We start from the raw sequence: 72,089 nt of genomic DNA on the forward strand, positions 1-72,089 counted from the left end.
TCAGTTCCCTAATCTATGACGTGGGGAGAATAAAGGTAACTATATCAATGTGATTTTCATGAGAAAAAAATTAAAATAGTTATAAAATATATATTAAAAGTTTGATAGCTATGAGCTCTCATGATTATTTCTAGTAGAGTTAATACTACCCTTGGCTCTGGGTACGTTTGGCCACATGAGAGCAAGGGAAGCCAGTCACAAGGGACAACTAATAGCAGCATGGGTTGATCACCGCCCAGCATCGGGCATTGTGCAAAGAAAGGACATGACAAGTACTGAAATCTCACAACAAACCCAGAGCCTGGTAATGCTCATTTCACCAATGAGGAAACAGGTACACACTGACTTGCCAAACATTTGGGAATTGGCGATGATGGGAATGAACATCAGTATTCTGCCTCCGAGCCCATACCCTTAACCACTCTGTGACTGCTTCATTGTATAGACGGGAAAACGGGGCCTCACAGATCATGCAGCCCTGAGAAATGAGAAGAGGAGGGAACCCCTGCACTGCTTGGCAGCCAGAGGGTGCCATGTGGCCCTCAACTCCAGCTCCACTTCCTATGAGGCCCCAGCATCTTTGTTTTCCAGTGAAATAGCCTGTTGTAGCCCTTGAGTGAGCGCCCCTCATTTGGGCAGTTTCCTTTCTCAGTTCTGAGGAAAACAACAGGAATCTTGATGTGCTTCAGTCAGCCACATTAGAATCTGTGTACTAACCCTCTGCTTAAGCGGTTCTGGTGCCAGGAAAAACATCATGTAATGGATATTACAACTCAAATGTCTGCCTATTCTAATGGCAGTTCATTCTGTTTCTGCCCCATCTAACGGCTGCTTCTATACAGCATCCCCAGTAACCAGAATAAACTCTCCACTCCCCTGAACAAAGAAGACCTTGACTGAGAGAGTGGTCAACATGTGGCCAGAACGAGATGTGGTATGGATAATTCCCTTTTGAGAAAACATCCCTTCAGGCACGAGTCACAGAATAAACAGAGACAGGGAAAAACCACTAACAAGAGAAAAATTGGAAAGCCAAAATGTTAAGAACAGAGCGAAAGAAGTTTTTTAAATGAGACCAGACTGAAAAATAAAGAACTTTTCCTTCGCTCTGCCTGTTTTTCCACCCACAACCTCCAACCCTCACATTTTTAAAAAAGTCATTAAAGAAAAACTATAAACTTTTCCATCTGAGACAAAAGTTGTTAAATGGAAAGAGAAAATGTAGCAGAGAATACCAGTTGTCAAATGTCTACAGCTAACTGGTCGACCTTAGCCATCTCAAGAGAAACCACCAGCCCCATACCCAAGAACCAACAACTGGGAAACTATACAATCGCCCATGAAACTTGGAAAGTTGACATGGATTTTAAAAGACAAAAGGAGGGTGATCCTCTTTAGACAAAGCAACAGCTTAGAATAAAGAAGGCATGCTGTTTGTTTATAGAGGGAAGTACCATAACTCCAAAATCAGACAGCTCTGGGACCGTGTCAGACTCTGCCACGTAGCAGCTAGTGACCTTGAGCAAGTAGCTTAGCCTATCAAGTGCCTCAGTCTCTTCATCTGGATAGTGAGGGTGATAAAAATAGAACCTTCCTCAGAAGGTGGGTGTGAAGATTCATGAATGGTGGCCTATTGGACACACCCCATAGACATTCACTATCCCTCTTTCTAAGAAAATGTAATTCTGTAATTATCATTATGGTGATTATTAAGACATGACGATAAGCAAGGAAACCAAAGTCGTCCCCCAAGTTTATGTGACCATGGGCTCTATGAAAATCTTAAAAACAAAATGAGGATTATTCCCAGGTCCCCAGATTCCAGAACGCGGGCATTGTGGAGAAGAAGGTGTGAGCTTTCACTGCAGAGTCCTTGGGAGCTTCAAAGGGGTGAGTGGGGGTGTGTGCGGGTGATAGTTAATACTGGTTGGGCACTTCCTCAGTGCCAGGAACTGGGCTGAGCATCACACATGCATGGGCACACACACAAATGCACACACGATCCCATTTAATTCTCTCACTGAATCAGGTACTGTCATTATTATTCTCATTGTACAGGCAAGGAGGTTGAGATTCAGAGACATCCTGTGACTTGCTCAGCATCACATATCAAACTTGGGAAGGAACTGAGATTCGAACCTGAGTAGCGTTCATGGCTACACGGTACTGTCTTCTGAAACCACCTGGGCATCTCCCTTTCCCTGACCTCGGTTCCCTCCTCCATAGATTGGAATCTGCACTGAAGGCCTTTATAACACTCCCATGCTGTGCTTCTGCATGTTTTGTCAGTGTCTTCCAGCCGGAATCACCATTTTCCAGCCAAGAGGATGAGGAAGTGGGCAGTATATGTTCCCTGGGCCCTTTCACAAGCATGATTTTGTCTCCTGGGCTAATTACAGATAAAACTGAATGGACGATGATATTGTAGCCAGCACAACACACAGGGCCCCACAAGGTGCCATGTCAGCGTCACACCCTCAGCTTCCCGTGCAGAGCAGAGAGGGGCGAGAGTCTCACCAGGAACGTGAATGCTGGCGTTGAGACTACTGAGTCCTCAAATGCCGACATAGACCCCGAGGCCTGTGAAGGACAAAGAGAAAACCAAAGAGTAATCACCTGGGTTCTACTGAGCGCCCTAGGGAGCCTGGGCTGCTGGAACATATTCCCAACAAGTTCAAGGCATGATGAGAATAAAGAAAGGAAGATGTTTGAATTAGGAAAAAGATTAAAAGGCCTCAGTTTCCTAGATATTATCTACGAGGCTTAAATACACCTCAGTTATTCTTCACTGCCAGCAGTGGGATAAGTATCATGAGCTACATGACACAGATGAGAAGGCTCTAGTTCAGAGACATTGAGCAATATGCCGAACGATACGCAGTGAGCAGGGTAAAACGGGGGGAGCAACCAAGGGCAGCCTGATCCCATTGTTCCTCGCTGAAGCACCACACCACGCTTCCCCTGGAAGAGGGACACTCACTCTCTAAAAAGGTGAACTCACTGCTAGAGGATCCCAGCAGGGGCCTAGATACAGGGAATGCCCTCAAAGCGATAGAAGAGAATGCCTGCCCTGTGCAGTGGACTTAGGTACTAGCAACATCCCTTGGGAGTGGCCAGCATACCCAGGATGCAGAGCACTACTGCAGGTAGAAATGACCACCAGGACAATTGTACCCGGGATGCCAGGGACAGGGAATGAAGAGCAGAATTGCTGGCTGGGATATCTGAGTAAAGGCTTCCTATATGACCCTCACACACCCCCACACAAAGGCACACAGGCACACACACAGTTGACACATCTCAAGAGGATGTAGTACATCAAGCCTCCTCAATAAAGACATTCTTGGGGAAAGCCAGAATCTGTTGAATAACTCGTGTTTTTGTTATCATTGAAATCCTGGTTGTGATGATTAGTGTTTTAAGTTCTTCCAGGTGGGAAAGCAGTGCTTGATGTCAAATGATCTGCTAAACCAGGAGTCCCAGAAAACCCAGGTAGGGGCTTGGGCCGGCAGGTAACCTCGGTGCCATTGCCCTCAGCTCTCCAGACACTGTCCTGCCAAAAGGGTACTGGCATGGCAGAGGGACCTCCTAGTGCTGGGGATAAACAAGGCAGCTTTGGAATCCCACTACCCTGGGGTCATTTCTCTCCTCATGTACTGAATAACAACTGCATGACCTTGAATAAACCACTTCGCCTATCAGCACCCCATCTACCAAATGGCAGTAGTGGTCCTCAGCCCCCTGGGCTGGGGAGGGCTCACTAAGATAACGCACACACACCATTTAGCTTAGTGTCGGACCCAGAGTAAACACTAAGTAAAAGGCGGCTCTTATTTTCATTGGAAGACAAAGCGTTTTAGCTCAGAACCATCAAGCCCACTGCAGCCCCTAAAACAAGAACATCAAAAGCAGAAACTTCAAGATCAGTTGGAGATTAGAACCAACACACTCCTCACATAAAAAATGTCCAGATGTTGAGGCTAGGGAGGGACAAAAGTGCTGATCCTAATGAACATAACATTCCCAATCATCGAAAGTGAACGACTTAGGCAAACATTTCCGGGTGTTCATTAGAACTCAACAGGGTAACTGCTGAAAATTCAGGAGGAAGGACAGGAGTTCATTGGAGTGCCCACAAGTCTGCCAAAGCCTTTTCCAACAGCTTGACTCTGAACCACACATCCTTAATTGAAAAAAACACCATTTAAAAAGCCATCTGAGAAGGCATTGGCCAGGAAAGTCACTTTCCATAGATCAGCAAAGAAGAATCTAGTCTCTACAGCCAAAGCCTCCCACTACTCCTCTCACCAATTAGTAAAATCTCAGCCTTGATCTCAAAGCCAAAATAAACTGCTTCCTCCATACTTTAACTTTGTACATATTATTATTATTATTATTAGTCATTATTATTATTATCCTTGCTTCCTACTGGTAGCATTTATCAATATGACTATCTAACTCACTAATTCATGTTTTCAGTTGTATCAGTTCTACTGTATTATAATATTTTAGTAAATGATTTCAACCAATGTATTTTTCAAAACTATTATTTCCACCTGATTCTGTTTCATAATTTTCCCCTTCCTTTTCATTTCTATTCTAGTCCTTTCTCTAAGTTCTAATCTTTGCTGTGTTTATTTTAACATCTTTCTCTGTTCTAATAACAGATGTTTGCTTCATGTGTACATTTAGTCCAGTTCCTTGTCTTTTCTTTTGAGGTCAATGGGGTTCTTAGGTTGTGCTCTCTAGATGCCTTCTGATTTTGGTCTGTGAGTTTATAGTCCTCAAGAGTGTCTGTTATGCTACGTACAAAAGAGCAGAAGGTCAAACCCTGGTGTGTCAGCCAGGGTGCTCCCAGGAGACAGAATGAGGCAAGCCCTAGGATGGACAACTTACAATCACTCCTCCTGGCCTCACCCACCAGCACATTCTTCTGGCCAAGACTTTGCCTTCATGCCTTCAAAGACAAATAACATTGGCAAGAGTTTGGGAGAAATGAACAAGCATAGAAAGTAAATCACCCACCTGCTTCCTCAATTCTTCACCTCAACAGGGCTTCTTCTATGTCCTAATTTACACATGCACTGTGGTCTTGGATACTGCCACAATGTGGGGACACACAATGATTGTCCTGAGTCAATGGTGGAGGAAGACAAGGGCAGAAACAGAACCAGCTTTATCTAATTTATCTGAGCACATGACCCTCTGACCCAGGCTATAGCCACCTCCATCTTCACTCACCCCCACCCCTTTACTTTCCCCCACCCCAAACCTATAGCTCAAAGCTTCCTTCTATCTCCCAGAGCATTCTCACAGTCCTTTGCTGTTTGTATGTTTGGTTGTTTGGCTGCTGTTGTTTTGTTTTAGTTTTCATTTTTATATCCTGTATTCCATGCTTTCCTCTATAGTTTTTCCAGAATTGATTGGGGATCAGGTTACAGAGGGAGCTGGAAACTTGTGCTAATGTACCATCTTGGAAGAACATGGAAATCTTGTAGAACTTTATATATACAGTAAGACCCTATTACTGAAATGACTCTAGAGACTGTCAATTAAAAATGATGGCTAGAGCATGGAATTATTTTTTTAATGATGCGTACATACCTCAAGTATTTTAACTTAAAATAAACAAAAAAGTCCTGAAGTATTCTGCTATTGCTACTAAGAGGCAATCAGTTTATTGCTTTTGTTTTTAACAATAGAAATAAAGTAATGTAATTTTGTAATGTGTGGGCCAACGATTTTTCTTTGAATATTAATCTCATTTTTCTTTCTGGCATAAATCACAACCATTTTGCATTATCTAAGATACCTTATTTCTGTTTCTTTAAAATGGAACAAGAACTAAAAGATGCTTGTAAATAGAGTCAATTGCAGAATTTAGATTCTAAATTTTTGATGCATTTTTCAATTCTGCAACTACCATGACAGCAGTATGTTTAAGCATCTCATTTTTTTTGAAACATTCAGTCTAATTTTTATTTTTTAAATCCTTTTTCTGCACTCATGTTTCTTCAATTTTTAACATTTTAGAAATATATTTTATTGATCATTTAATTGCCTTAAGTATAATTGGTTGAGAAACAAACACAGTTCCCTGTTGGTAAGAACACAATGACTTGGGAGAAAAGGCATGGGGTCTTGTAAAATAGCCCAATAGTCATGACTTTTCAGTGCACCTTGGGCCCCAGGTCAGCAAGTTTCAGAGAGAGACAGGAGAATGTGATGTACTCCATCCTCCAGTCCCTCTGGCCAGGCCATTAAATGAACATCAGTTAAGAGAGTCTAAAGTACCTCTTCCAATGTATGATCTGGGAATCAGTTAATACATTAGAGATCTCAATTCAAGACAGCCATTCCTATGATTTAAATACCCTCTATTACGACTCAAGTACTTCTGGGGAAAAAGGATGTATTAGGTGACTCTCTTTCAGAAACAACTTAAATCAAGCATCAGGGGCTGCCCGTGGATGCATTCTGAAAGTTAACTACTTCATCTTCTTCATGATGATGCAGAGTCCACTCTTTCTGCTCTGGTCCTACAGATTCCATCACATGGTACAGGATTCTTTCCTAGTCACTCAAATACCATAGAGTTGCTGCCAAACTACATGCGGCAAAATTGCTCCCCTGTGTGGAGGAGGCATCAACAAAGCGTGCCTGGAAAGGAGGCTTCCCTGATGAGAGGCAGCAAGGGGAACATGGCTTCCAACATTGGCTGCCTCACTTGTTAGCTGGGTGACCTTGAGCAAGGTACTTAGAGTCTCTGAGCTTTAATTTCTTCATATTAAATGAGGGCTTATTCAACAAATGTTAACTAAGTGCCTGCTATATGTCAGGCACTGTGTTAGGTCTGGATAGCCACACCTATCAACATGCATAGTTCCTGCTACTGTTAAACGTATGTTCCCTGGGGGAGACATACAAAGTGTGTCCAGAAAGTATCCAGCCATGTGCTATGAAAAATAGAGACATGTATTGAAGAATACACAAGATATAAGAAACGTTGTACATAGGACAACGATGCCTCAGTCCCCTTCAAAGTAGGCACCTTGAGACCTCACTCAATCCTCCCAATCGTCATCAGTTGCCCCATTGTATTTTCCTGAATCTCATCGATGGTCTGAAATCTCTTCCCTTTCAAAGGTGATTTTAGTTTTGGGAAAAGTCAGAAGTTGCAGGGTGCCAAATCTGGGCTGTCGGGGGCTGAGGCACCTGGGTGATTTGATGTTTCACCAAAAAATTCTGCACGAGGTGCGATGCAATGAGCAGGCACGTTGTCATGATGAAGCTGCCAGTCACTGGTTGCCCATAGCTGCAGTTTTCTGAATCATCTGAACACTTTCCACAGAGGAATGTTCAAACTTAAGGCAAAATTTGGTGCTGATTCATTGCTCTACTCACTCAGTCATTTCGAATGCGACAGCCACACAGTACACATGCTCACTCAATGGAGTCTACCACCCCCACTGACTAATACAGTGACGTTGTCATTGTTCACGCATGTGCATTCCTGACTGCTCTCCTTGGCTGCCAGGTTACATTGATATTAGACAAACCGCTCTCATTTTATTAACAATGGTTGGGCTTTTTCTGTACAGACCTCATATATAATTCCATATTGAGGTAAGCAGTTCAAGGCAAAGTTACAGGATATTATCATAGAGTATGGGAGAGACTCATGTAGACTGCAGAAGTCATGGATAATAACTGCATTTACCCCTGAGATTCTTGTGAGGATTAAATGAGACTGGGGACCGGCAGGCATCCAGAGCTCTGTAAATGGTCACTACTTCTGTTATTTAGCCCAGTAAGATGCCAGCCTTGGGGAGCTGACTAGTGTCCAGGTACCATGTTTCCTGTTCAGTGTGCCATTCCTGTCCTGCATCTCTGTGGTTCATTCTATCTCAGAGCTACTGAGGGTGGGAAAACAACTCTTCTCGGAGAGCAAAAGGAGAGGACATGTGTTTAAACAGAGCCCATAAAGAAAGGTTTCAGAAAAATCCTGCTATTGCAAATGGGAGGAAACCAGTTCATTTTCTTGTTTAGAGAGAGAAAGGGAGAAAACGAGTATTGAAAAAATGAGCATGTCTGTCCTTAACCCAAGTAGTCTTGGTGAGAACAGCTGTTTGATCAAGTAACATAAATGGGGGAGGACCTCAATAACCATTCATAGCCTCTCACATCCCCACCTCGGGCTCTCATGAGTCCATGTGTTCTCCTGAAGGGAACCTGAATCTCAGCCCAGCTGAGAACCAACACAGACTGGTTAGTTCGGGGGGGGGGGGGGAGGAAATTCACATTTCCTTCTCCCTAATATTTTTCTTCTTTTTCTTTTTTCCATTTAGTCCAGAGAATGATGTTTGAATCTCAACATGCCAACGTTAGGCGAGCTCTGAGAGACCATCCCACACAGCCATCTTCAAATAATTTTTAGCAAGAGAACACTTTTGTCAAATGAAGTTTTATTCAAAACCCTAATGCCTAAAATGGGAAGTTAAAATAATATTTTTTCAAGTATATCCTTTTCATTTCAAGTTATCAGTCACTGAGTTTCATTGAGGTTCCTTTGATGGGTCCAAAAGTTATACCGTGGAATTCTGCACCGTGTAGACCAGTTCAGTCCTATCTCGGCTTCAGCATCTAACTGCTATTCCTGCTGCTGCTACTGCACAGCTGCATGAAAATTCTCATTTTCCCAACCAGGCAATTTGCCAGTAATTATAATTACCATTTTCTTGTAACATTTATGTTGCAAATGAGAGAAATTCAATTCAATTTAGATGAAGGAGCGGGGAGTAGAGGAGCATTTACCAGCTCACATAAGGGAAAGTCAAGGCCTTGAAGAGCTTCAGTCTGGCAACCTCCCCTGTCTCCACTGCTCAGCCCTGCTCTACATTGGCTTTTTTCTCAGAGAGCCTCCCTGTACTGGGGGGAAGGGGCTGGGTCCAGTAGTTCTAGGCTTTTATCTTCCTGGAAGAAAAAAGAACAATTTTTATCTCCTTGAAGTTCTGGAGAAAATTCCAGGGCAGATACCAATAGGGCAGTCTTAGGTCCTATGTCCTTCTCAGAAGGGATGACAACAGGTAAGGAAAAAGAAGACTCTTACTGACCAGGTTAGGGTCATCTTGCCACCTTGGTGGTCAGGGAGGATATGACTTTAGCACCTCCCATCCAGGAGGAATAGGATTCCCACAGGGAAGAGAGCTTCTGTTAGCAGAACAAAGGGAAAAAGGGAAAGGTGCTAGGCAGACAAAACCCATAGCTACTACAGTTCATGGAACTTACATAAAGAGTTGCATATTTAACTGTTTTAACAGCTCACTTTCCATTCTCAGTATCATGGAACAAATCCAGAGCTTGAGAGAGAGCAGGAATTTTTGGTCTAATGATGAATAACTAACACTAACAATTGTTCACATTTCATAATCAAGTATTACCTTAGGAGGGATTTGATGAACGAGGTCTTCATCCAATTTAAATTGCCCTCCTTTAGGAAAATCAGAACACTTTTCAAATATATCTTGAAACATTCAACGACATGTGTAACTATTAGACATTTCTATTCCTGTTCAGTCAGATATTCACAAAGGACTTCAAAGCTACCTAATTTATTTTGTTTTGAATGTTGAATCCAAAATGTAGTCTTTCAATTACTTTAAGGAAGTTTTAGCTGTTCCTATAGGCATGGTCACGGTGAGCCCCGCATTGCCATATTGAAACGATTCTGCTTACTAAAGCCAGAGCTGTAACAAAAACTTAAATACATAAATGATCTATGAAATTATATTGTCACAACTCAGCATGTTTTATGTTCTGCTGTTACTACCCAGCTGATCTATGAAGCTATGACAGGGCCTCACCCAGCCCGGACTTGAGAATGGCCTGCACATGTGTTATAAGAATGTATACAGTTGCACAGTTTTAAGCAAGTAGTTGAGTGCTGGCCTAAATTATTTCTAAATATTAGTGTAACACCCCAGCCCCACAAGTCAGCAAGGCTTCCACAAGAATTTTAAATACATGCAGAGCTCTGGTCCAAAGTGTGCATAAACCGCAACATAAGCAAAATGGGGGTGTTCCCCACTAGATACATTGCCGTATGTAATACATTGGAGTCCGTGTTGTTTCTCCAGTTCTTTTTAATCCATTGTACTGAGGTATAATGAACATGCAAGAAAATATACTGATTTCAAGAGTATAGTTCAATGCATTTTCTAAATAATTAATTCTTAAAATGATATTCTAGATTATAATCTTCAGCATTTACATGGGCTCTAATCTTTTCCGTCTTAAAAATATCCTTCCTGGGATGAACGTGGCCATGTATTTTTAAATATTAGAAAGCTACACTGAGTAAAACAGTTTGGAATGGGAACATCGTATTAGTTTGCTAGGGTTGCCTTAACACAGCACCGCAGCCTGGAGGGGCTCGCTGTCTGACAGCCCTGGAGGCTACAAGCCTGAAATGAGCGCCATTCTATTTCTCACACTCTTGGGGAAGGATGCCTCCTCGCCTCCTCCTGGCCTTTGGTGGTTTGCGGGCGCCCTGTGGCATTCCTCGGCTCTCAGATGCACCCAATCCTCCCTCTGTGCTGCCTTCGTAGGGCTGTCTTCCCTCTGTGCACCCGTGCCTGTGCCTGAGTCCCCCTTTTTATAAAGACACCAGTCCTATGGGACTAAGACCCACCCTGACGACCTCATTTTAACTTGATCGCTTCTGTAAAACCCTATTTCTGAACAAATAAGGTCACTTTCTGAGGTACTGGGGGTTAGGACTTCTATATTTCTCTTTTGTGGGGCACAATTCAACCCATAACGACCACAAATAGCAGATGGCATAGAATTTTATCTGAAATTGACCCGATCACATGCAAAAATATTAGAATATGATAAATGTGGCATTTCAAACAAGTTGTGAAAAGAGGGATTACTCGATACGTGGTTTGTCCAACCAGGTAGCCATCTGCTGTATCAATAACTAAATTGTACCAATAATTTACACATCAGACCCGATCACTTTCCAGTCCCTGGTTCCAGTCCCTGAGGAGGTCTTCCTGTCCTAGAGGGTCTATAAAAACACTTCAGTACTCTTTTAAATAAAGTCCCTTTTTTACAAAGACTGGCTTGAGTTAATTTCCTTACAATCATTTCAGAGGCCAATGACCTTCTTCCTGGATATTCCTTCTCATAGAAGTTTCAATGTTTTTCATTAAAAAAAAAAACCTGTCACCCTGCCTCCTTCCCAATTACATCTGGTCTCTCACCTCTACCTGGAAGTAGGTTATTTGAAGTCATTTGGTTCCTTCTGCATCATCCATCACTCTGAGCCGCCCAGGAGAAGGGATCGGTCAGAGGAGAAGCTGTCCTTTGAGGGCCACTAGGAAGTCTGCAAAGCCAGCTAAGATCACAGCTATTTCACAACCCAAACATCAAAGTATTTGGATGGGGTCCCGAGTTTCCTGCCTCCGTGCGACCTCCCTTCCAGAAAAGTATCAAATTGTGGGCAGGAGGGAAAACCTCCTTAATTAGAGTTCCAATTCCCCAATCTGCTATTGGACTCCTTACTCCAGAAAGGGGGCTTCTTGGAAGCGGGCTTATTAAAATATTTTTCTGAAAATTGGTGAGCTGGAGGGCAGTGCTAAAACTAGACAAAGCGTACTTGAGGCCAAAGGCTCACTCTCTCTTCCAGTTTCCTCTTACATTGTCCAGTTTCGCTTTTCAAATGGTAACAATAGCTCTCATCTATTGGGCACTTATCATGTGTCTTGTTCTTGTGTATGTTCAAGAAGACTCATGTGATTACATTATCGAATTCTCTCAACAACCCCGTAAGAGAGGTTCTATCATTATTCCCGTTTTACAAAGGAGGAACCTAAGGCTCAGGAAAGTTAAATTACCCAAGAGCACACATTTGGGAAGTGGCTGAGCTCAGATTTGAACCCAGGCTTGTCTGACTCCAGAGTCTGTGCTCTGGGAATCCTAAACCAAAATGTCTGAAGCCAGTGGGCGAGAACAGAGGTGAGCAGCACCGGTCAGGGGTGAGAGCTGGGGAGCCGTCCGCAGATCGGGTGCCGGGTTTGCAGTGCATCATCTGACTGTGCAGCAACGGCCCGTCACAGCTCTGCCGGGATGTGGCCCAGGGTGGCTACATTTTCCATCTCCAAAGAGAAGCTTGAAATCTGGACTTTACATGAAATCTCCCAGCTTTTCAATGTTGGGAACTGATTCAAATATTTTTAGGCAAACTTTGTACCCGCAGAAAAATTGGCATCGGTGATCCACGCTTAGACAGGAACTCTTCCTCCCCAGTCCTCGCGTTTCCTGTGGGAGGGACTTCAGCGAGACTTTGCCCAACATCCCGTCTTTCTCCTCTGATTGGTGCGTTTCGGAAAAGGGCTGTGCTCCGCTCGTCTCCTTCCCCCGCAGGAGCCAGCCAGCCTGCCTGCGCAGGCGAAGTGCTTCATAGGTTGAGTGGGAAGGGCTATCTATTCAGGGGTGAGGCACCCACTAACTCTCTTCCATGCGAGCAGACCAGAAAGCCATGTTCTCCTTGGTGTATCAGTTTCCTGGGGCTGCCGCAACCACCAACCATAAAATGGGTGGCCAAAAAAATAGGAATGTATTCCCTCACAGTGTTGGAGGCTGGACATCCAAAATCAAGGTGTCAACAAGGCCATACTTCTGAAGGTTTTAGGGAAGACTCTCTCCTTGCTGCTTCCAGAGTCATGTGCCTCCCCGCAGTCTTTGGCATCCCTCCTCTAGGAACCACATCACTCCAAGTTCTGCCGCTGTCTTCACACCGACTTCTCCCTGTGCCCCCCTGTGTCTGTTTGCTCTTCTTAACAGGACATCAGTGATATCGGATTTGGGGCTCACTTAGTCCTGTATGACCTCATATAAATCAATTACACTTGCAGAGACCCCATTGTTCGTGTCTCCACTTGACAAATTAGGAAACTGAGGCACAGAGAATTGCTCAAGGTACACAGGAAATAAGTGGGTATAATAATAATTATAATGTAATAGACCAGGATATAAACTCCCTGCAATTGTGAAGAAACTGCTGAAGAATCCTGGATTCCATGAATGTATTTTTAAAAGTAAAATAGGGATTACTCCCATTGGCGATAAAGGAAAAAATGAAGCTGCTATTAGAATCTAATTCCACTAGGGGGAAGTAGACACATGCATTTTGAGGCTAGTACATGGAATTTTTTTTTTTTTTTTCTTTAATGTTAAACACAGTTTTATCGTATATTCTATGCAGGTTGTTAAGAAATTAATCCAAACCACTTTTCTATTTTTTTATTACCTTAAAGTATAGAACATTGCTGGAGGATTAAATATTATGTATGCAAAAATGGTAAACTGTTAAGCAAACGAAAGGACTTCATTCCATCAACATTCAATAAACCGTTGTAATTCCCTCCTTTGAACCAGACACTGCACTGTTGCCAGGAGTCAGGGTGTACCAGGCATGATGTTCCCTGAACAATGAGAGACAAGGACCTGCCACCACTGTACCACTGTGCACTCACCCTTATTCTGTGTGAAAATATCATAGAGATGGTCCAGACACGAGGTGCATGGTAGCTCAGTCTAGGGTAGTGGCAACAGGGATGGAAAGAAGTGGAGAGATTCAGAATGTATGTGGAGCAATTGGATGAACCTGAACTTGAAGAACAACGTGGAAAGTGCTGTATTAGAGCCCAGTGGTGGAGGAGTACAGGTGAGGGAGTGACCGATTCTGCCTGGAAAAATGGGAACTCAGCTTTAAGATGAAAAAGCTTGCAAGGCAGATGGGGAGAAATGGAAAAGCATTCCAAGAAGACAATACTCTGGACTCAGGTTCCAGAGCGTGGAATGTCCTTTTGCCCTTGGAGAAAGACAAGAGGGTACCCAGCAAGCCTGTGGGATGAGATGGAGGGGAAGGAGGAGAGACCTCTGCCCCCCATCCCCCAAGAACTAAACAGTGAAGACAGGTGGGGAAGCAGTTTGTTCCCTAAGGACGCAACTTCCCTTGATCACGCCTTTTCAATATACCACCTTGTGCAGGGAGTTTAGAAATCCTGTTATAGATTCCAGTCTTTAGCTCCACATGAAACCTACATCAGATGAAAATATACCTGAGCCAAAGATTATGATAGACCTAAATAGGGTCTTTATTTTAATAGACCATCTGCCTAACTCCAGGCTCAATATCTCCAGGCTCTCTTCTCTGTTCCTATTGGCTTTGTTTCCATGGGAATCTGTGCTCGTGGGAATTTGGTTATGCTACCCATTTCCTACTGCATGGCCCTTCTACTACAGTCCCTCATTCAGGGCTCTTGTGTGGTTTCAGGACACCCAAACGTCCCTGGCTTTTCTCCCTCTCTGTTCCCCTCCCCCTTCACTCTCCTTCACTGGTCCTTCTCATTTTCTGGACTCCAAACTGAGTGGCCAGGACTCATCCTTCTTCAATCTCCTCTCCATCTTCTCCCTCTGCTGGTGGTCCCACCACTCTGTAGCTGTAAATACCACCTGTACCCCTAACTATATACATATTTTATATCTTTATCTCTCACCTCCCTCCTAATATTTTACCTGCCCATTCTATGTCCCCACTTTGAAGCTGAAGAAGCATCTCAAAGTTAAAGTATCTAATCACCTGCTTACCCCTCAAACCTGCTCCTCCTGTAGTAATTTCCTTCTCAGCAAATGGCTACGCCATTCTCCCAGCTGCTCAGCCGATACCTTGGTGTACTACTTAATCCTTCTACCCTATATCAGATATATCAGCAAATTCCATTCCCTCTATCTTCACAATATACCTGGAACATCACCACTTCCAGAGCTATCACCCTGTTCCAAACTGTCACCTCTCTCCTAGATTATTCTAACCACCCCCAATGAAAGTCCCTTCTTGCATGCTCTCCACACACAACACAGCAGCCAGGTGTCCTGTTTAAACTTAGAGGACATGACTCCCCTGCTGCAAATCATCCAAGCGCTTTCCTCCCCACGGAGCGAGCGCCAGTGGTCTGCCCACAGGCAACAAAAGCAAACGCAGACCAATGGCACTGCATCAATCTAAACAGCCTCTGCACAACCAAGGAAACAACTAACAGAGCGAAGAGAGAGCCTACAGAATGGGGGGAAGCATTCGTAAACCATACATCTGAGAAGGGGTTAATATCCAAAATATACAAGGAACTCAAACAACTCAATAGCAAAAACAAAAACAAAAACAAATAACCCAATTTAAAAAATGGGCAAAGAGCCTATATAGACATTTCTCAAAAGAAGATATATAAATGGCCAAGTTATATGAAAAGACGTTCATCATCATCAAAGAAATGCAAATCAAAACCACAATGAGACACCATTATGGTGGGCCATTACCACAATGGTCACACCTGTTAGAATGGCTGTTATCAAAAAGATAAAAGGTAACAAGTGTCGGTCGGAGAGGAGGCAGAGAATAGGCAGCCCTTGTACACTGCTGATGGGAAAGCTCATCAGCAGAGCCATTATGGGAAACAGCATAGGGATTCCTTGAAAAATTAAAAATAGAACTGCTGTATGATCTAACAACCCTGCCTCTGGGTATCTATCCAAAGCAAATAAAATCGGTATCTCGAAGAGATATCTGCACCCTCATGTCTTACAGCACTACTCACAGTAGCCAAGCTATGGAAGCAACCCCAGGGTCCATCAGTGGATGAATACGTAAATAAGAAGATATTTAGTAACATACTATACATAGTATAAAATACTATAGTATTCCATAGTATCATGAAAACAAAGGAAATCCCCGTACTTATGATATGAAGGAAACTGGAAGACATTTTGCTAAGTAAAATAAACTAGGCAGACAGATAAATACTGTATGATATCACTCAGGTATGGAATCTTTAAAAAAAAAAAGTCCAACTCATAGGAGCGGAATAGAATGGTGGTTTCCAGGGGCTGGGAGAGTGGGGGAATGAGGAGATGTTAGTCGAAAATACAAAGTTGCAGTTATATAGGCAAATAAGCCTGGAGATCTAATGTACAGCATGTGACTATAGTCAATACTGCCTTGATTATTGGAGATGGCTAATAGAGTAGGTTTCAAGTGATCTCACCACACAAAGTATTGTATTTTGCCGTGTATAATGTACACTTTTGTGCCCAAATTTTTAAGGGAAAAATAAGAATGTGCATTTTACATGGGTAGTACTAATTCTGTACCTATATAAATATTTTTAATTCTTTTATTTATGATTATGAATTAAAAGTGCAACTCTAGGAAGCAATAATGATACCCAAATGCAAAATAATACCCTGGAATATGATCATCAGGTTTGTTTCTATATATAAATAAATAATTGAATTTAAAAATTTAAACAAAAATTTTTTTCCTGAAAGTTGGGGCCTAAAACATGGGTACGCTCTATACACAGAGGCCACACTACACACAGCAAAATACTGTAACTATGTGAGATGATATGTTAAGTAGCTTGACAATAGTAATCATTTCACTATGTATATGTGTGTCAAATCATGTCTGTATACCTTAAATATATAAAATATTTAAAATAAATTAAGTAATTAAAAAGCCACCAGTCAACAATAGACCTAATCTTCCTCCGGAACCCCCCCGCCAGCACCCCTCGGGCCTCTCCTGATACTCCCCCATTGGTGAGCTCTGTCCAGCCACCCGGCATCCTTTGCTCTTCTTCAAATGTGCCGGCCACACTCGTGCATGAGGCTTCTTCACTTGCCCCTTCTCTTTAAAATGTTCTTCTGTGGGATACCCGCATGGGTAGCTAGCTACTCTCCTTCTGGTCTTCATTTTCAAATAGCACCTTTTTGATGAGTAGTTAGTTCCCTGGTCATTTCTTTTGGGGATTAAAATGATAATACCCACTTTCCCTGCTAGCTCTCTATTCCTTCTTCTCTGGTCTAGTTTTCCCCATAGAACTTGTTACTCTGACAACTACACATATACTATTTGTTTAGTGAGTCTCCCCTCTGTAAAACAATGAGGTCGACTTTTTTCTAATTTGTTCACTGCTACATCTCCAATGCCTAGAACAATAAACAGACACTCAGGAAAGGCTTGTTGGATCAATGAGTCAATAAATGAATCATTCCTCCTAAGAATCTTAGAAGAGAATTAGATTTTCTCCTCGCATTCATGTTTTAGTCATTGAAAACTTCCAAGATGCACAAAAGTCAAATGTCTTGCCAGAGGCTTTAAAAATTGTCCCGAAGATACTACTTCTCCAGAGGAGGGGACACAGGTGCCCCAGAAGTCTATCCCACTCTGGGAGAGTCCTTTGCTTTCATACCAACGTAAGGCCGCGTCTGACAGGGGGTCCCTGGGACCCAATTCTAAGGAGAATGAACAAGAATATATAAAGTGCCTGCCTTCTAAGGAGTACACAATATTTTAATAATAAATATTTAGAGACTATGCAAAACAGGTAATTGAACGCTAAATTTTCTAAGTGTTAGACTCCATTGGAGAAGGAAACGGGAGAATATGTGAAGTAACAGGGTGCCCTCAACATTATCAAAAACCTAATTTCTCAGCAGCCGGTTATACCTGCCGCTGGGAGAGGCACGGGCCTGCGCTAAGGGGACGCGTCTCATATTACGGCTGGACGGTTTCGTCTGGAACATAGTCCTCTGTTTCATGTTTTGCCCTGACTCTGTGTTGGTTTCTGTGCATTGGGGGGAACAGCCAGCTCTCCCAGTCTCGAAGGGGTGCTCCCGAGAGGAGGAGATGAGCCGTGTCATTCAGCTCTGCACTAGCTCTTAGTTGTTGTCCAAACCTTGCACCAACTGCACTGTGTCTGAAGACTCCTGGAATGTGTGCCGTAAAGTAAATGGGAAAGCCCCACCGGCACAGAACAGAACTGCGCTCCTCACACCTCCTACAGACCCGCAAACCAGACTTAGAAGAGACAGGAAGAGCAAACCCTGGCGGCCCCCAGCGGGTGGGCACCTGGGGAGACCCAGCCCATAGGTGCCACGACTGTTTCCCTCCCCCATGGCTTCCCGCAGATCGCAGATCCCCGTGGCCCCTGGAGCTCCCCACAAACTCACCGGCCACCCCATTCCCTTGCCTCCCACCCAGCCCGAATGAACTCCTAAGCAGTTCCCAGGATACCAGGATACCCAGGGCCTTCAGGGCTGTGTCTTTGCGCCTGCAGGTCTCTGCCCAAAGCTTTGCCACTCCTGCCTAAAGCTGGCCAGCTCACGCTCTCCTTTGATTCCACTGGGGACTGCTCTGGGGGGGGTCTTTCCTGACCTGCCAGTCTGATGCGGATGCCAAAGTAATCCAGGCCAACCCTGAGCTGCGCTGTGTTCATTCCAGGCTACCCTGCTGTTCTGAAGACGTGCGAAAGCAGGGTCTTCGGGCCGTCCCCTCGGTAATGAGTGCCCACCTGGGCACAGCAGGGACTCAGCTGGTCACGGGTGGTAAATGACTGGAAATCACAGCTGGGTATTAGAACACAAGTCTATGGAACCATCCTGCACTGTTTATCACATGTGTTATATAAAAATAAATAAAATGAAAACTCCCTTCCCAGAAATGAGTTCCTTACCTCCCTTCTTCATTCCTCAAATAATCATTACCCTGGGCATGGATACAACTACGCAAAGCTCCCATTTCCAAAATATGAACCTGTTTTATCTCCCTCTTCAAGCTCGTACCAACTCAGCTCAGAGAGACAGCTTCCCCATGGTACTGACAGCACCTTTGATCCTCTGCCTCTCTCTGGAGCCTACTCCAGGTCCCGTCTGCAAAAGACTCTCAGTTCGCTGGGCCAGCCGCTCTTTGATTTTAAAACCCCGGAAGTTGGCTGTACTTGCCAAAACGAGATTCCTACATTCTAGAGATTCAAACGGTTTTCCCAAAACTAAACTCTAGTAATGTCCTAGTTTAACTAAGTTTAGGAATAAATGTCTCCTAGCTTAGGTTTCTTAAAGAAACCTTTTCAAATTAAGATAATTTTATTCATCCAAAGGTCTCTGAAATTCACCTCTCCCTTATCTATTTTTGAATAATCTTGCAAAGAACCAAAGTTTATTGTTTGAAAAGATATTAACTCTTAAAATTTAGGCATTTTTAAGACTTCACCAGTCTCTCCCTTTTCTTATGAAAGATCTTAATGTTAATAGTTGCTCTTCTCTGAGACTCTCACTCAAGGTTTCTCAGTCCCCACTAAAGGCTATAATCATTAAAGACATAGGTAGGTGGGTGGCAAGTATGATTAACATACAATAAACAGTAGGCTCTAAATTTAAATCATGTCTAGTTGAAGGAAAACATTAAGGCTTGTCATAATATGGAAGAGAATAAAATTTGGTTTGAATTGGAATTTTCTCTCACAGGCCTGCTTGCTATTAAAAGGCAACCTAAGGTGGGGGAAAGGGATGGGGTTTGTCAAGAACTAACCTGAAAAAATTACTGATGGTCAAAGCTCAAACAATTTGTGAAAAAAAAAATAGTGATGGTGATAAAATGGGGATTGGATTATAACCTAAAGAACAAAATGAATACCTATGTCCCCATCCAGATAGAAATAAGTGACTGAATACATAAACAAATAGGGAACAGGAACACATACATACTCCTTAGAGAATTCCAAGTAATACAAGTGAAGAAATGAGGAAAGTACAAAACGCTACTTGATAGCGTTTTTACCAGGGATAAAAACTGAGGGCAACATCCAAGGATGAGGGCTAAATTCAGTGGGGAAATAGGGTGGTTACAGAGTCTCAAAGTACCTCTCCCAAATACTTATTACTTGCTTCTTTTAACAAATGTCCAAAAATTCCTTGATACTCTTTCCTTCAGGAGGCAGACCTTAATTCTCTTCTTCTTTGAGTGTGGTCTAAACTTAGTGATTCACTCATAAGGAATAAAGGACGGAAAAGAAAAACTGGAAACCGTATAGTGCGGAAGTATGACGGAAGCCCCCTACCACGTGATCATAGGGAATAATATCACCAGTAACCCCAATCTAATCATTAAAAAAAACCAGACAAATCCAAATTGAGAGAAATACCTCCAAATATCAATCAGTAGGCTTCAAAAGTGTCAAGATCATTAAAAATAAGGAAAGAGTGGAAAAAAAAAAAAGCCAGGAAGAGGAGACTAAGGAGACAGGACCACCCAATGCAACAGAATGCAATGGAATCTCGGACTGGGTCTGACACAGAAAAAGGACATTAATGAAAAAACAAACAGAATCCAAGTAAAGACAGTAGTTTAGCTTATAGTACTGTACTAATATTCAATTTCTTAGTTTTGACAAATGTACTATGTTTAGGTAAGATTAAGATTAGGGGAAGCTAGGTGAAGGGTATACAACTCTCTGTACTACCTTTGTACTTGTCTGTAAATCTAAAATTATTTTTAAAGTTTTCAAAAAGTGTCTAGATCCAATATTTCTAATAGGATAAACTGCTGATGGTCCACCTAAATACCACTATGGACTTGTGGGTATGGGACAGACAGACATCGATCATAGTCGTTTCTTAGTGATCCTTACCTTCAAATTTTTTTTATCATTTCGATGTCCCTATCATTGTTGTATGGATCAAATATATAGGATAACGCTTTTCTTATAAAAATTTTTGGTTTATCATGGTAATCGATTTATACATTATCTTTACATATCAATATACTGTATTGATACATGACAATGCCATGTATGACTTCTTTGAAAATGTTCTTTTGAAAAATAAGAAATCCAGGTAAAGAGGGATAAAAATGTTTTAATTATCGAAATACACTGGTAAATCGAGTAATTCACGTTGCAATAATAAATGGATACACACGGTCATGACCAAATGAGAAATTTTCCAAATATCCCACTGACCATCAGTCGCAAGTCCTTGAAACCGGGTAGAATTAACAGGATGAAATGCTGTGACCACTCAAGGGTAGAAGGGGAGACTTGATGGCTGTGAAGTGTTTGTAGTCACAGAGCATTGGACTAAGGAAAACAGAAAGTTCATCAACATGAATACATGGCAGGCTACTTTTAGCAGTGCCTTTTTAAATATTGCATGTCACATATTGTTCCTAAAAAAAAGGAAATTCTCTGACACTAAAACAAAGCTGAAAACCAAATAGTAAAAAAGGACAAGAGATAACAGTAAGAATCAATTTAACAATTCTGCAGCTAAAAATTAATGTGAAGTAGAAATAGTGAAAAACAACAGACAAATATATGACCTTAGGTTATTCCTTTATAGGGCCTTATTATCTTAAGTTACAAAGAGAATAAGGATTTTGTTATATAAAAACTATCAAAAAAGTATCGGTGGAAAGACGTCATCTTCACAAACTGTGTTGCACGGTCCGGGCAAACAGGCTGCTGGCACCCAGCAGGCTGGCTGGGCAGCGGCGGTTCGTTGGCTTCTCTTCCGCAGGGGGACCACGGGAACTTCCGCTCCCGAGTGCACTGCTTAACCATTTCCTTCTGGGTACCACATCACTCAATATGCACCCATGGTTTTAACTACAGACTTAAAAATTTTGAGGAGGTGGGGGTGGGGGGCAAGTGATTGTTTAGAATCTCCTTGGAAATGTCTGTGCGCATTACAACGTCCCATGGAGCGAAAGACCTTCTAAATCTTGAGGAGCCAGCTATAAAGGTAACAGACAGAGGGGAAATAATTAGCAAGCTTGAAAAGGTACAACTTCAACAAAACTCTATCAGCTTTAAGCCTATAAATTATTTCGTGATTTTTCTTTTAAGTAAAACACACATTCAACATCGCTTATTATTTATTTAAGACTTAATGCATGACCAGCACAGCGCTAACCACAGATTTATATAAAGAGACAAAGCCAGGTCATAACAAAACGACGCCCAAACCTAGCTGCATGTCGTCACCCAAATGAAAGAGACAGATTGCTCAGCCACAACCCATCCCTTCCCTCTGCGGGCAGGCTCTCCTGGAAGGGCTCCTGCCACCCACATTATGTCGGGGGCCGGGGGGGAAATTCTGATGTCGCTGGTCTACCCACTAGCGTTTGAGAGCTGTCCTCTAAGCCCCTCTGGGCTGGCAGGGCTGCACGCATCTAAATGGGCAGGACTTTCACTCTCAAGTCATCTGTAGAAGAAAACTACACATTTGTATCGTGATAGCAGTAATTTTAAGATTCTGAAATCATTTTGCACTTTGCTTCAAAAAGTAACCAAGTCAACTTTGAACGCTGATCATTGAGTGAGTTCAGTGGCTTTATTTCAAGAAGCTTTTACGTGTCAGGCCAAAAAGGATGTCTCCACACCTTTCCATAAAAGTGTTTTTCATTCCAAAAGACAGTCTTCACATCAGGGTTTCTGCCTGATTATGTCGGCCCAGAAAGCTGTTGAGTCCAGGTGCATTACGGATAAGGACCAACTAAGGAAAAGGGACAGGCTCTCCACTTGGAAAACTTTGTGGGTAACTCAAAGGAGGCAGGAGAAAGATCAGGACCAAGTCAATTGTGTAGAAATAGGGAAAACCGGGAAGAGAGAGGGATGGCAATAAAATGATACACATTTGTGGACAGGAGCAGGACGGAAGTATCCCAGCCAGCTGTCTCAAGTAACGTGGGCTGGCTTACCAGCAATATTGCTCAACTGTTATCTGACTGTTATCTGGGGATGTCAGATCCACATACAAAACTTAGCAATCATCTTGTCTCCCATGCAAACACTAAAACAGAGAAACTAAGAGAAGGTAAAGGATGCATCTAAGGTCCTGTGTTAGCAGAGGTACCGAGTCTCTGGATGTCTATCTGCAGGGCACCATTTCCCACTCCATTCCCATGTGTTTCAAAATGCACCCTGTTTTCAGGAAGGTAAACAGTCACACACACTCTCTTTCAACTAGATTATCTTCTCAACTGGATACAAATAATAAAAGTGCTGCTGCAGTAGGGGAAACCGCAGGGAACTGAGAAATCGACATGGAGGGGTTAGAACTCTATTAAAAATACGAGAAATAGAAAATCTCCATCAAATTCCTAGAGAAGCTCAACACTCTAATGTGACCACTAGGAAATAAGTCCCATGATGCTGCTGCCTTGATGAAAAAATCTTTGAAGAGGTCGCTACCCAAGACTGTTACATTTCTTACCAGGAAGAAACGTTCCAGTTTCTGTGTCCCATGCCCCAGTGGGAAACCTTATTTGTCTCCACCTGTGAGCTTATTTTGTGACCCCGCCCCATCCCGAACACCAACTCCAGTACTGTCCTGTGGCAAGAAGTTGGTTCAACATCAAATCGGCCTTGTTTTGAGTCTGCCAATGGTTGGGTGCTGGTTACAAAAAGAGTATCGTGATGATGACGATGACAGCGATGACAATGACAGGGATCGCTGAAGCTACCATTTACTCCACACTTGACCCTAACAACGACCCTTCGAGCTAAGCATCAGTTCCATTTTACAGATTTAAAGAATGGGAGCAGCAAAGGGTAAGTAATTTGCCCAGCTCATAAGAGAAAGAGCCTGCATTTTTCAAATCCAAGGTGGAATGGCTCCCAAAGGAGAACGGGCTCTCTCAGGAATCTCAGGAGACAGCATTCCTGATCAATGGGGGTTCAAAAGAGGCAAGAGGTCATTCGGTGAGACTGAAAGACAGTGGGGATCCAAGCACCGAATGTGTTGTTGGACCAGGTGAGCTGAGGCTCTTTGCCTCTACGAATGACTGCTTGGTATCGTTCAGAGACTGGGGCTAGTTAATGCATGAAAGTTATTTTCTCCGGTCCTTGTTCTTGCTCATCTTATTGGTAATTCTAATGCCAAGCTCTTCACCAGGACCCCAGGTCCACAGTGCATCCTGTAGACAATGTTTTCTTCTGTCCACATGGAACCTGTTTTAGGCTATCCAACCAGTAAAGGTGACCTATGACTTCACCCATCTCACCTGCAGAACTGGGCGCTGCTACACAGCGCGTCTCCACTGGAGCTGGGGCACTCACACACCTCCTGTGCACGCAAACTCACTCCTGGCCGCGGTCAACACTTAATGTTGATCCTGCTCTAACTCCCAGTCCCAGCCTCTGTAGTCTCTCCCTGATCTGTCCAAGGTCCTAGACCCTTAAAAGGCAATGAAGAGTGAAAACCCATTGTTTTTGATAAACACTGGCTTGCTCTTTTTAAATGGATTAAGTTGCATTCAAAAGAAAATAAACATTTTTTGAAAACCCCTAACAAAAATTGATTCGATCATTAAACACCTCTTTGCAATAAAATATGTTCAGTTCCATAGATTTAACTACAAGATGAAAGTCCTTCCTAATCTTGAAGTCCCAAGATTTCCTAGAAATAGCACAGCAAAATAATATCTACAGTTCATTCATCATCAAGGCTAAATACATCCAATTATTTAGAAAAATATACAGTACCTCTTGATTATTGAGCCATTGTATTGTCTTCTAATCTTAAAGAGAAAATTAAGAAAGGTAAGTGTTCAGATTATAAAGAACATATTCCAGTTTCTTATAACAGCTCAAAGTCATGACATACATTATTTGCTAGTTCAAATAATAAAGCAGAAAAATACCAATGAGGAACAAATAACTAAAGTGTGTTAAAAATTAATATGCTACAGCCTTGTGCGCACAAGGCTGTGGCATAGTAACTAAACATATTAATAGTCTTTAAAACTATACATGAGATAACTGTACAGTACTTAGTAAATCAGCACTCTTTACCACAACCTTCACTTCAAAATTTACTTATGCAAGAAGCTATCTGCCAGGTTGCAGTCACGCCTACTATCGAAAGCACTTCGCCCACCCCACAATTACTGTTAAAACTCAGAAGAGGGAGCCTCATTTCATTTAACTGTACAATAAGCAGTTACTTTTCCTCTAACCACGAGGCTGATTATCAGTCAGTCATCTTTGTAATATACCGTAGGAATTTGCCTTTGTGTTCTACAAAAGCCCCATAAACTGACTGACATGTTAGCTTTCATTTTCACACTGATCGCCACTGAAATTAGTAAAAAATTTAAAATACCCCTGGAGCATAACCACAAACAGAAGCTAAGCTACGACTCCCATCGCAAGGGGAGGTCATTTCAACAAATGATCACAAAGAACAGACACGGGGTCCCCTGCCACTCAAGTATATGTAGGCTGCATCAAGTTGAAATACAAACGTCGTATTTTTCACAAAACATAAACCAAATCTTTAGAGAAAATAAATATCACATGATTTTACCTACTTTTTTGAACTGTCTTTGTTTGATTCGATACCATATTGACAGCTTCAGAGGGGAGACCAACATACACTCCGCCATAGTTTCTTAATGAAAAGAAACAGATATAGGAAAAAAATCAGACCAATTTAAATGGTACTACATATTTGAAGAACACAAGAGAAGCACTGAGTACTTCAAAGAATTTATTAAAATAACTCATAATTTTTCAAAAGTAGAATTTAAAATATTATTGCCGTTGGACATGTAATTTTTTCTGCTAAAAAGAAGCTACATAAAAAGAAAGCTGTATTGAGTTGGTAGAAATTTTAGATATTTTACTTACAAAAAGAAAAAAAGTCAGAATGTTATAATTTAGTATAGTAATAAATACAGTGGAGTGACATGTGACATTTATCAAGAACACAGAGTGGCCAAAGTGATATATTCAATGCTATGGACACACAAAAACATTTCATCTCTAGGTAGATATAAATATGAAATTCAGGGGGAGAGCACTGAGGAGTAATGAGAGCAAGGAGCAGTCAGGCAGAGGGGGAAGTGGAGGACAGGAAGGCTGAGAGAATGAAGGCAAGTCACCCCGTCAGGGGGAACTGCACACCCAAAGGCCACAGGATGGAAACTGCCACAGGCCACATGCACAGGACAAACACCAAACTTCTTGAAAGAAGCAAATATAATGAACCCCGGGCAAGCTCTTTTTCAGATCACATACTCTGCGCCAAAACTTTTCCTGGTAGAATCTCTGCTATACTGGCAGGGTGCTACAGTGTTACATTAAATTTGTGAGTTAAATTAATCTATGTTCAATCAAATCCATGAGATGTGGCCAAAATTATTCAAATCAAAGCCAGCTTCAGTATCAAACATACCTCCTCTTGTCGTCTTCTGTTATTGATTCTTCTGTTCTGAAAGGTCAAAAACATTTGCTATGAGTCGTTTGGATGCACAGTAAGAGACTTCATTTGGGGTTATGAGAAAAGGGACTCTGAGTTAAAGTCTGTTTTACTTCAAGGTCTTGCATCAAGTGTTCCTGTAACACAGTATTCTGTCTCCACCTCAATCATGCATACAGTAAAAAGTTGGTAATTTTCTCCTTATCAAAATACGCAAACCCACCCAGCAAATCCCAAAAAGCCCAACTGCAAACAAAATGAAAAACTGAGGGCAGCCGGAATTGGGAAGAGCACAGAAATTAGGCAGCAGGAAGTCCGGGCTCTTCTCTTGGCCGTGCCCCCTGCTCCCCGCGACAGACAGGCAGTAAGGCAAGTGGCCTACCTGCCTCTCATTTGTAAAACGAGGGGTAGACCAGATGGATGACTCTGAAGGCCCCTTCCAGTCCTAACACACTATGATTTTGTCTTCCTCATGCCAGTCAGTGGCACAACTCCGGGTATGAATGATTTTTTTAGTGGGGGGGGGGAAAATCATGTCAGTTAGATTTTTTTCAATCTTAAAAAAAGACCCCAAACAAACAAACAAAAACTCCATCCATTTTAGACATGATCTACTGCAAAGAAAAGGAGGAAAATTTAAAGGTAAGTTTGTAGAGGAACTCACGACTATAAAATGCACGGCCTGCATAAGAGGAATCCATGTTTTACTAAAATTCCTGGGCATATTTCTGAGGTTCAGAAAGCTTTCCCTAAAGAACTAGTTATCATACATAAGTTACTTTTTGAAAGAAAATAAAAACTCAACAAGATCTAAATATATTTGGCCCAATTCCACATGTAATTCTTAGGGGCTTCAGTCAAGAAGAAAAGAAAATTCAAAACATCTAAACAGCTTCACTGATTCTTCTAATTCTAGGGACCCTCTAATTGTGGTTTCCACCTTTTCAAAGCTGTAAATATTTCAAATGCATGTGTACATGAGATTTTGCTTCATTGCAACAGGCAGTAAGTCCCAAGTCTATAAAAGAGGGGAGTATAAATGTGACAATTATCTGTTGAACACTGGCCATGCCCACAGCTAATACTCCAATAGACCGCAAAATCTCCTTGAAACCTAATCGATCCAAACTGAGCACATACCTTACGCTGGCCAGATAATTATCAACTTCATTTCTCTCTTGCTAAAGTTGGGTCGTTTTTTAATTTAAAGGTGTCAGAGTCATACTGTACTAAAAAATGGTGTTATGCTTATTGAAGTGGTCTAACAAAGTGTTGTTTACTACTTATAATTGAGATGGATTTATAAGCTGTCAGTATTGCAGTCCCCAAACTTTTTGGCACCAGGGACCGGTTTCATGGAAGACAATTTTTCCACGGACCAGAGTGGCAGACATGGTTTCGGGACGATTCAAGCGCATTACATTCAAGCTCACCCCCTGCTGTGCGGCCCAGTTCCTAACAGGCCTGGACTGGTACTGGTCCACCGCTTGGAAGTTGGAGACTCCTTGATAACAGAAAAATGATGATGACAAACTCATTCAAGATGGTTAGAATGGTTTCCTTCGGTCCTGAGTGACTAACGTTATCATGAAATTGTTTTGAAGCTATGCAGAACTGATAGATCTGGACATACACAAAGTCTCACGTTTCCTGTCAGAGCTGCACTTTTCATATCTAATTACATTTTTCATTCTTTCCCTTTTTAATTCTGCTTAAGGATCTAGTCAAGGTTTTAAAATATTTTTTCATTTCCCCAAATATAAGAAAATTGTAAATTATTTTAACCTATTGTATCTTAATTATTGAATATCCTAAAACCCAATCTGTATTCTTCATTATAAAATTAATCAATAACCTTGCATATCTAACAGGCAGGAAATGATCATATAGCTGCCGTATTCATTGGATACTAAATTAACCTTCAGATATAATACAAAATGTTAAAAAAATCCCATTGATAAAGACTTATGTCTGTTCTTTTAAACCTTCAAATAAGCCACCGTGCCTGCCTTTGTGCTTACACTCCCGCGTATGAGACTGCTACTTCATCCATTCCTTCCACAAACAGTGATTCCACCACAACAGCCGGAGACCAAAGGCCGCATGGGGAAGAACAGAATCGGCAGTGAGCCCCTCCTCTGTGTCAGATCAGTGCGGGGTGCTTCTCACCCATCAGTGCTAGTCCTCACCACAACTCTGAAAATCTAGACCTGAGGAAATCGGTTCAGAGAGCCATGTAATTAATAAGCGAGCAAGACCATTTATTTACCCCATCCATCTGACCCCAGAGCCATGCTCCACACTAATCCACCACTCTGCCCCTCCAATAGGCAGATGGAAACGTCAAAAACACTTCCAGTGATACGCCAGCACAGTGGCTGCGCCTAAAGTGGGAGCTGCCCCCACACCGCACTTACAAAAGCTTTCAGCATGACGCCTGGCTCTCCACTTGCTCGTGTAACTGTACCAGCACTTTGTTAGTGTTACTATATTAATCCTCACCACTATCCTGCAAGACGGGAATTGACCACGTTTTAAAGAGGAAAGACTGCGCTCTGGATGGTGGAGTAGCCTGCCCAGGGTCACACACCCAGGCCGCAGAGCCAGAATTCAAATACAAGTTGGTGTGATTCCAACTCCTGCTTCTTAAACCGTGAGCCCATGCTAATTCGGATCAGAGAAACACCCCATCTCCCATGCTGGGTCTCAGCAATTTTTATCATCCCACTTAAGAAGAAGGGGGAAGGAACCAAGATGGTAAAACAATCTTAGTCAACGTTTCATTAGCATTAGAAGAAACTTCTCACAGCTGCCACGGGCAAGCCATCTTTGTAAGAACCTGACGAATTGCTTCGTAACTCATTTTTATCCAAGTATCAAAGTTGTCCTGATCAGATGTTAAGTGAGAACTTATTCACCTGAAAAACCAGGTCCAGACTGAGATGCAATCAGAAAATCACAGTTGGCCTAAACTGAATCCCTGGGTGAACAGATAGGCCCCAGATACTGTGTTTAGCCACCTGAGGACCGAATGCTGGCTGCCCTGTCCGTGTCCAAGAGGGCAGCACCCTGCCCGCTGGGGTGACACAGCCCTGCCTCCGCTGCAGAGGCTGTAGCATCAGGAACAGGAACGGTTCATCCAGTAGCCGCAAGGCCTCCTGGGGCAAAGAAGGCCTGGAGATGTGAAGCCAAAGGCCCAGAAAAACTAGTGGAATTGCCTCATGGTTACTACTCGCTGCAGGTGAGAGCTAAAAAAATCCTCCTTCTAGCTGGTGGGGTGGGGACTAACTTCCCTAAAAGATCTTTTTGTTTTTTTTTTTTTATTTTAAAGTATTTTCTTTTGCTGGAGTACAGAGCCTTCCTTTTCACTAGACTATAATTTCTCTCTCTTTTCTTGTTGCCTTTTATTTTTAAAATAAGTTCTTATTTTTCAATCGCAGTTGACATACAATATTACATGACTTTCAGGTGCACGACCCCAGGATTAGACATTTCTATAACTGACGAAGTGATCACCCGGATAAATCTAGTACCCGCCTGGCACCGTACTTAGTTATGATACTATTACTGACTATATTCCCTATGCTGCACTTTACGGCTCCAGGACTATTTCGTAACTGCCAATTTGTACTTCCTAATCCCTTTACCTGAAAAGTTCTCTCTTGTTGGTAAGAGCAGTGGGCATTATCTCAGGGCAGTTCAGAAGTGGGGTGCTAAGTGGGGTTCCTCTTACCAGCTACTTAGGAGGAAACTTGCCTTTGGGACTCCAGTCCTTGGGAGAGTGCAGTCCGGAAGGAGGCCCTGGCTGTCCGAACCCTGGGCCGGCTCCTCTGGACGCCATTTCAAGGCATCACTGTGCTTGTTTCCTCTCACAAAACAACATATTTTGAAAGATTTTGTTATCAACTTGCCTTAATAGTTAATTCACTGGTATTTTGTCGGACATACCCTGCCCAAAGGGAGCTTCTGATAAGCACTGGATTGCCGAGGTTCCCACGGGGAGTTAATTAATTGGAATCGGAGGCAAATAAGTTTTACATTCAGTAAGCCTGTGCTCACGTGGGCACATGTAGATTTCCACTCAGTTTCTAAAGGAATGAAATTAGTCTGTGGTCCTTCCTCAGCCTCCCAGATCCAGAACATCCCAGCGGGAACCACGCTCAGGCCAGAGCCTCCCTACCACGGAGCTCTCAGATGAGCCACTCACTCTGTGTTTCACTGAGGACTTGATTATTTTTTTTCTGGTCACTACAGCTTAAGTGGGAGAAGAGTGGCTGCTGGGTGGCCTGCAGCTGTGATGGATGATGGGTTGTAAAATTTGTCCCCCGCAAACCATCACAGGAATAGGGAGGGAGATGGCAACACAAAGCCACACCTCCCTGGGCTTTGGGAGAACAGCGCCATGGATGGCCTGGTCTGGAAGGTCCTCAGAAATAGGCAGCATCACTCTATTTTCTGCACGTCAGCAAAGGCAGAGAATGAGACGGCCTCACCCTTGAACCTCCCCTTAGAGAGGAGAGGCTGGAGATGGAATTATTCCGTGCCGGAAAAAGTAAAAACGAGGCCAACCCACAGCAGGCGAGCTGGAAAAGAGGCCAAAAAGATGCCCTGCTGTCCTTGATAACACGACTCCGGGGTTAGCTGGTCCAAGCGTCTCGATGGACTCAGCCTACCCAGTCTTTGCCCCTCGGAAAGGAGCAAGCGGATGTACATCAGCCAGGGTGAATCTCCTAGAGGAAGTGCACTTTCTGAAGGATAGTTCTAAAACAGAGCTCAGGGGTCTAGGCCCAGGCACCTCCAAGCAGGGGCACTGAAAAATGGGAAACGTGAGAGAAGAAATCCAGGACAACCTGAGCACCACAAATGGCGAAGACATCTAGAGAATAAGGCTTCTACCGAGAGGACCAAAAACGCAGGGTTATAGGAGGTAAGGGACCAGGTACCATCAACGAAACCACCTAAACACAAAAACTGAAAGGTGACTTTGACAAGTTCACAAAGATTCACAAAGAGTGAGCTTCTTTGATAAACTTGTTTTTTCCAGAGGAAACATGACCGAAAGCTGAATGATAAACTGCTTTCTCTCATATCAAGATAGTGTTAGATTTCTGACCATATATATCATTTGAAGATCTGTGGAAAGTGATGTAGTATTTGAAAAAAAAATTTTTAATTGTGCAATTATTTTTTAATCATAAGCTCACATCCCATCTTATGAAGGAAACTTTTTTTTTAAAGATTTTATTTATTTATTTTCAGAGAGAGGGGAAGAGAGGGAGAAAAAGAGAGGGAGAGAAAGAAACGTTGATCGGCTGCCCCCTGTACATGCCCTAACTGGGGATCAAACCTGCAACTTGGGCATGTGCCCTGACTGGGAATCAAACCAGTGACCCTTTGTTTCGCAGGCTGGCACTCAATACACTGAGCCACACCAGCCAGGGCTGAAGGAAACTTTTTAAACCAAAGAAACATTTCCTAAGAAACATGGAACATGTATTAACAATTTTGGACCAGGTTTAAAAAATACACTGGGGCCCTGGCTGGTGTGGCTTAGTTAACTGGAGTATTGTCCCATAGACCAAAGGGTCGCAGGTTCAATTCCCAGTCAGGGCACATTCCCAAGTTTGATCCCCAGCTGGGATGTGTACAGGAGGCAACGGATCGATGTTTCTTTCTCTCCCTTTCTCTCTCTTCCCCCTCCCCCTTTCTTCTCTCTCTGAAAGCAATGAAAAAATGTCCTTGGATGAGGATTAAAAAAAATACACAAGGCATTTAATTAAAATTGGGTCTCTTTTCATTAGCAAAGATTTAGCTTCTTTTATCAAAGAACAGGTGTTCAAGTAGAAACAACGTGTCAAGGTTAGAGCCACGCATTGGTTATCATGAAAACCTCCCAGAGTGAGACCACATGCTCACCGGCTGGCTTACATTCTTGCTCACAGCAACCATAAAAATGTGTGAAGGTGGGTCACTAGTCACTAACATTCCCCCACTTTGGAGATTGTTAAAAATATAAATCCTCAGGTGATAGTTTTCAAATGACACACCCTTGAAGAGTAGGATACTGCTGAGTGATATCCGTCTTACCAAAGTTGGCCCAACACTTGACTCTCACGCAAGTGTGTCAGAAAAAGACAAAGACAAAAAGCAGCCCACCATCAGCAACCACAGGTAAACTTGCAGTTGGATAACTTCAAGTTTCAAACTGCTTTGTCATATGTCAGAGCTTCCACCAAACACTTCTAGCCTACTTCCTGTGAACTTGCTACCAGCAGCATAGGACACTTCTTAACCCTTCTCGGATTGAATATACAGACCCAGATTCTCCGGGTAACCGCACACCCACCTGCTTCGTACTAGCTTTGCAGACCTTTCCTCAATGAACCAGAGAGACTGAACTAATTGTAACTCTGACTTCTTATAAGTCAAGGGTCCAGGAGGTGGGCCACCTCAAAATCAGCTACATGTCTATGGTTGCTCTTTGGGGCAAGATGGTTTTTCTCTACCTTCCTATTTATCACTGTATTTTGTGCTCGCCTATTTAAAAGCAAGTATCCGCACAGAACACCTAAATCCATCAATCAGTTTATACCAGTAAGATTTCCATCTTATCAATGACTATCACTTTAATTAAGAGAAACCTTATCTGGGGTTGCCATAACAAATATAAACCACTACTTTTTTCTTCCTCAGTAATGCATGGTAATCAAAATATTTTCATCACTATATTTGCTTAGTTTCAGGTTGTATATAACAGCAATCCAATGTGACCTAAAAAAGGGGGTGCGAAGGAAAAATAACGGAACGAGGGCATGGGCACATTACGTGCGCACTCAGGAATAAACACAGGTGACAAGTGTTAGACGGCAGCCTCCCCCCCCCAGCTGGCATCGCCCAGCGCCCCCCGGGCTCCAACCTGCCTTAAAATGCACTAAGTTCTCACTTGCCTGGCTTTCCAGCCCTAACATAGTTATGTGGCACCAAAAAAAAGAGAGAGAGAGAGAGAGAGATTTATTTTTTTTACTTATTCATCAAGAAAAATGTTCTAAATCTAGAGCTATTCTTGTTAGCGATGATCTAAGAAGCAGAAAAACAGCCTGCAGTCTTCTCTTTTTCCATAGTTGCAGTGTCACTAACTCGGTTTGATTTGTAAACAGTAAAAATTTAATAGGGAATCCTCTAGAGACCTGGTGTGTGGCTAACCACGTTTAGTTACCATTCACAGTAACCTCGATAACTTGCTGACATTCACCCTTTGTATGGGGTAATGGATCAAGAGCCTAATTACAACTTCCCTACCCTTCAACTGTTCTCCTTCTAAGAAGCACGCGGTGCTGGGGCTATTCCATCACTGGCTATTAAAGTACCATTTGCCATAAGTCAGTCAGCAATGGTGTCTCCACCGCCTTACCTAAAGAAACCTTGCTTGACCCTGATGGTATCGCTTTTCCAAAACCTGGAGCCTAGGCAGCTGGTTTTCTTGTACCCCAGAGTCTCCATACAGGGGATGGAGCAACCTCCCTGCAGGGGTCTCACAGGGGGCCAATCCCACCCTTACCTCCACCCCACCCCCCACCCCCTGCTCAAAACCCCTCCCCTCTGGCATGGAGCCTGGCTGTAACAACCCAATGCACTAAATAAAGCTTTTGGCCTTCTTCCTAAGCATCACTATCTTGGAGGATTTGAATCCCATGAAAATCACCGGGTCGACCTCCTGCTTCTCGATTCCCCACAACTTTAATTGCTACTCTCGCGGCTGCTCAGTGGAGCTTGGTTCCCGGGACTACTTCACCTCTGGCATTTCAGAGCAGAAAATCCCCCTCTCTAAGGGGGAAGGAAGTCTTCCCTCTGACATTCCCATTCCCGAGAGCCCGCTTCCTTGTAGCGCTTTCACCTGCAGTGCATCCACCTCTCCCCGCTCACCAGCCCAAAGGTGTCCCTCCACCTCGCCCCAGCATGTGCCTTGCAGTCAGGCGTTTCAGCATCACTTGCAGGTCACCACCTCTCCCTCTCTATCCCTGGATGAACCCACCCATCTGCTTTTTTTCTTCCTACTCCTATTCTGCTGACTCCCACCCAAGGAAAATTTAACCATGTAATGACGCGCAACCACTAGGACTGTGTGATTTCTAATGAAGGTAAAGCCCTCAATGTGACAGCTCTTCTGCCATCAGGCATTCATGACAGAGGCTCTGCCAAATCTCTTCAACAACCCTTAAACCACCTAATAATTCTACAGCATTTACGGGGGGCGGGGGGGGGCAGCAAGGCATATGCCAAGTATTATCCTAAGATATTCAATCCTCGGCACCAAGGACCACTGTAACTCTTGAGCAGTCACTTAGGCATTCTACCCCTCATTCCTCATTTGTAAAATGAAACAGCATCACTGTCCCCATCAGACGGTCCAGGGAATGAAATGAGATAATGCACCTGAAGTGCGAGAATCACTACATAGCATAGAGTCCTCGGTCACGAGGAGCTACTGCCTGAGAATGATGATAATGAGGACCGTTCCCCGGCACAGTTACGACTATCCCAATTTTGCAGGTAAGAAACCCGAGGACACAATATCACATAGCTAGTAAATAGAGGCAGGGTTCTCTGCTTCTGAAAGGCATGTTTTTTCAATGCTACCCCCACCCCATCCTCCGCACCTGGCCTGCTACGTCACAGAGGAGAAATGAGTCCATGATACACTCTCAGGTTTGCAACAAGGGGCAAAGAGGGCTCAGCTGACACAAGTACTTTCGGCATGGAAATTAATAAAGTGCATTTTAGGAAAGAGAGGCACCCAAGAACTTGAATGCATGGCCCATGGACATGAACAAGGGCGGGTGTGTGGCCTGAGGGAGTGGGGGTGCTGGGTGGAGGGGGGCAAAGGGGGAAAAATCAGGACCACTGTAATAGTATAATCAATAAAATATAATAAACAATAAAACAATATGAGTCTATGTAAAAAAATAAATAAAAAAATAAAGGATTCCAAGGAGACTCAGGGTTAGAGGTTGGTAATTTCATTTCTTGAAAAGACGGAGCTTCATCGCGCTTTATGTTAACTCGTTCCAAGACAGTTTTCTCTAGAGTAGCCACCTCCCATAACAATGAAATTGCTTTGTCAGGAAAGGAATCTTAATGAAATGTCACTTTACAAGTTTCAAGTGAAAGAAGTATTTCAATTATCTTGCTTACAATAAGTGACTATGGGATTTTCTTTACATTTTTAGAAGATTTTATTTATTTACTTGTAGACAGAGGGGAAGGGAGGGAGAAAGGGAGGGAGAAAGGGAGGAAAACATGAATGTGTGGTTGCCTTTTGTGCACCCCCTACTGGGGACCTGGCCTGCAACCCAGGCATGTACCCCAACTGGGAATCAAACCAGCGACCCCTTTCTTGGTTCTCAGGCTGGCACTCAATCCACTGAGCCACACCAGCCCGGGGTTGGGGTTTTATTTTTCACAGCAAATATTACATTTGAGTCAACTTGTTAATACTGTTTCTTATTTGAAACATATTTACAATATTCTTATAAATATAGCTTAAAATTTTAAGCTCAGATTTTTTTTTTTCCAAAAAAAAACAAACATGAAAATTGACCTCCACGGTCTGCCTGCCCAGGTATAACTGCCCCCCACTCTGGTAACAGTATCCCAATTTTCCTTTGGGGTGCGAACCTCTACTCTCCCACTTTTTGGCCATATAGTCATGTGGCGTTAATGGCACTGATTGGCTCCAGCAGTGGGCACATGACCTAGACCTGACCAATGAGCAGCTCACATCTCCCTGGCCCACTGACTAATTCAGAGAGAGGCACATGACACCATATCCTGGCCCGGGCCAGCCCAGCCCTAGGACTTTTAATCAAACCACAGGGAAAGACAGGCCCTTTTCCCACAGAAATTATTAAGCTGATAAGATATAAACTGGCATCTCTGTCACGACGTGGTGGAAAGCTGCCTCAGACTGGAGCCAAAAACAGGAAGGCAGAGATGAGAGTTTCTTCCTGTCATTTGATTACCTGGACCCAGCCGTGACCAAGGCCAAACCCCTGGAGCTTTCCTGTTACATGTGCCAAAAAATTCCTTTTTGTTTGTTGGTTTAAGCCAGTCTAAGCTGGGCTTCTGCCATTTCCAACCAAAAATATCCCAACACAACCTATGTGTGCCAAATAGCTAAGATCATTCACGGAAATTTAAGGAGGGGGTAAAAAAAAGCACGGTTGATTCCCGCAGGTTTTTGAAAGCAGCCAAATGTCACCACATCGAATGCCCTTCCATTTTGTGCTGCATGTTACTGCACTGCGATTTAATTTTGAAGAGACAGAGGGAGAGAGAAAGAGAAAGGCTCACTCGCTGATAGGCCTGTGAGTCTGTCTTAAGGTAATTAAATTTCTATATTCACCCATGCGTCCCTCCTTATCTCAGGTTTCTAAGGTTAATCTTCTACATTTTTAATCCTCGTCGCCTGTCCTGGCACCCATTTCCATCAATCTCTCTCCCTCACGGCAGATCACTTCCTCCCCAAGCCACCCTCCGCTGTTCTGACTCTACTGCTTCTACCCTTTAGCCTGTAAGTACACCCACATTTCCTCCACACAGAAATTAAATGAGAGAGTAACAGACTTTAATATACAAAATCGCCCAGGTACACAGGCAGAAGCAATAAGAAAAAAATGAAATAGTGAAAACTATTAATGATGGTTGTCTCTGGTGGTAGGGTAATAGCAGAGTTTTTTCTCGCTTGTAAAAAAAAAAGTACTTTTCTGTACTTTCCAAGTTTTCTTGGTATTCCTTTTATAAGAGAAATAAATATGATAAATATATATATGCATATATATTTTAAAATATGCTTCCTCTTTCAGCAACCAACATCTTTCCGTCACTTAGGGTCAGGCATTAAATGAACCACCACGCACGTTTTCTGGCTCCCGGCTCACGCCCACTTTGACTCACACCACTCACCTGAAACTACGGCCCCCCCAGTGACCAGGGTGGCCAACACGCTGCATCCAATGGCTTCTCTTCTCCCTTTAGCCCCTCTGACCTCCGTGGAATATCAGCCACCCCTTCCCCTGCCTCAAGCTGGAAACTGTCCCGTTACCCTCCGATTTCCTTCTCCTTTCCTTCCCCCTTCAGTCGTTGGACAAACCTCACCAATTCCATTTGCAAGTGCACCTTGACTCCGTCTTCTCTTCTTTCCCCCGGTGACTGTCCTGTCCATGGTCTGACCCTCATGTGGCCTCATCGCCATCACTCCTCTCTGCCTCCACCCCTCCCTCCTATTTATCACCCTAAAACTCAAACATACTCAATTATCCCACCTTAAAATTTCTCAAGACTCTTGAATGCATACAAACTCAAGTTTAATTACTGGCACCAAAGGCCCTTCCCAGGCCAGCCCCAGTCCATCGGCCGCATCCCTGTTCTCTGTGGAAACAGACAGGCTGCCCTGGCTGTCTTGTACCCAGCGCCTCTCTGCTGTCTCCTTCCTGGGCCCTGGGTTGTCATTCTTCCCCTTCTGGCACAAACTCATGCTCAGCCTTCAAGACCCAGACTAGCATTAAATTCTTACTATTTTTTTTAAAAAGAGTGTATTTATTTATTTTTAGAGGGGAAGGGAGGGAGAAAGACAGGGAGAGAATATGTGTGGTTGCCTCTAGAGCACCCCCTACTGGGGACCTGGTCCGCAACCCAGGCGTGTGCCCTGACTGGGAATCAAACCCGCGACCCTTTGGTGCGCACACCGGCACTCAGTCCCCTGAGCCACATCAGCCAGGACCTTAATATTTTAATAATTAGCACTTATCACACCACACTTTAGTCCCCAGTAGACAGTGACCTACTTAAGGGAAGAAATGTCTTATTTGTTATTATCTCCTGGGTTCTTGCTTATGAATAAATAGGAAAGGAGAGAGAAAATAAAAATTGAGGCCTTCCCTAAAAAACTGATTTTTTATTATATATTAAGGGAGAAAGTATAATATTTCTGACGTCTGCAAATAACACAGTTCTTCCAAGAGGCTTTCTGTGGTCTATGGGGCTCGGTGGTTGTCCTGACGGAAGCTCTGCACTCTTCGCACCCGCTGTGTGATTTCAGCTACCCCTTGTGGTTTGGGATCAATGTCTTTAAATTTAAAAAAATGCTTCAACTTTTATAATAAGAAATTTAAATTGCCTTAGTTTCCCAGGTCCTTGTTCATTCACGGCATCACCTAATGTTATAGTCAGATTTATATGTAAATCCATAGCTTCTGCAAAAAAAAAAAAAAAAAAACACACAAAAAACACATGTGTTTGAGTATAACTTTTGTGCATGGAAAAGTAATATTATAACATTCTTTACCTTTTTCCAATTAAATTTTCTGCATTTATTTTTAAAAGGGTCATTTATTCAATAAAATTATATCTTTTTATTATAGGACATACAATGAGCTATATATATAGCCACAGGAAAAATGTGGATATTTCAGGATTTTAAAAAGTAGTTAAATGACATATCACATCCTGAAATAGTTAATTTTGTTGACCAGCGTCCACAAAGCATCACTAAATTTTACTAGAAATTTCCATGATATAAAAGAAAGAGGAAGTCATGGAATCAATCTCTGCTTGAAAAGAATTGCTGGCATTCATTCAATACACATTCATTAAGCACAATATTCAAAGCACAATACTTATAACTATAGGGGACATTAAGATGGGCAAGACATTTCACTTCCCCCAATTTCTTCAGTTTCCACGGGGACAAGACAAGAAGATAAAACAAGTGCAGTATAGACCCAATGCGGTGCATCAGAAGAGACGTCTAAACCGCTATAGAAGTTCAGAGGAGAAAGACACATTCTCTCCAGTTGATTATATCAAATTCTTTTCCAAAAGAATAAGATGGAAGCCCTGAAAAACGGGTAGAATTTTTACAAACAGCATTGGAAAAAATGCCATTCCAGGCAGAGGGCTCAGCCCAGCCGCTCCCCCAGAACAGAGACAGGAGGCGGGAGGTCAGTCTGGGTCCCCGGGAGCCACCTCGCTGAGGGGACCGTCAGCTCCCTCTTGTCCTTGGCCCAGCTCAAGCCCTGGCGGCAGCGTTTCCTTCTACCCGCTGCAGAGTCGGTCAGCTACAGGCTAAAACATAAATAACCTTCCATTCTCAAAGGATTCTGTGCTCAATCCAGTGGGCAATGACAAGTAATTGAAAGCTTTTAAGCAGAGGTCCTAGAAGCACAGGGGTGTGTTTGAAGAAATTAATCCGGCAGCAACATGTAAAAGTGGAAGGGAGAGACTGAGGAAAGACCGGGGCGCTGCAGGGACAGGGCAAAGCTAAGGGTGCTGAACTCTCTGTGGTTAAATGTTTTCATAATAAACGCCAGCAATCTATTCTGCTTCCTTTGTACCTAGAGTTCCATATAAAAATGCACATTTAATTCCCAAGAAACTATACAACCCCATTCTAATCGTCTTTTAATTCTTCCTTGTAATTACAAAATGTCTGTTTTTGGTGTTTGACCACTGACCGCTCCCAAGTCCCGCCATCCCCCTTTCGGCCCATGTCCACGCAAGCTGGGAAGAAAGCCGGGGACACCTTCCGTGGTGCTGGCGGGGACGAGGGAACCATGCCAACCTCGGCCCCGGGCCCAGGAACCTCACCCCACCCCACTCCCTACACCAGTGAAAACCAAAGGCATGCATCCCCTCCTTCACTCAAGCTGAGTGGACCTGTCTCATGCTTCCCCCTCCCTTCCCCGAAAAGCCTCATCATGTGAGTAATAAACCTTTTCATACCCTCTCAGAGTGTGTGGGGCACCCTCCTGACAGAAAACCAATGTGGAGTTAGAGGGGCAGGGATTGATCCCACCTTCCCAAGAAGTAACCACAAATACTCTTAAATAGTGAACTAATGATGCCAAGTCCTTACTCTACTTAGGGGGTAGGGATGCAGAGAAGGGGCATACAGAAGTACTGACAGGGTCCCCGAGTCACAGGAACCTCTTATACGGAGACGCTCTTTCACGGAGTGTCCTGGAGTCTAAAGATCAACTCAGCGTTGGCTGGCTATGCTCAGTGCTCATGTACATTCGCCCACGTACCTAATTATCAACGTTAAACGATTCACTGTGCACTTGGTCAGTGCTCGGCCCCAGCCGCCTCCCCTGGCTAGCTCTAAGACACTGCATGATCACAGGACGTATGGGCTTATGTCACCCACAGTCACTTGCTTTTAACTAGCAGAAATCTCTACAGTAGCTGGGAGGGAAACGCAGAAACTTCCCTTTCCTCGGGGTCTGTGTTAAAGGCCCAGGGCGTTGGAAAGGCTAAAATGAACAGTCACAAATAACCTCATTCTTCAAATAGTACTTGAGTCACAAACCGAACGATAATCTTGATGTGTACATAGCACAGAAAGTATTCCCATGTCTTTTTGACCACGGCTACATATATCTAAAGGTCATAATCATGAAAAACAGTGTGTGCCTCAAAAAGAGTTTAGCGAATTGTAACAGTAGGTACTTACACATCTTTAGCTGCTCCTGCAGAGCCTAGGAAAGAAAAAAGGTAGGTCTGTATTAGTGTGGTAGTATTGCTACAAATATTATAACCCCAATACCCAATTAAAATATTCTACAAGAGACAACGTGAGAAAATGGTGTTTTAAAGGATTATTTCAGGGAAAGGAGGGCAAGACAATCATAAAATTCAAATCTTAAATTTACAATTTATTTTTCCCATTTTTAACAATTCCTACATATTACAAGATGCTGGTCCTGAAGGGGTGTTATGGATCACCTAATCCAATCTTCTCACTTGACAGCTAAAGACTGGAGAAACGTTCTCTTTTCTAAGCCCTTGTAGCTGCGTGGCATTGCTGTCTCACTCTGCAAAGTAAAGCAAGGTCACGAGACAAAAGGCAGGCCATGTCCTCCGTGGATTAGGAAGTGTCAAGGACAACAGCCAAGCTCCACCAGAGGCTACACACACTTATAACCCTGCTCCCATTTCCCACCGAAGCCTCTCATTTCTGCTTCCCACTCATGTGCCAGAAACAACCCCCTCTTCTAGGCCCCGTTCTCCTTACTCAGCACAGATCCCATGCCCACAGCACAGTCCGATCGCCACACTTCCCTGTCCTAATAGCCTTACCTAGCAACATAGAACTTGGTTCCAACTTTACTACATCCGTAGCATCAAGTGTCCTTTAACCCCCTAAAACCTCCCTTCCTTCATGTTAAATGAGGGTAATAAGAGTACCTTTCTCAAAGGTTGTGAAGATATGAAAAGAAAAATACATATAAACACGGCACCAAGTCTGGCCATAAAAATAACTCAGTTGTTATTATTAACAGTCACATTTAACGTGCTATCTCAATTTCCATATCTATGAAATGGAGATTAAAATACTTCTGCACAAGTTCCAGAAATATGAAACTAAAGGAAGATGTGCTACAAAGCAAGCAAGCAAGCCTGCAGGAAAAGTTGTCAAGTTGGCCAGAACTATGCCCCAGTGATACTAATTTAGGACCTGGCATACTGCGAATTCAAAGCACAGCATAAAGATAATCAAGACTATGTCTCAAACAAAGACTTTCAAGGCTTTGACCAAACCTGAATTTTTTAACAAACTTACTCCCTTTCTTCAGAGAAGGGTAATGTTTCTGTGCCACAACTATCAACTCAATTTTAGAAATCAAAACTGCTTTGGAATCTGAAATAAAAACAAAAAAATCCTAAAACTTAAAAAAAAATAAAATAAAAAACACTGCCAACAGTGGAGTATCTGGATAGGAAAAAATGGATTAGTGCCAGCAAAAACCCATGAAAATGGGCATTTTATTTCAAAGTCAAAACAACGGTGGGAATCTGGAAGACAGTCTAGAATGAAAATAATACTCTCATTTTCTCATTTTTATTTTCATGGAAAAGGCCAGGGAACGTTTGAGGGTTTGGTTGTGGTCAGGGGAGGGGAGAACCAGACGTATCCGAAACCCTGATTCTGTGAAGTCTTACAGGGAAAAGAAAGCAGAGATCATAACATGGACCATGAAGTCCATTTAGCAGAGAAGGGCCACCTAACACAATCCACAGGACAGCAGAGGGGACAGAAGCCACCTCACTGCCCCTCAGGGACGGCAGCAGGGTCGTAGGAAAAGAACACCATGGAAAAGGAAGGCAGAAGCCCTCAGCCAAGGCCTTGTTCCACTATCTGTCTGGTAGCCAATCAATTGCTGTGCTTCAGTCTGCAACACTGAGCAGCCGATAAAGGTGCCAAGAAGACAAAGCATGATAATGTGTGTGAAATTAGTTTCCAAACAGCACCGTGTGGTCTGATCAGTAATCATTTCAATCAGCCACCAGGAACCTTCCACCTAGCTCTCCTAGACTGGACCAGGCTGCGGGCACCCACGGGACCTCTTCTCCCTTGGGTTTACCATTTAACTTTCTGGGCCCAAGTTTCCTTCCAAAAGGAAGTCAGAGATCATTTCTTTGTTCTCAAATGTCCCTTGTTTATGTCATCGACTATTTAATAATGGCAGGGAGAGCAAAGAAGTCTGAAATACTACATCATGTGCATTCATATGATTGTTACATGTGCTCTGTTTTTTTAAAGGGACGAATATGCGTCTTTGAAGCAAGGTAACATGGTATTAATGGTAAGTTTACAAGAACAAGTAGAACATGACTCCCTAACACACAACTTCTCAGAATAAATTTTTTAAAACTTGCAGTTGTTGGAAACCCTCGGAGAGACTCTCAGAATATCTAAGAATATAAATGTGAAACATCTTTGTTCAGCAATAAAATTATTATACACAGAAGAAAAAAATATCATTACCCACACTGTAATATTTTAATCACACTTCACCTAAATATTGATCCTAATTAACCAGATGGAGGTCTCTAATTTATGCAAAAAAAAAAAACTTTGATTAGAACTATTCAGATAGTGGCAAAACCCAATTTGCATTAAACTGTGTTTATGGTTCACATGATGTGTCATTTATTAAACAAGTATTTACAGTGGTCTGCTAACGTCTTTCCAGGCTCCCGGGACAGAGCCATCCTCCCCGTTAGCACCACTTCATTTCCTGCCAAAATGCCTCTTTACTTTTTAAATATAGCCGTGGTATATTAGCATAATGGCCTTAGGAGAAAACAGAGATGCAAAGAGATAACAATGACTTTTGTGGAATAAAACACCACAAAATATACAGGCCCGTTAGACTTTTTGTGGGTCAATAGACTTAATGACTATTTTCCAACTGTATAAATGATCATCATAATTTTAAATATCTTCCTAAAGAAACAGAAGAGGGGGAGGTTTGTTTTCATAAAAGTACCACATGCAGTTATAGCAACAAAAAGTAATTGCAAATTGTTCGGGTCTGCAAGGAAGAACATTTCCTTCTGAAAATAAAGAAGCATTGTTTCTTTAACAAGTAGTAAACATTCTTGGTTGTTCACAATATCACCATTTCACCATGATGGTGTATACTTTTTCCTTTATACACTTCAAAAGATTTTAATATTTTATTCATTAGTCTCAAATCTCAGTTACTTGAACACGCATAGCAAATCGAATATATTCAAACGTTCAAAGAATTTAATCTGAAATTGTGAAATCATACAAAGATATTTAGTTTTTATCCGCCATTCCTGTCTCAGAGCTTCTAAAGCTTTTGGAATTTCCTGAATGATAAAGGTGGTAGGAGCCTTTTCCCCTCTAATGAGGTGACTCTTGGCAAGACCACAAATGCTTCAGGACAGGGGCGGGGCATCAGAAAAGCCAACGCTTGACTGGACGCGTGGTGCTTTCCGCCCCTCTCGCCAGCCTCCAGGGAGGAGGGAGGGGCTAAAGCCTGAATTAATCACCAGTGGCCACTGATTTAATCAGCTGTGCCTACCTTGTAAAACTTACAGAACCACCACCAAACGATGGGGTTCGGATTGCTTCTGAGTTGGCAAACACACCCATGTGCCAGGAGGGGGCGCATCCCAACTCCACGGACAGTGACTCCGGCGCTCAGGACCCTCCCAGACCTCTCCCTCCTTACTTCTCCAGCTGGGTGCCTGGGTGTGTCCTTTACAGCATGCCGGTGAATTTAAACGGGAAAGCGAAATACCTTTCTGAGGTCAGGGAGCCTTTCTAACAAAGTACGAAATCTGAGGAAGGGGAATGTGTAAACTCCCCAAAATATCACATAACCTGGGGACCCAATACTTGTGGCTGGTGTCTGAAATATGGGCATCTTGTGGCACTGGGCCCTTCAACCTGCAGCAACTGGCACTGCACGCAGTTAGTGTTGGACATGAAGTGAGTTGTAGAACACCCACCAGCTGGTGTAGGAGAAGTGGAGAACTGGATGGTAAGACAGGAGGGAAAAAACCTATCACATGTTCTTTGTGTTTTATAACAATTTGGTATCCGAATAAATGGGGTTCTCAACAACCTTGATGTGCCTTAGGAATCACACCATATTTTTCCATGTATAATGCACACTTTTTTGCCCAAAATCTTTTGAGGGAAAAATAAGGATGTGCATTATACATGGGTAAAATGATTACATACCATGGGTATAATAATCCCATGTATAACGTGCACAGAAACATGGGTGTGTGTGTTATACACAGCAAAATACGGTACTTCAACAAATAATTATTACATTCCAGGTATGGAGTTATTTTTTTTTTAACACTATTTTCTTATTTTCTAACTTTGTCCCATTCCCAAACAACTGCACAAAAACCTCCTGTGTTAACCTGTGGTCGCTGTAACATATCACCACAAACTGGGGGGTGATTAGTTCTGCTCTCAGAGTTCTGGCGGCCAGAAGCACAAGACAAGGGGGTCAGCAGGTTCCCCCCGCCTCCCCCAAAGCTCCAGGGAAGCAACCGGCTGCGCACGCCTCTCAGCGCCCGTGGCAGTGAGCATTCCCGGCTTAGGTCCCTCACTCTGCTCCTTCTCGCCCACCTTCTCCTCCCTGTGCCTCTGTCTCCTATTCCGTTTCTCATAAGAACACCTATCATTGGATTTCAGGCCTATCCAGATCATCTAGGATGACCTCCTCCTCTCAGTATCTTTAGCTGAATTATATCGCAAAGGCTTTTTTTGCACATAAGATAACATCCACACATTCCAGGATTAGGACATGGATATAACCTTTTAGAGGTTATTAGTCAGCCTACTGCATCTTCTCATCCCTGATCATAACGTATCACACCTTCCACCAATACAAACAAAATTTTATTCCTAGTGAATGATAAAGCAAGCCAGCTGCAAGATACTAAGTCTGTTCAATAGTTTTATTTTGATTCCTGTAGACAGCTGTCCCTTTTCAGTCTAATCAATCTTGTACGTTAAGCAGAGTGAGACATACTTCCCAGTATGTTTTTAATATTTTTCAGATTCATATACTTATTGTTATGAGTGCCTCACGCATGCCAAGTTCTAATATGAAGAAAATATTAATCTTTTTTAAAGAAATATATACACTTCTGCATTTGAAAAAATAGCCTATTAATACCTTTTTTCATCATTACTCTATATGTACTTTTATTATAGAGTGTATGTAATGTACTGGAATTATTCACACAAGTAAATGAACTGTTAAATTACATATTAAATCATATTTCTTTCTTCAGACTAAGTGGTGATCTTAGTCTGAAGAAAAATAAAATCACATACATAAAGAATTTCTAAAAAGTACTAAAGGTTTATAAATCAGTCTTCTTTCACCATAATGATCAGAAACATAAATGATTATGGCTCTTATGGGAAATAATAAAAATCTGCAGGAATGTTTTACCCTGTATTTGCTTTATAAAAAAGCCCCTCTGAGAGCTGTAGAAACATGACTACAGAAAAATAAACAAAATTCTCTTTAATTCTGACAGCTTGCTAGGTCTCCTCTGACCCACAATAGTTCTACAACTAAGTCATAGACTATGTTTGGCCCAAAGAAGGAGAACATCAGCTCTTCAGTTCATTCAAAGCAATGTTTATTCTTCAAGAAGCCAAGAGAAGACAGAGATTCCTAAGTCATTTCCTCAATAATGGGGGGAAAAAAACATTCAGGTCAATGTGTCCTACAAATATAAAATTATGTTAACGAACATGGGAGCTCTTACAGAAAAACCTCTTTGCTTACAGGTTTTCCTGGTTCAGTAGCTGCACCTCAGGCAGATGAGAAATTAATAAATGCAGGCAGCCATGTGAGTAGAGACCTAAGGTAACGCATTTACACTTAGCTGCTATGATTTAAGCCATGTCTATATTGAGCTATAAGCGGCCCATGGCAGAATTGAATCATTTACATAGGTCACACGGTTGCAAGGTCAATTCTGGGGAGTGGGAGCAAGTGAACTTCCTGATCCTGTCGGACCAGTGGTGATGCCCGAAAGAGCTATTTCCACATCTCTTGTCCTTCAGAGGAGGCACATCCACGAGTGTGCCTACCACGTGCACCTTCCTCCCGCCTCTTCGGAGGCGGCAGCAGCTCCCTCCAGCCACCCAGGCTTGAAGGGTCTGGGTGCATTTTCGCTTCCCCCTCCTCCTTCCTTCCAGAGTTGAAGTTGGGCTGATCCCAGGGGTCTCCGACATCAATGCCACCCCCACTCCAGGCCCTCGTCACTTCACTGACCCCAGACAGTGGCTTTAATTCATGTCACCCCTGATGCTCGCTCTCCCCTTCTACACCAGCTACCAGTGTCTTCCCCCATATTAATAATAAATGGCATATTGAGTACTTAACAACATACAGAGCGCTGTTCTAAGCACTTTATGTACATTAACTCAGTTAATCTTGAGTCAGTTGCTTAATTACTTCCCCTTTGTACAGCTGAGGAAACTACTGTACAGGCAGTTTAAGCAAGCTGCCCGAGGTCCTGCCGCCGATAAATGACAAAAGCAGGATCTGCTGTGACAAGATGACAAAAGCTCTCTGTCCTCCCTGCCCCAGGCCCAACCAACTTTACCTCCAACCAGCCACCCTGTGGCTAATGTGAACTACTAAAGCCAGTCAGGCCAGACTTCTCACTGCCTCGAAATGTACTGACTCCATGCCTGTCCCTCTGATTTCATACAGTCCTAAAAACGCCCTTCTGTCCTGCTTAGCCTGTTCTTGCCTATTCTTCAAAGCTCAATCCAGTCCAGCTCCTTCCAAGCAGGCTTTCCAGGCTGCCCGAGGCTGGATTCGGTTCTCTCAACTGCTCTGTCAGTCACAGTGCCCCCAACACAATTTAGGACTTCATTTTCTGTCACCTTCTCCCCGCCCCCGCCCCCCCCCCGCATAGACTTATTCTCTCAACAAAAATTTTTTTTTGGCGGGCCAAAAAATTCCTTTGAAGGTCTGAATACTGGTCTGGATGCAGGAGTGTCCAGCCTTTTGGTGTCTCTGAGCCACACAGGAAGGAGAAGAGTTGTCTTGGGCCACACATTAAACACTAACGAAAACTGAGGAGCAAAAAAAAAAAGGTTTTAAGTAAATTTAGGATTTTGGGTTGTGCCACATTCATAGCCACCCTAGGCCGAGGGGTTGGGCACCCGGGGAGGCCCAGGGCACAGCTGCGAACAGGATAAATGAGGGCCTCAGGGGCCCACGTTTGGTAGAGGGGGACAAAAGGGACAATAAAATCAGCCCTCCGGCAGAAAGTGTATCAGAGAGAAAACAAACAAGGTCAGAGTGTTTAAAGAATAGAGAGGGGGAGGGTGGGGCTGGGGTCAAGCACAAGATCACGGGACTGCTTGACGGTATCAGCAAAACTGTAGAGTATTTCCACCACTATTCAGCCTGCACTAATGCTAAGCACAGTGGCAGCACTTCAAATACCAAAGCATTTACAGATTTAAATTAAGGCTGCACTACACAGCTACACCAGAAGAGAACGCGAGGATCTATCGCACGGGGGATGAGGATAACTAATCTAAATAATGGGACCCAAAAGAATTGTACTAACTCCCTGGGGGCACTGATAAAATGGAGTAATTATTAAACGTCTCCTCAGACTCTTGTTATATAAACAGCAGAAGAACCATGACAGAAACGTTCTGATAATAAACTGCCCACAAAATTAGGGTTAGATAGTTGCCAGTTACATACCCCTGGTAGAAAAACTACAACAAACCAATTCAATCAACTATCGTACGCAGAATGCTTCTGAAATAACTCTGCTGCTGCAAAGAATGTCTACAGCCTCGGCCTGCATTAAAACAGGCTACGGTAGATACTTGGAACCATCCAAACTTTTAAGGGACTTTCCAGTTTACATTAGACTCGCTTAACAATCTACATGCACAACTCCATAAGAGAGGACTGATCCGTTATAAATCATTGGCTCAAAGGCAGGCCTCTCATTTCACTGCCTGGTTAGGGAATATGTTCAAAGAAAAACAAAGGGATAGAAATCTGATGGCTAAGACAGAGAGGTGGGCGCTAGGGGACAGAGACGAGCACACAGAGAGCAAAAGCTCCCTGCATTGTGGTAAATACAACCCTTTTAAAACGGACTATTTAATCCAGATGTTTCTCTATAGTTTAGGATCTAGACTCTAGACAATGCAGGAAAAATGCACTGACTCTTTGCTGAATGGAAAGCATAGGAAGTCTTCCTAGTACCGCTCTCAGTAGGGAGAAATCACATGCGTCCATGGAGAGAGCGATCCTGCTCAAACATTACAATGGAGAGAGCTCTCGGTAATCAGAATGGTTCTCATGATCCCGTCTAGACTGACAGCCAAATTCCTCCCAGAAGCCTCCTCTGATGGAACGTTATTATTCAACACATCCTGACCCCATGGATGTTCAATGTGTGTTCTATTTGCTTTGCAATTGTCCTCAAAGGATTACTCTTCCTACCTAGACTATTAACTTCCCAAGAGCAAGAAAGTTGGATTTCATTCTACAGCCATCATTGCTGGCTGCCCTGACCCGTGCCCTACGTTCCTAGTAGAGTACAGCGTCCAGCACAGAGAGGGCCATGTATTGAAGTTGACAGTTAGAAATCTTCCAACAGGAAATCTAACCTGGATGATCTAGGGCTTGACTGACCCAAAGGCTGGGTTCTTCTGGCCGTTGACCATTTTATTGCATCTCAGTTTCTCCACAGAGTGTACATTCAGAATCACATTTACTCAAGTAGCCTACTCCATACCAATGTGTCACGTTAACCAATTCCGCCAGACAAAAGGCCAAGAAAGGCAGTTGTCCGGAGCGCTCAGGGAAGGGAGAAACAAGGATCTGGTTGTACCTGAATTACTCAGGAAGTAAAAATAGGGCTCGTAATGGAGATTTCAGGTTCAGGAGCTTTATTAATAATGTGCTCATACTTCCTTTGAAAGTGGATTTGCCATGATCTGACAGAAAAATATTCAGGGAAAGCCGTTTCACCTTCAACATAGTAATATTCCACTATTCTGGTATAATTACAGCACAGAGTGCTTTCAATCTGGAACTCCAAATAAGTGAAATGAAATGGCCACAGTAACACAACCAGCCCAGTACCAAAGTCAAGCTTACGCCTCACTCTCCAGGCTCAAGTTCAGCACACTTCCCATCATCTCTCTCCGTTGTTTTCTGTTTTTGTTTTTTGCTTAAAAGCTTAACCATAGCTATCGAATTGTATGATCCTGGGACACTTCAGAAGTTGCACATTGCAAGTATCTGGAGCACAGGGACAACATCTATTTAATGCATTTCATTGGGTTTGGGTTTAGTACTATGAGTTTGCAGCTCGGTCAATGGCATAATTGATACTGATGTCAAAGTTCACAATTGAAAGAAATTTAAGTACCTTTGCATTCTGATTTTTGGGTTTTTTTTTTTTTTAAGATCTTATTTAGTTATTTATTTTTAGACAGAGGGAAAAGGAGGGAGCTAGAGAGGGAGAGAAATGTCAATGTGTGGTTGCCTCTGGCAAGACCCCCACCCAGGCATGTGCCCTGACTGGGGACCGAACCAGTGACCCTTTGGTTTGCAGGCTGGTGCTCAATCCACTGAGCCGCACCAGCCAGGGCTGGTTTATTTGTTTACTTATTTTTTTAACCTAACATCTCTCATCCTGATGCATTTCCTTTCTGACACTAAAGTCCTACCACCAGCTAACAAAAAATTTCAGAACAATGTCCAAATCCCCAAGCGAGCCAGCTAGACTCACCAGCAGGGAAAGATTTGAGGAATGATTTCTCAAAGACAAGGGCCAATCCCTCAAAGAGGTGATGCAGTAACTCCCTGTTCATGTTTTCTGCCCCTTCATGTTTCACAGTCTGCACTCACTCTCTTGCTCTTCTCTGAACACAAAGTAATTTTTAGTAAAGAACAAGCTGGAGGAGAGAACAGCGTGCTCTTGCGTGAGCTGTCCTTCATAAACAAAAGTACGGTTACTCATCAAGAAGACTGAGCTGTAAGTGGTTTTTTCAACGTAACTCTACCTCCCTGGATGGAATAAGGGATGTGCTCCTGAGCAGGGGGAAGGCCAACCAGATACACGTAAGGAGAATCATATTTTCCCAAGTTCTTACGTGCCCATTTCAGAGCTACCTTACCATCATTCGGACTGAGCGGTGGGACTCCCTCTATGCCCACACCTGATCAGCAGCTCAGTAATAAAAATGTAAATAAACTAAACGGGTTCCACTTTACAGGAAATCTGTGACAAATCCTTCCTATGAGGTTTTTAAAGTAGGGATAATTGCCTTTAACCTTTTGTAAAGCAGGATGGGTGCACATGCAGCCAGCTGATCACACAGGGCCACAGGCCGTATTAGAGTAAGAAACGTAATTCGTGGTGTGTGGGGGATGTGGCCTTGACACTGTTCCAGATTTCCATACAAAGTTCTCTGGCCACTCTCCGTGGAGAATCCTGTTCTTGCCCTCCTTAGCATAAGGCGATGGCTAACCTGTGTCACTGTTAGAGGAATCGAAATGATTTGTTCCCTGGTGGCTCTCTCTCTGCATGTCACAAGGATGGGAATTTAATTCAAGATAATAAATGTTACCTGCAAGAGATAAACTTTTCAAGAAATCATTCTCTGGGCACCTTCTCTTAAAATATTCCACATGTGGGGTTCCGGACAACCAAATTGGAAAAACAAGTTTGGCCGATTGAGCAGATTTCCATATCTGATCCCAGTATACGAGCATCAAAATAAACTTTAAAAGGAATAAACAAATAAGGCTTGGCTTTTAAACTGCATCTTCCACTGAGGTCTGGGTTAAGGGAAGTGACAGGCCCAAGGTCACAAAGTCATTGGAAGGGCATCCACCCCGCCTAGGAAATACTGCAGCACCAGACCGCTGTTTACATTTCCTGCTCGGGATAGGATGTGGCACCTGATTGATTCTCAGTTGGAGGAGATACAAGTTCTTTATCTTAAAGGACACTAAAATAGGTCAGCAGGTTTTACGCAAAACAGATCCAGACTCTTAAATCGGAAGGCATTACCAGCTGGGTTAAAGGGAAGGGTTGGATTTCGGAGTAAGTCCCTGGTGGGGGAATCTAGAAGACCTCACCTGCCAATCAACACCGCGAGTGGTGTTAAAAGAGGTTTCAGTAGGTTTTTTATTTTTTTAATGAAAAATATAGGAACAGATGACGCCCAGTAAAACTCTGTCACATATCTAAAACGTCCTTTATACTGCAGCCTCTCAGAGAAATCCTACAAACAGCCCAGCGATCTTCAGCATCGAGACCGACTCGGATGAATCTTTAGAGCCCTGTTTGCAGCTCTCAACCCCACTCGCATCCCCCCAGCAGCACTACCAAAAAAGTCCTGAATTGCGCTGCTACACTTTTCCAGGTGCAGCGTCTGGGTTCCGAGGGGCTGGGGGCGAGGCCTGGGGGATGGGGGGCGACGAGTGTGGGAGCGCAGGGCACCGACACGGACCACCACTAGGAACCCTCTCCCCCAGAAGAACGTCCAGCCTACACGCCGCAGGGGAGCCCCGCCGCCAATCCTCCCCGCGCTCCCTCCGCAGGCTCGCCCTGCAGGATCTCCTCGTCCAGGCGTGACCGCCCCCGCGCGGGGGAAATGCCCTGCTTTCGGTGGTTCCAAAAGCGGGCGGTCTGCTCCTGTCCCGAGGATGGGGACGGGCGCAAGGATCTGCACGCCCTCCCTCCTCGGCTCCCTGCACCTTTCCTTCCCGCCGCCTTTCTCCTGGATTCTCTTGCCGAGGTGGCCCGCCCTGCTGACTCCCCGGAGCACCCCCAGTCTCGCCGTCCCCACGCCGCCGGCTTTCCGCTGTGCTCACCCCGGCTCGCGCCCGCGCTGGTGGCAGTAGAGTTCCCGCAGCCCATCGCACCGCCGGCTGGGGAAGCGGCGCTGGAAGCGGACGGCCGCAGGTCCTGGGGGCGGAGACGGAGGCGAAGGGCGGTGCGTCCCGAGCGGGAGGCCGGCAAGGCGCGCGCGGTGGCTAGGGGCGCGCGGGGGCCGCCCACGCGCGCCGGCCAGGGCGCGGCGGAAATCGCCAAGCACCCTAGCTCTCTCCCGGCTCCGGGACCCCGCCGGGCCCACCCGTCACCTCGGCAACCGCGGCGCCGGCCAATCCACAGCCTCCTACGGGCTCCCTAGCCAGGCATTGGTAATCATTAAGAAGGGGCGGGAGTTTAAAGGGGGGTTGGGGGCCAGGGCGAGACTGAGGGGCGTGGTCGGCGCGGGCACGGGGCTGTGGCGAATGAGCCCCCGACTTTCACCTGCTCACCCTGCACAACCTCTTTGTCTTCTCTTGTTCTTCCCTACTTTTCCTCCTCCTCCAGGATGTGGGGGACAGAGGAGGTAGCAGGGAACACCTGTTTTGCTCACAGTGGGAGCTCAATAAATGTAACTGACTGATGTTCAGATCTGAAGCTAAACCGAAATTCGTTTCTGCTGTAACAGAAAGCTAATGCATCTCTGTTCCTCCGTTCACACTGGCTGATAAAGGACATAAATATTCCCCACATTGCTCATATTAACTTATTCCACTTTAAAATAAATGCCACAATTTTGACAACCTGGGTACAGGACCTCTGCTCTGAGTTAATAACCGAACTGTGAATTTACAGGGCACCCTTCAACCTAATAGTTGGGCAAATGTTACTGGAGTCAGGATGTCCGAGTTAAAATCCCTGCTCTGCCCCTGCTGACCTCAGCACAGTTACTAAACCTGGTAGCCTGTTGGTTGTCCTACCTGTAAAATGGCAGTAACTCAGGTGCACCTAACCTGAGTACCTAACCTGTAGAGCACCTCTAGAGCACCTAATGCAGTGCCCGATCTGAAATAAATGCCAGGTATTCTTCTTTTTCCTACATCTATTAGAAGTGAATACTAATTCCCAGAAGATAAGAACTAGATGATTTATCATAATGTCCTGGCTCATAGTACAGACTCAGTAAGTGTTTTGTGAGATGAATTCAAGCCGGGAATTAAATCCATTTTAAATCCATTTAATATTTATAGAGGGTCTAGCCTCTGCCAAGTTTTGTGTAAAAATTAAGCTCCAAGGATACAAGTGTTATAAACAAATTAATTACAAAGTAACGGGGATGTTACCAGAGGAATACCTATGGGAGCCCAGAAGGTGCTGGGATACTGGTTAAAAGACTTTCCTAAAAACTATACGGTTGTATTTAGAGAAAACCTTGAAGCAGAACCAAGGCTCTAGTGGACTGTTCAACTTGACTTTCGGCGCAATGCTGAGGACTGGGTCATCTATCGCTCAAGACACAGAAGATGCGCCAGGGGGATTAGGGGGTGAAGGGATTGAACAAAAAGGACTCATGGACATGGCCAACAGTGCAGTGACTGCTGGGGGGGTGGAGGGTGGAGGGGACTAAATCGTAATGGGGGAAAATACACTTAAAAAAGTGAAAAAAAAATAAGACATGCCATCCACCATTTGAAAATTAGATATACCTGGGCATGTGCTGAGATGGCAGTTAATTCTGAGGCAAATAAGGATGTTTTTGAGTTGTTTGACCTCAAAAGCGCTGTTTCTCTACATTAGTTTCCACTGTCTTGGTTCAGTGGCTACCCCCATGCAAATCCAGAATTAGCGGGGGGAGGGGGGTACTATCAAATGGCCCTCAGAAATACTCTGGCTTATTTCTGGTCTTTCTGACACAGGACTCCAAGCCAAGGACACTTAAGACAAACTAAAAAACAGCCCCTGACATCCAGCTAGGCCTTCGCATTCTCCCTTTAAATACAGTGGCACAGACACCTTGTATCAGACAAGACCGCTCAGTATTCTTGTCTAAGTATGACCAAAACAGGGTCACTGGGAAACCACAAAAACACCAAACATCACCCAATCCTGGCTAATGTGAATGACTGCTATAATTCTTGCTTACCGGTTACAGTTTTAGCCTCATTCAAGTCTTCCTGCCTTAGAGATGGGAGGTATTAAGAATACTCCATCACAGAATCATCCCTGCTTGCTAACATCCAATCCATAAAAACAAAAGGGGTGGGGGGTCCTGCTTTTTTAAACCCTAATCAAAATCACCTCACTCAAACGCACACCTGTAAGTTCCCTTCTAACACCCCACTGCTGAGCTACCTTGTGGTCCCGATGGTGTGCATTGTGTTTCACTGCAATGAAGAACAAACCCAAGTTGTTGAACTACCAGTGTGTTCTTGGTGGTCTTTGGCTGGAGGATGTTGACCTTGTAAATAACACATACTCTGCCATATAAGGTTAATAAGGTGTGTTATCTCTCCATTTTTTCAGCACTGTTGAGCATATCCTTTGTGCCAGCCACCTTTCCAAATGCTTAAGATATCGCAGTGAACAAGGCACAGAGGAAAAATCTAGTGGGAGCAGAGAGATCAAAATCAAACAAAAGATAACTTCAGATACAGTAAGCTCATCAGGAAAAAAAAAATAACATTGGGTGCTAGGATAGGCGATGAGCGGTAGAGGGAGAGATGCTGTTCTAGGAAGGACGGCCAAGAAAGGCCTCTCCGAGAAGCGGGTGTTTTTGCTGAGTTCTGACTGATGAGAACAGATCAGACACGGGAGGAGCGAGGAAGGAGCATTTCAGGTAGAGGCAATGGCACGTGCAATAGCCCTGAAGCAGGGACATGCTGGGCACGTTTCTTAAACAGAAGAAGGTCAGGATGGCCAGGAGGAAGCAGCGATGGGAGGGGAGAGTTGGAGAGTAAGGCCAGACCACACCGGGTATGACAGGCTCTGTCAGGAGTTAACATTTCACAGAAAGGGCCACGCAAAGGCATCTGATGAGGCAGCGTATGGTAAGTACCTAACAAAGTGTCAGGCATGTAAGAATTGTGTGCCCCATGAATGTGAGTCCCTCTCCCTGATATGGAGTGAAGGAGCAATCCGGCGTTTCTTTTTTCCTTTTTAGGAATTTGTTTTACTTTATAGACAACGGTTGATTGTGTTTGGGTGCTTTTTTCAAAAACAGTGATTCAAAAGAAAATTATGAATGCATGCCTTGTTTCCTAACTGGTCAATTTTAGCTTTTTTCTCTGTGCCCTTTGAATCCTACTGTTCGCTGTTGTTTTTGTTTTTCAAACAAGAGCTGATGTGGTGTGAAGGAGAGAGGTGTGTGACTGAAACTGGTCTGATAAGAAAAAGACAGCAAGAGGCAGAACATGGGCTTAACTAAGTCTCCATTTTCTTGATTTTTCTTCCATAAAAGTCTCCCTACAGAAGTTTTCCAGCCTGAGTTTTATTTTTGTTTTTTTCTTTTTCCCCATTGACACGCAGCAAGGTGACCGCCTCAGCTCTGTGTAACACATCCACATACCACAATCTCAGCAACAGAAAAGGGTTTTCCCCCACTTCCTGTCCCTTTTTAAAAGCCAGGATACTTCCTCTCCCATTTCATTGGCCAGAATTGGGTCATACTCCTCCTCCTGATCCAACCACTGAGGAGGTCAACAGGATGGTTGTAATTGGCTCTGGCAAGTTACAATTTACCCCTCAGTCATAAGAGGGAGTGCAGGACAGACACCTGAACAAAACTGGGGCTTTGCTGGCAAAAAAAAAAAAGAGGGGGGGGTGAATCATTAATATTCATTTCAGTAGTTTAATAGATATACAAATGTACCCCAATATCTAGTTGTGTTCTGGATTAGCCTTTCTACCCCCTTGAAGATGGGCATGGACATACGACTAGCTTTGGCCAATGAAATGTGAGTACAAGTGAAATATGACTTAGAGGCTCTGTGAGTTCTGGTCTGCTGGGAGTCAGGAGTCAGGAATGCAAGAGATTTATTATGGGTAATGCTTGAAAGATACAGGGGGAGGGGATCAGAACAGGCTGGGAAAGCCTTCAGGCCGCATTGCAGATCTGACACCCATGGGGGAAATAAGAAGAGCGTTACATAAGGAGGACTGGGTAGAAAGATGTTCAAACTGCGGTGCAGCTCTGAGAAAGTCTTGGCCAAGACCAACAGGAACTTCAAGTGCAGATTACCTGCAAGGGTAAGGGTAGCTCCAGGTTGGGCGAAGATGCCAGGCCCGAGGAACCACACTGGGCTGCCAGCTGCCCAGAGAGATCTTGACCTGGAGGAGAACACAGCAGCAGATCCTGAAAGCTCCAATAGCTGGGGGCTGTCAGCCAACTTCACTGCTCACAGCAGGTTGTCTCTTAAAGGGAGATCGGAGCAGCTGTCTCCAAGCCTGCTGCACAAGGAGCAGCTCCTGATCTCCAGTGCCAGATTCTCCAGCTGCGAGGACCCTGTAAGCACTGTGCGGAGGAGTTCATCCTCCATCCGCCTGGATTCCTCAGTCACTACATCAGGCAGGTCCCCACCCACAGCCACACTGGTCCTGCAACATGAGCAAGAAGAAACTTTTGTTGCGTTTAAGCCACTGGGATGTTAGGATTGTGTTATGATAACATACCATATCATATCAAATCAGAGCATAGCAGTTCATACCATGTCATAACACAGATACAGCAACTACCTGTGTCTGAGACAGCATACATGTTCAAATGCATTGGCATAAAATTGGCCACAGTATTTTCTTGTGGTGATTTTACTCTCAGGTGTATGGCTGTGTCCCCTTTTGCCCTCCTGGAGTGTTTATTTGCACTTTTTCTTTATCTCTTCATTTGGCTTGTGATAGATTTGTCCATTTCATTGGAGATGGCAGAGTCTACTTTTAATTTTTTTGACTACTTGTTTTGTTGTTTTCAATTCATTTATTTCCAGTCCTCATCTTTATTATTTTCTCCTTTCTAATTTCTTTGAGTTTACTCTGAAATAACTTCTTCAGTTCAACACCAAATTCATTTATATCTTTCTTTTTTCTTTCTTCTAAATATTGCTTGTACTGCATCCCAAAAGTTTTGATAGTTTGTGTTTTCACTGTTGTTCAGCCATAAGTGCTTTATAACTTCCATTACCTAGTAGTCTAGGAATCAGTGAGAACTTTTTTATTTCCAAATGCATTTCTTTTTAAAATGTATTAACATTTTTACTATTGATTTTAATTTGTCTTGGAGAAAATTATCACTGTGAAAGTGGTGATTTGAAATATATTGGGACTTGTAATTCTCTTTATTTAATATTTGGACATGTTTCAAAACATTTTCTTATGGGATACGCTACTGACTTGGCCCATAAATGACATTCTTAAACGGACAACGTTGAATATGTGTATTTCCTATCTTTCTGATTGGACTGTTAGCTCCTTGAAGACGGGGATGGGGTCTTGCATTCTCTACCTCCTTACCGCACTGTGAGAGCAGGTAAGTGCCTTTGTGTGAGTGTGAATGGAGAGGGGGAAGGGGAAGAGAAAGAAAATCATTATAAAAACATTTTTGAGCCCAACTGCCATTTTTAATCCTAGGGCGTTGTTTTTTTTTTTCAAAACAACTTACATCATCTTTTGAAAACAATAATAATACATATTTGAGCTGTTACTCAAATACGGGTCAGGCACAATGCTAAGTATGTCGCATGGATCATCTCATTTAACCCTCACGAAAAGCTTAAAGGGTAGGTAGGTCCTGTTGGTTGGTCCGCAGGCTTCAAGGGAAGGCTAGGAACCCAGCCTGGGAAGGCTGGGCCACGGGGTCCGACGTCCCCTTGCTGCGCTGTGCCTGTCCACCGGTGCCGCGGTTCCTGCCCCACCCCCACCCACCGCGGTCACTGTCACAAGCCGCGCCCTCCCCTTCCGTACCTCCAAGCCACTCTGCCTAGATTCAAAACCCCAGGAGGGAAGATCCATAGTCAAGTGCTGTGTAGGCGCAGAGACAGAAAGCTGTCTCCCCTTCCGCTGAGAGAGGAGTGGGAGACCTCTGAAGCAAGAGGTGATTGATTTTCCCAAATCTTGAGAGAGGGGTCACCTTCTGAGTAACTTAAAAAGACAGTTACCCACTAAACCTTGTATAGCATTTGATTTAAGAACATCAAATCCAAGGCTCTCACTTGAGAGTGAGAAAGAGAGCAAAGAGGTCTTGCTCACCATTGCTCTATTAGTTAGCAGAGCAAGAACTTGAACCCATGGCTGCTCGTTTCCTGTGCAGCTCTCTCGGCGATACTGTTCTGCCTCTTTCATCCTGAAAGACAGACTGGAGTCCTGGCATCTCCCTGGTTTATCCTCCCTTGTGGAGATTATTCCTCCTTTGGGAGAATGAGAAGTGCCAAATCTGATCATTATTTGGAGCCTCAAATAATGATCAGATTTGGGAGGCAGTTTTGGCTCTGAAAACCTACAGAGTTTGCTGAGGCTCCCGGCGTGGCTGCCTGGGGAGGCTTTGCTGGAAGGTACTCAGCCAGGAGCCGCATCGTAGGTGGGAGAGACAGATAGTCTGTCTTTTCTCCGCCGCTGCTGGCGCACACCCTGGAGCTGAGGTCTGACCTCAGTGGCTGCCACACACCCCCTTCTTCACCCTACAACTTCCTTCCAGGGCATTCCGACCTCTCTGGTTCCCAGTTCCCTCCCTTTCCCATCAGATCAACCAAGAGCAGACCCAAGCTTCCAAGAGGAACTTAACGAGGAAACCAAGACAGAATAGCACCTACACAGTAACTTTTTCGTACAGACAAGGCTAAATTTACGCAACCGACTCTAACTACGAGATTACCCAGCAACCCAAAATTACATCTTCCCAGGCTGAAGGCCATTTTCCTCCCGTCCCTCCCCACCCCCACTCTGGTGTCCCTCTGCTTGGCAGGAGGAGCTGAAGCAGGAATCTCTGTCCCCCGCTGTCCTGATTCGGCAGGTGGGCATGCCCAGGTGGAGACTGCTTCCAGGCTCCCATGTTGTCCATCAGCCCTCTCACTCTTGGGTGAGATTTGGCAGAAGCAAAACAAGAAAGCATTGGCTCGCAGAACTGATGTGTACATGAGCCAGGACAACCTCTGCTGTGCTTTGACAAGACACGGAAAGTCATCAGGCTCCGCCGCGCACCCTCTCTCAGCTCAGCCCCATTCTCAGGTTCTACCTGGTGACTCCTGCTGGCACCACACTCTCCGCATCATGGTGGCAAGATGGCGACAGCAGCTCCTCTTGTGTGCTCGAGTTCAAAGCCATCTTTTCTCTCAGTCCCTGCTAAAATCCCAACAGTCGCTCTGAGGGAGTCAGGGCGATATGATCAGCCAGGCTTGTTCCACCCCTATCACTCCATCCGGACAGCAGGGACAAGAAAGGAAGGGGAAGGGGCAGCCCGGTCAGGCACAAAGGCCACTCCCCTCCCCGTCCACTCCCTGCCCTACGGAGTGCCTTTTCAGACTGTAAATCCGATCAGGTCGCTCCCCCGCCCCGCCCACCTCCCTGAGGATCTTCAATAGCTTCGCATTACTCTTACGATAAAGTCCAAACTCCTAATCTTGGCTGGCTTGGTCTGACCTCTATCCACCTCCCCTTCCTGGGAGTCTTGTTCAAGTCACGTCCCTCCCACCACTGTGCCTTTGCACTGGCTGCCCTCTGCCTGGAACGCTTGTCTCTCCTCTTTACCTGATCAGTCCCTGCTTGGCTTTCAAACTTCACAAAGTACTACTTCTTCAGAGAAGCCTTGTCTCCCCTCCCCAACAAGGTTAAATTTCCCTATTACTCAGCCTCTCGGTTCTCAAAGCAGTAGTCATGGTTGCAGTTCTAGTTTCCTGTGTGGTTCCTAGCTTAACACCTGTCTCTCCCACTGGGCTATCCATTCATTAACGCAGAGATTGGGCCTGGTTTGCCTCCCTCGTTGCTTCTCCAGCACTTGGCTTTGTGTTTGGACTGAAGTAGGAGCCGAGGGAGACGTGTGAGCATCTGTCTATGATGCCATGTTGCTGACCTTCTAGAGAATGAGACAGACAAAAAAATAAAAAAAGCAAGCACCCAAAACACCTGTTTGGGTAAGTGCAATGAAGACACATGTTCAGCCAACATGCAGGTAGAGATTAAAATATAAGCGGAGAAGCTGCTTAGATGATGATGTGACATTTGAGGTGACACCTGAGGATAGGAAGATGTGGGGCTCTTGAGGTTTCTTGGCTTTGGGTTTCAGTATGACCACCTCAGGGCACCGAGCCTCAGGGCTTAGAGCCGATGAACAGGCGGAGCCCCACCGGGGAAGAGCGTAGTGTGCTAAGCAAATTTCCTAGGACTTCAGAGCGAAAAGGGGTCCTAGGAAATGGGATCTAGTGCCCTGCCATCAAGTATCTGGTGGAACCGCATTTTAGAGCTCACGCAATGTATCTACTTCATTTCTTCTAGGCTGATGTCTAGTTTGCCATTTTTAAAGGGAGAGAGTTGGGCTGAGGCCAAAAATAGGCACGTGACTTCAATCTTCTCCTAAAGCATCCTTTTCCCTCACCAATCACTGCTAGCCCTCACAGCTGAATGTTATTACATTTTTTAAATTGACATAAAATTCACATAACATAAACATACAACTTTATTCTGTATGGCTCAGTGGCCTTCAGTGTTCACAATGTTGCACAGCCATCTCTGCTATCTAGTTCCAAATCCTTTCATCACCCCAAAAAGAAACTTTGCACCCATTTAAGCAGTCACGCGCCATTCCCCACCCTCATTTTCAGGCCCTGGCAACCACTAATCTGCTTTCTGTCTCTATGGATTTGCCTATTCTGGATATTTCATATAAATGGAGATGTTATTACATTTTTTTTTCATTTTTTTAATCCTTACCCGAGGACATCTTTTTCATTGCTTTTAGAGAGAGAGGAAAAGAGGCAGGAAGGGAGAAAGAGAAACATTGATGTGAGAGAAAAACATTGCTTTGTTGCTGCCCACATGCACCCAGACTGGGGATGGTATGCGCCCAAATTGGGGATGAAACCCACAACCTTTTGGTTATGAGAGGACTCTCCAGCCAACTGAGCCACGTCTGCCAGGGCAGATGTTGTTGCATATTAAATTGGGGTCTGTTCCACAGTATTTTGACATTATCAAAGTTCATACATTGTTTTGTGCTCCTGTACACTTACCGCCTGAATAGGTCCAACCAAGATCTAGAATAAAAGGTTTTACTCAAGTCAATGGTCATTTACAACAATGAAGGGAAACTAGAAACAACTTTCCAGTGGGCATGCGGCAGACCCGTTGTTCGGTGCCTAATGAGCACCATGATGAACTTTTAATGCACGTGTAAAATAAATAATGTTATTCCTTTTCTCTGAAGCAAACTTTTAGGTAAGTATCCTCATTTCCTTCAGGGAATGAAGATTTTCCTTGGGTAGCTGAACATTTGGAATCTGAAAAACATCTGTTATCCTGCACAGAGTAGACAAGCTTGTTTTGATGAATAGAGAGACCAAGCTAAAATTCAAACCATAAACTGAAAGTAACTTGCCTGAAATTTTTTTTTTGTTTATGTGGGTTATTTTACAAATTATTTTTGAAGATTTGGAACATGGTTGAATCACCTTGACAGCTTCAAAAAAAATAAGCAGAGAGACTCTTTCAATGTTACATACTCATTTACAAATTCAATGTTAAACTTATAAATACCTTTTCATTTAAATCAAATTTAAGACCACATATTTTAAATTATAAAACATGGCCCTGGCCGGGTATCTCAGTGGGTTAGAGCATCACCCCCATATGCTGTGGTTGTGGGTTTGATCCCTGGTCAGGGCACCTACAGGAATCAACTAATGAGTGCATTAATAAGTGGGATCACAAACTGATGCTCCCCTCTCTCTCTCTCCCTCAGTCTCTCCCTCCCTCCTCTCTTCCTCCCTCCCTTCCTCTTTCTCTAAAATCAATAAATAAAATTTTTTTTAATTATAAAACACTCTCAAACCTTCATGAAAACCAGGAGTAACAGTTTACATGCATATATATGAAGTGTCCATTGAAGCAGATTGTTGTAAGTTTAATTTTTAAAGTTGCGATGTTGACAATTCCATTCTTGTTTCTCTAAACAGGAAAATAAAAGGAAGCTTGATACGGAGATTCTGAAATCCACATTTCTCCCACAAAGTGCTTTTCCTCCAAAGGAGTTCCTCTCCCGTCTGCATTGTTTTTTCACAGGCTACTTTAAATGAAACCAAATGAGCTGCATTCTCACCCCTCGTGATTGCTTTGCAAATGTATTTGAAAGCCAAAGCGATGTATTCCAACATGCTAAGGAAACTTTTCCTTCAGTCACAACACCATCATTTCCAAGTGTGTTGGCTGTTCGGGGAGATTAGTCAAGCCTTTATGCTAGAATCTCAAAAATTTGGCTAACGCAGCTGGACTGTCAATATCACGTCTAAATTTAGTTGCTAATTGGCCTATCAAATGGCTTTGTTGCCATGACTAACCAAACAATATACATAAATGGTTATGATTAAATTGCTCGGAAAAGAAGGAGAAAACTGGAAGGTGAAAAGGAGACATTTAATCATTAGCTAAAGCACAAGGAATTTGGACTCCTGTCTCTGCACTCGAAGGGATTTCTATAGGAAGTGACTTCCCAACTCAGGCCCTTTTAATAAAGGAAAATCTGCCAGGGGTCAGAGATAACAAGGGACATCATTTTCTGCTTTTAAATGCTTTGACAGATGAGGTGGTTCCTAGCTTGAAGATCTTAAAATGTGATCTCAGATACAGTGTCTCAAGATAGGAACCATAGGCTGAAGGTGCATTCCAAATCCCAGTTCCTCACAGGCTTTCAATCCACTCACCCTGCATTTCCCCAGCCCCGCCATAACCGACTGATTCCATCCCTACCAGGAATCAGAGGTCTCTCTACTGCGCTCTATTTAATTCCAGAAATTTAGTTTTCTAAATATCTTTGTGATAACCCTGCTGAACACTCATATTACATTTAAGATGGAACAGGGCAAAAAATTGAAGGCTTAGGACTTTGGAGCCAGGCAGACATGGTGTCAACTCCTGATATTTATAACTGAACAATCTAAAGCCCCCTAACCTCTTTAAAGCTATGACACGGACATAGTCTCAACAACAGACTGCACAGCCTCCAAGAGCCAGACAGCCTGGGTGCAAATTCACATTTACCGCTGACTACCAAGCTACCTAGTTGCTTTCTCTGTCTGTTTCCTTGTTTGTAAAAAAGGAGAAATAGTAGTCCCTACATCAGAAGGTTGCCATGAGAATTAAATGAGTTAATATACGTAAATCACTTCAGCGACGAGGGGGCACAGAGAAGTCTTCGACCTCCAGGCCCTGCCGAGCTCCCCCGAGCCCACCACACCTGACCCACACTCTTTATAGTTCTGTCTGGCGACAGGTTTTTTCCTGGGCCAGGCCGTCTTTTAGGCAGTTCAAGGAGAGGTGATAAGCTCTTTCTGAGTCTTTTTGGGCCTCGATGTCATTAGCTCGAAACAGTCTACATGCCAAAGTGACATCTTCTCGGGAGACCTGTTCTGAAGTCCTTTACCTCCTGAGCAAGTCTTCTCCTCTCTTCCAGGGAAGAAATATTTCCTCCTCCCTGTATACTTTAGGGACATTCCTTACCACGTTGTATCATCGTGTCTTGTTTATCTCCCCTCCCCAACACCCTACCGCCACCACTAACATGCAAATTCCACAAAGTCAAGGTTTTGCTCAACTTTGCATTCCCAGAACTTAGCCAAATGCCTGGTAAGCTCTCAATAAACTTGAGCTATTCTTTCTCTGAGGAATGCTAAGCCAATGCTCACTGAGTCACCGAGCCGGTGCAAAGAGAACTTGAAGGAGTCAACTGTCCAGATCAGAGAGTGTTCCCAGGATTTTGGGAAGGGGAAATCAAGCAGCATTTCCTGACTTTCTCAATCCTTAGTCTCCCAAGCACTTGCTTTGAAGTGTGCAGCCAAGTAGAAAAAAAATTATTGGAAGAAATTACGGCTTTGGAGTCCCAGGTCCCCATGAAGCACACAGTCCTGGTATTTGAGCTTCTCTTGCCATCCAGTGAGCTCTCATTGGCCACGAGAGACCATGACCTAGATTTCCCTGCACAATAAATTGCAAATAATTCCCACCTATTGGTGCAGAATGAAACTCTTATCCTCCACAGCTTGCCAGGGGCATGCATGAAACCGTTTCAGGCTCTGCAATTAGAAGTGGGGACTTGGCCTTCAGATCGCCCCACTGAATGGTGCGTGCTTCCCTAACGTCACTGGGAACAAACCACACCGAACAGAAGAAGACCTATGGCAGCAAAGGTCGAATAAAGGCATTTAAAATCAGCAAATCTTTTCTTTTGCCATGTCACCAGAGTTGGGCCACTGGGGAAGTCACATAGTGTGACCATGCTCATCAAAAACCGAGGTAGACATTCACAGCCCTGCAGCGCATGTGTGAGTGCCCATATGCCCTTTTCTGGGACGTAAGCCACCTTCCACCTGTGCCTCAGACCTCATGCCATGCTACCAGAAGTGACACCTTACTTTGACCACTTTCCTGCCTCCCACAGACAGCATCAGTTTTTACCTCTCCTCGGGCTTTACGAGGATCACTATCTCCCCCAGGAGTAGAAATAAATACCACTGTTTGGATCTATTTCCACTGCTCTTTCTAACTGTTCTCACTTCCCCAATTTATGGCCCACCCCCTCGTCTTTCCACGATCTCTGTGTCTACTCATCATGAGTATCTTTTTAGTATCTTCTGGGACCACCAACCTCTGGACTGCTCGTAAAGTATGAGATAATTGTCTACTGTAAACAATCCTGTTAGTTACTGCTGCTTGCCACTGAAGTCATCATACTTGGTAGACAAGGTGACAGTAGTGGATCGCTCTGGTTTCGGCTTTGTCCATCATTTCTTCCTCCTATTTATCAAAGAATCCGACTTTCGTCTGGGTAACTCTCCACCTCCCATTCAATGTGGCCTTGATGGGACTAGAAGCCGGGACGTCTCACCAAGGAGAGCTGGTTGAGGAGTAAGCTGTGTTCTGAGCCGGGTCAATGCAACCCTTTCCCAGGAATCTAAATCTTGTGCAGAGTGACACAGAGTGGAAAGCAGTTGGGCTGAATCATCCTGATAGCAATGCCCGAAAGAGCCTGTTCATGGAATTTTCTGGTTGCTTTTCCCTAAGGCCCGCTGTTAACTAAAATAGCAAAGGAAACTCACCGGGACCCACGTTCAAGGTGAAGATGATTTTGACAGAGGAGAATAATTTCAGCTTCAAAAAGAAAGTTTATTTAATTTTACTGACTTTGCCTTTATTTATCCATGACAAATTTCTCCTTTGATTGCGTAAAACTGTGATTTCTTTTCAATCTATCTCACTTTTTCTTAAGTTAACCTGACTTCAGTTTTAACTGTAAGCAAAGAATTGTAACTGATGTAGTGACCAATAAATAGACTAATTAATGATGTGTCTTCAGAAACCAATCTAGAAGTACAAATTAAAATATGCAGTTTCGTAGTTGTAATATGCATTCTCACTCTGTTCAACTTTTTTAAAGTGGCAATTTCCAAAATGAGATAGTTCCATGGCTGATATAATCCCAAATGGAATCTCTGAGAATGTTCTTTGAAAACGTTTCAGCTTCTCTTCCAGTTCCTCCTGTATGTGTATACGTGTGTGTATATATATAATATTCTTAAAAGATCTTTAAAAGATCTTCTGAGTTTTGATTGTTTTTTGGTTTGGAAAATATAACGTGGTTAATAAATAAAGCTTGATCTTCATATCTTGGAAGCTTATCATTTCTGCTACTCATCACAAGCTGGGGAGAGATTCAGGTTGGAGGATCAGGCACCTTCCTCTAAACTAAGGAATTTAATGGATCCAATATTCTCAAGTCCCCTCCCCCACATCATTTGTAATCTTTACGAACAGAGAAAATGGACTCCAATGTATATTTCTTTAATTAGGGTTCTTGGCAAGTGTTCATTTGACCAGCCATGACTCATCCTGAAGAAAAACAGAAAAACACATTTCATTGCTGGTGGATGACAAACTACTAATACTGGGGCAGGGGAGGGGAGGCGGGGAGAGAAGCTCCTCAGCAGGTTTATTGAGCTTTCATTGCTTCCTAGAAGACTTCAAATCCCCATCCCCATGACTTTGGTTAGCGTCTTTCAAAAACAAAGCCTCATCTCTTGACAGGAAAAAAATAGTTAAGGCAATTTACCAGGACTGAAGTTCAAGGTAAAAATGATTTTGATAGGAGAGATATTTCCTCCTATCAAAAAAGGGAGGTATTTCATTTTAACTATTTTGCCATTACCATCTATTTACCTATAAACATGAGATGTTTATTCTCTGGCCCGCATGCAGACCTGTGGGGGCCACGTCAGATTGCCTCAGGGCTCTGACACTCTCTCAGTAGAAACATTGCCTTATTCTTATGATAAATTCTACCTATTATCTTCCATACTTGCTACTAGTTGCCAAGGAAACTTTTCTTCCTTGTGTGTATATAGCAGAATTTTATTGTCATTTTAAAAAAATCTTTGTGGGCAGTTGTATATTGCATTTCTCCTTCTTATCAAGCAAGAGGAAGAAAAACGTAGTATCTAATCCTAATGAAGAAAAGTTTCAGCCAAACATGGAAATGATATGTCTTAAAACATGTTTTGCCACACGAGCTAAAACAGTGGTTTCTAAATGGTAGTCTGTGGACTAGCTTACATCAGACATATTGATCATAGAGGAGCGTCTTTGAAAAGTATAACTTCCTGGACCGGCCCTGATCCAATGAATCAGAATCATTTTAATGGAAAACATATGCGTTGAAAGACTGACGTGGAGCTGCATATGCCCTAAAGAAAGGTGTTCAAAGATAGTGACCTGGAAAAGCAAGTCACAGAATGGTAGATGTAGAACGATGACATTTGTGGCAAGGGCGGGGGGGGGGAGAAGGGGGGTGAGATATAAATGCGCATATGGTTGTATTACATACAAAAAGTTTTTGGAAGGCAATACACAGTGAGTTTTAGGAAGCACAAGGGGAGGGAGAGGGCATTTGCATGGTTTTCTTAGGTTTAATTTTTTTTTTTTTTTTTAGTTTTCAATTATAATTTACATTCGATATTATTCTGTATTAGTTTCAGATGTACAACCTACTGGTTAGAAAGCCATGCCCTTCACACAGCAATTCCCCTGATGTCTTGAGTACCCATCTGGTCTCATATATTGTTACTACAATATTATTAACTGTATTCCCTGTGCTGTAATCTACCTCTCTGTGACTATTCTGTAACCATTAGTGGTGATACTAGACCTTGGTTCTTGAGTTTAACAATGAAAGGATTCAGAGCCAAGAACTCTAGCAAAAGAGGAAGTTTGTTTTGCATACAAAGCAAAAGTACACTCACAGGGAAGATTCTGAGCACGTTGCTCAGAGAGCTGCCTTGGCCTTTTAGAAAGAAAGACACAGAGGCAGAAGTGAGCCAGCTGGTTGTCATGGACTCAGGAAACAAGTTACGGAGGCAAAAGAATGGCCGTTGGAGACATGTTCGGGGGGTGGGGGGGTAACCCAGGACAAGCTGCCGCTGCCCACTGTTCCCCTGGTTGTAAGTCTTGTGAGGACCCTTAGAGCTTAGGAGAAAAAAGGCAAAGACACAGGCCTGAAGAAGGTATGGGTATGCTCTAGAGAGAGAATGCTCACAGGATTCTCTGTCTTAAGATTTTTTATCTGTTTTCTAAAAGGAGGAATTTTGGGGGAGGATCTCAATAGGATATTCATCAGCTATCCAGGTGTGTTCTTTAATACATTGATTCAGTGAAATGAGCATATAGGGTCAGGATTGTGTTCTTTACTGATTGACCTGCACTAAAGTGGAGGGTCATTGGTCCCTGCATCTGGTCCTGAAGCCAGCCATGGTGTCGCTTCATCTGGTTTTGCTGCTTTTCTGGGACTGGAACTGAAACACAACTAGGCCTAGATGTTATTTCTAGTTTGGCCAACACTCTGTCTCTAGGGCCATGAGGGCTTCCTGCTGAAGGGAGCTGGTAGTGCGAGAGAGAAGGAGGCAGTGCGTCCAGGTGCTGGGTCAGGCCAGTTTGATTCAGCCATCTGCCTCAATTTCCCCATTTCACTTGCCAAGGAATTTTCCTGGCTCCTTACTATCCTGCCTCGTAACTACCAATTGGTACTTCTTAATCCCTTCACCCTTTTCACCCAGGCCCCCAAACCCCCTTCCCTCTGACAACTGCCAGTCCATCCTCTGTATTTTTGTGTCTGTTTCTACTATATTTGTTTATTTTGTTCTTTAGATTCCACATATCCACATACGGGGGTGGGCAAAAGTAGATTCAGATTACCAGCCATCCTTACCTAAAAGATAAATCATTAGTAAGAATACAACATAACAACCACAGTAATAATAAGACTAATAAATGATACAATAAATAAATAAAAATTCAAGAATAAACTCTGTATTTCCTGTACTCTCAACTGTAAACCTACTTTTGTCCACCCCTATGTAAGTGAAACCATATGGTATTTGTCTTTCTCTGTCTGACTTACTTCACTTAGCATAGAGAGGGCATTTACTTTCAACGTTTCCTCCTTCGGCGCTTTTTGAGTTATTTTAACCCAAAGCACATATTACTTTTGTCACTTAAATTAATTAATCAACAGTGGAAAATACGTGAAAAACTTCCCAGGGCATTCTGACCATCAGCCAATTTCAGGGACCATCGCATCAGGCAAATGAGATAAAAAGCCCCTTAGTTTAATTTCTCAATTAAAGGAGTTGTGTTTTCTTTCAAGATGCAAGTTCTTCTAATTATCCTATAAGTACTAAGCCTCAAGGCAATGTTGACATCTGCTAGCACTCAGCTACACAGAAAGTAATAAAGGAGAATAAATGATGGGGAATAAACAAGCAACTTATATTGAAACTTGGAGGTGGAAACATTATAGTCCAAGGAGAAAAAAGCCTTAAAAATACTTTTACAGGGATGGAAACTGAGAAACTAAATGCCTATCCACCACCTTATATGTTCCATACATAACATGATTTGTCTCACCTCCTTTAATGAAAAGATCCATAAATCAAGCTAAATTTTTACTACTTTTGTTCCCTCCTGAAAAGTCAGATTATCAGTGACCAGCATATTGAATGTGACTTGTAAAACTGTGGTTATTTATCACTTGATGTCATCACAGAGGCACTGTGTCATCTCACATCATCACGAGAACTGTGAGTGCAGTACGATAGGATATTTTGAGAGAAGACCACATTCACATAACTTTTATTATTGTATATTGTTGTAATAATATTGTTTTATTATTCATTATTATTGTTAATCTCTTTGTGTACTTAATTTATAAATTAAACTTTACCTTGCATATGTATATGTGTATAGGAAAAACACAGTATATATACGGTTCAGTGCTATTCGTGGTTCCAGACATCCATTGGGGTTCTTTGAACACACTCCTTGTGGATGAGTGGACTACGGTACATTGCTTTATGCATCTCTTCCATCTGGCTGTTCCTAAGTTATATCCTTTTATAATAAACCAGTGATCTAGCAAGTAAACTGTTTCTCTGAGTTCTGTGAGCCATTCTAGCAAATTAATCAAGCCCAAGGAGAGGGTTGTGGAAACCTCTGATTTATAGCCAATCAGCCAGAAGTACAGGTAACAACCTGGACTTACAACTGGTGTCTGAAGTCCCCGGAGGGGGTCGCTGGAACTTCCAGTCTATAGCTGGTCAGTCAGAAGTACAAGTAATAACTGGCATCTGAAGTTGAGAGTGGAGCACTCTGGCAGGGCTGAATGATTAACCTATGAGATCTGATGCTATTTCCAGGAAGACAGAGAACTGAGAACTGTTCGACTCAGTCAGAACTGAGTCGAAATGTAGAACCTGAGCTGGTGTCTGAAGAATTATCAGTACTGAGTGGGAGTCCCCCGCCACACACACATGCGCATTCGAAACTCAGTCTCAGAACCCCATTTACCTCTTCACCCTTGTATGAGTGTTTGCCTAATGATCACCAGGTACTCTAAAAAGTTTCCTTTTCTTTTTTTCCACCCCTGTTCCCAAAGACCCTTCATATTATCACACTTTCAACTTTGGAGGCCATCTCTCCCCAGTCCCAGATGTGTGTCCTGCCTTTTTCTGTCATCAATATTTTCAAAATACAAATATGGTTAAATATGAGATGCCCATTTATAGATTGCTTTATTGTAAAACAAATTACAATATAATCCACAATATGTTGAAAAGAAGGCTTTCGGACAGCCTCAAAATCATTAAGCTTTTAGAAATCATTAATTCATCACTTTACTCGTTCGTTTAGCAAGGCTTGTTGCATACATATTATCTGCAGAGGGATGTGCTCAGCCCTGAAGGCCATGCGAAGAGACTAAAACCCAGCTTTGCCCCTGCAGTTAGGAGATAAGATATGTACAAGCCTGAAACAATTACGTAATAATGCAAAGACAGCAAGGTAACTGAGTGGCAAAAAAAGAGATTTTGCTGAAAATTTATTTTCATTTAGAGAGGATGAAAATTACACGAGCTGGAATGATTTTCTGGACAATTTTTTTTTTTTTCCCAAACAAAATGTTTGCTTCAGCAAATCAAGTTTTTCAGACAAACTTTTTTTCAAGGGCAAAATACTAAGTCTATTTTGGAACAAGGAGGGTTATTTATAACAAAAAGAAAAAGAGTCAGAAAGTATTTGTAGAAGAAAGCAAATGTTTCCACGGCCATCCCTTAGTTCCAAATGTCTCCTCCTTTTATTATTTTTATTTTTCCCAAGAGACCCACTAAGCCTTCAAGTAAATATGAAGCAGGGTCCCAAATCACGCCGGCAAACTAGAACTCCAAAATGGTGACGCAGATGGTTTCCTTATCCTACCCTCTCTGTGTGTGCACAGGGCCCCCTCACCTGAGAGACTGTGGTCACGTGGGCTGCCGGCTGGCGCTTCCTCGGCCAGGTTCCCGCAGGGTAAGCTCTGTGGAGACCTCCTCAAATCTGCCGTGGGAGGAAATCTTTTGAATTAAATCACCAAGAAGTAAGGCACGTGGGATCATGATAAAACCACAGAAATTGATATAGAAACAAAGCTGTGTGATTTATCAGATAAATATGGAAATAGAGCCCCATGAAAAAGTTCCATGCTCATGTATTCTCTTCATTGCGTCATGCAACCAAATGTAGAAGCTGTAGGTTTAGAGTAAGGGAAATGTGAAATCAAGTATCAAAGAACTCTACTTTGCAAAAGTCACTTTCCTTAAGTAGTAAAAAGCATATTGTCTTTTGTTAAAATAAATAAATGAACTGTGTGTGTGTGTATGTGTGTGTGTGTGTGTATTTCAAAACCTGTTAGCTTTATTAAGTGCTGCTCTGCATCATTTAGCAGGCACACTTCTATAATAAAATAATTTGGCTTGTTTCTAGCAAATAAATAAGTCAGTTTTAGAGCTGAAATTGACAGCTTCACAAATGTCTTCATCTCTTCCGCAAATGCCAATAATTAATACCCTTGAGAGGAGGAAGGAAAAGATGTTGCACAGATTTGTTTAAGGTGTCTCCTGGACTTCCAAGAACATCCTCATGCCCAGTATTCTGTACCATGTCTCTGTTTATAGCCTTGGACTGGTCAAACCAAACATCTTCATAATGGACATTTACTACGGTTTCTACTTAGGTCTCCTGCTTTGCAAGAACTGCTTCTACCC

General features: G+C 43.4%; 1 protein-coding gene across 1 annotated transcript; it reads right to left on the reverse strand.

Moving 5' to 3' along the window:
- Nucleotides 1-20,781: 20,781 nt before the first annotated feature.
- CUNH12orf75 (chromosome unknown C12orf75 homolog) lies at nucleotides 20,782-59,586 on the reverse strand. Its single transcript, XM_054574502.1, has 9 exons — nucleotides 59,498-59,586; nucleotides 56,726-56,871; nucleotides 56,516-56,604; nucleotides 52,341-52,656; nucleotides 40,616-40,640; nucleotides 26,083-26,118; nucleotides 25,213-25,296; nucleotides 24,390-24,419; nucleotides 20,782-21,637 (listed from the first exon to the last, which is right to left on the reverse strand). The coding sequence occupies exons 1-9, from the start codon at nucleotides 59,584-59,586 to the stop codon at nucleotides 21,619-21,621; spliced, it is 834 nt and encodes a 277-aa protein (XP_054430477.1). The 3' UTR covers nucleotides 20,782-21,618.
- Nucleotides 59,587-72,089: the final 12,503 nt, after the last annotated feature.

This window comes from Pteronotus mesoamericanus, unplaced genomic scaffold, assembly GCF_021234165.1.
Source record: "Pteronotus mesoamericanus isolate MK-2021 breed Mesoamerican mustached bat unplaced genomic scaffold, CSHL_Meso_final contig_263, whole genome shotgun sequence".
In the NCBI taxonomy this organism is placed as follows: Eukaryota; Metazoa; Chordata; class Mammalia; order Chiroptera; family Mormoopidae; genus Pteronotus; species Pteronotus mesoamericanus.

Bases quoted from the DNA above. Each gene is read 5' to 3' on its own strand.
- CUNH12orf75 (XM_054574502.1), bottom strand. From the start codon at position 59,586: ATGGCTTTGAACTCGAGCACACAAGAGGAGCTGCTGTCGCCATCTTGC. The intron at 26,119-40,615 runs GTAAGTACCTAC...TTGACCTTTCAG, and splicing joins GCAGGAGCAGCTAAAGATGT to AACAGAAGAATCAATAACAG. The intron at 25,297-26,082 runs GTATGTTTGATA...CTTTTCATTAAG, and splicing joins ACAGAAGACGACAAGAGGAG to AAACTATGGCGGAGTGTATG.